The following is a 70,982-nucleotide window of genomic DNA, read 5'->3' on the forward strand; positions in this document are numbered from 1 at the left end:
CATTTCTACAATGTCTCCGACAGTTTTTAAGCGTTTTTGGAGATTCACAGCTGACTACAGACTTCAGCCTCAGCCTCTTCATCAGTGGAAGACCTCTGATGACCTCAGAGACCCCACAAAGATTCAGGGGGCTGAACAACAGACGGGTTTATTTTCAAGTAAGTCTCTGGAAATTTAATCCACTACTGTCTATAACAGGAGCATCACAGCTTATGTGAACTTTTGCAAACAGGACAATGAAAAGTTTGTCTTCCTTTCTAACATGAAGTAGAAGTAGCTCAGAATTCCATTTCAGTACAATACATAAGACAAACCTGCTGTCAGCTTCAACCAGTAGTTATAAAATTAAATTTCTAATAGTATACTTATAATATATTTAATTTCTATTTAAATATTTAGTTGCTGCTTTCCTGTGGTTTAAGGTAATTTAAAAGCTTTAAATTACATAGTAGAATAGTAACATTGTAATCAGTTAGTGAAGGTACTAACTCAGTGTTTTCTGATGCCAATGACAGGACTAAGAACGTTCCTGAGGAAGAAAATCCATACCAGGAGACGTGGGTCTCAATCTCAGTCCATGGAGACACAGGAGCCGGACAAGAAAATCAGTCCAGTGAAGAAGAAGAAGAAGAATCAGTTTGAGGATAAATATTGCCAACTGTACCGACTCGGTGATGGAGGCCATGGATCTGTGTACGTGGGTTACAGGAAAAAAGATTTTCTCCGCGTAGCGATCAAGCACATTCCCCAGGCCTTCGTTTTCCGTGAAGACAACGACAGGAGCAAGATGCCTCTTGAAGTGCTTGTCATGATGAAGATGAGTCAACAAGCAGGAGGATCGGTTGGCCAGTCAGCATCCATTTCCCTCCTGGACCACTACGACCTGGAGGAGGAGCTCATCATCGTCATGGAATGTCCATTTCCAGCGGTTGACCTCTTGAATTACAGGAAGTCCAGAGGAGGTACTTTGGAGGAAGAGGAGGCCAGACTCTTCTTCAAGCAGCTGGTGGAAGCTGTCAGAGAACTTGATGCCAACAAGATTTTCCATGCAGACATCAAAATGGAAAATATCTTGGTTGACATCAGCAGCGGTGTTCCACGTTTGAGGATAATTGACTTTGGTCTAAGCATGTTTATCAACGACGGGGACACAATTGAAGATATATTTCCTGGAGCTCCATGCTATGACCCACCAGAGTGGTACTGGAGTTCAGTGTACAGCAGTAGGCCTGTTACTGTGTGGCAGATGGGAGTGGTTCTCCATGACATGCTGCACAGAGACTTTAATACAACGTTTTTCTTGGAGAATGGCCTCCGTATCAGTCAGGAGTTGTCTCCAAACTGCCAAAACGTGTTGCGTCTGTGTCTGGCTGAGGACCCTCAGCAGCGTCCCACTCTGGAGCAGCTCCTGAGTCATTCCTGGCTGGAATGAACCATAAGTCAACCCCCTGCTGGCCCATCGTCCCTGAGGGAAACTGAATCAGTGCCTGTATAATATTTTTTCTTGTATATAACATGTATTGTGAATGCATTTGTTTCGTAAACCATTGTCAATAAACTTGTGTGATTACTTTTAAGTCATTTCATATCAGAGTTCATGTTTTACATCAGCACAAATCCGACATGAGAGATATTAAAGGCTGATTCTGTAATTAACAAAATAACAAAGCAGGTTATTATTTGTCAATGTTAAATAATGCCAGTCAGAAGGTCGGACAGCTGAGCACTTTTGGAGTCCCGAATTTCTTTTTACTCGTAAAACACACAATGGGTGTACAAATTCAGGCACAACACAAAGAGGTTGTACTCAGTCACTTGATTTTAATGTGTTTCATGTGGTTCGGGCATAATATGAAGTACATGTTGTTGTCCACTGTGTTCATTATGGAGCAAATAGCTACTGTTTGTAAAATTATTATGAGCAAAAATGTAAAATAATTGATTGCGTACACGTGACTGTTACTTTTGAAAAAGTTCTAACTTGAGGTTTAATGTCTCCCTACTGTGACCTGTAGAGGGAAGTAACGTCATGAAATTCCACACAATGAATGGCAAAACTCAGGTTTTCAACCATTGAGATAGATCTGAGAAGATTGGCGTCTTTCTTAACACTGGAAAAATACTACTACTACTACTACTACTACTACTACTACTAATAATAATAATAAAAACAGAAACAACAACAACAACAACAATAATAATAATGATAATAATAATAATAATAATATTAATAATAATAATAATAATAATAAGGAGTAATACAATAATAATAATATAATAATACAGTAGCAGGCCTGTTACTGTGTGGCAGATGGGAGTGGTTCTCTATAACATGCTGCACCAACACTTTTTGAAGAGCCTCTGCATCAGTCAGAAGTTGTCTCCAAACTGCCAAAACGTGTTGCGTCTGTGTCTGGCTGAGGACCCTCAGCAGCGTCCCACTCTGGAGCAGCTCCTGAGTCATTCCTGGCTGGAATGAACCATAAGTCAACCCCCTGCTGGCCCATCGTCCCTGAGCGAAACTGAATCAGTGCCTGTATCTTTTCTTGTATATAACATGTGTATTTGTTTAGTAAATCTTTTGTCAATAAATTTGTGTGATAATTTTGTGTCCGAGTTCATGTTTTATATCAGCACAAATACTACATGAGGGATGTTAAAAGCTGATTCAGTAATTTTGGTTGCATGTCATAAAATGATTCGAACAAAGTAGGTTATCATGTCACTCATGAATAATGGGAGAATGAAATCAGGAAGCACACGAACACAAGTACAGCCCACCGTAATGATGGAACTGAAGTGGCTTTTCACTCTGATATAAACCACAAAGGAAAACCACCATGGACCCTGACAGTAAAGGGATAACGTTCCCAGGTGTTGAAAAGTGAAAATGTGTAATTAGCATCACTGCCCGCTAGATGGCGCTTCAAGCAAAATCTGAAAAGAAAGGTTTAAACTGGGAAGTATCTGCGCCCTAGATGAGGGAGTTTATTACTTGAAGTAAAAAAATATTTCCAATCCTTTCTAACTTTCTAACAGGGACAAAGCGAAAGGTTTTTTTTTGTGTTGGCTATGTCAGTCAGAGAAGGTACTCTGATCAGATCTCACCTGTAGATGGAGGCCCCGCCTCCGCGATTCATGTCAAATTAAGTTGAATAAAAACAAACCTTTTGGAGGCCACGCCCAGCAGCAAACTGTCGCCATGGAGATGCACAAAAACAATTGCGTGTAAAATGACATAAATCCTCTTGAGTGGTGAGACTGACTCGTATTTCAAGCTCGAGTCATTTTTTGTGGTCTCCGTCTCCAGTCACTGAGGACAGAAGTTCTGCTCGATGTGAAGATCCAGAAAGCTCTGCAGACGGTGAGTTTAAAACGACTGTGGTCCGGACACAGGTTCCACCTGAGAACAGGGTCCATGAAGGTTCCACGGTTTCTGGATTCAGACTGAAAAGTAAACAGATCGGAACCTTTGACCCAGAACCAGCTGATCCGGGTCATAACCTCTTCCCCAGTAGTGACCAGTGATAAAGAAAGCTACCTCAGCCCCGCCCCTCCACCCACCTGACATTTAGCCCGGCCAATCAGTCATCCCTGCCTCAGCAAACATGTCCACCTTCATGCTGGTCTGTGAATGTACCGCCCACTGAACACCAGTGTGTGTGTGTGTGTGTGTGTGTGAACCAACCTTCGTCACACCCTGAGGGGTTGTGTGAGTTCTCAGCCTGTTGACTGTTCGTGTGTGTGTGCGCAATATTTTCTAAAATATCTAAATAAATTTGATATCTATCAGTTGCGTGACTTTTTTTTAGTCCCGTTCAGGAATCACAAACATTTAAGGGACTTAAAACCTTTTGAATCCGGTGACCAATCAGAACCAGGCATCAACATCTGGACGCAACGCTGAAGCTAACTAAACGTTAGCAGGACAGCTGTCAGAAACAACTTCTTCACACAGATCTTTATGCTGCTGGAACTCTATTTGTCTTTTTAAAGAAGGAAAACAGGACTGAACAAAACCCTGAACAAAAATACTTGAGCGCCCCTAACCCTAAATTGCCAGCGAGAACAGCCGGCAGCAGGAACGTGGGTATTGGGTTTGCGCCGGTCCTCACAGATAGAAGAGGAGGTCATCCAGCTTCATGTTGGGCTCCCTGTGGAGGCTCTGGCCCACCAGGAAGGCCAGCTTGTGGGCGTACTGGCAGGGAGCCGGCACCCGGATCACCCCCTAAAGCACCAGAGGGAACAGGTCGGAAGCCCAGACCTCAGTGACCTCTGCTAAGGGGTCAGGTCAGGACCAGGGTTTGTTCTGGTCATGTGATCAAAATCAGTTTACAACAAATGCCACTTCCCACTGATAGAGACTGGTTAGCTTGTGTTTCATGACAAGTTCACAACACTGGACCCACTGTGGCACGTCAGACACCTGGGTGAGGTCATCACTGTTAATATGTAGAATCAGTTCAAGCTCTCCAAAGTGGAATGGTTACCACTGATACTTACACAGGTAAAGTCAGATTCTGCAGCACTGACCTCAGCTGAGTTTCTGTTTGTCCAGGATGGGGTCCAGATGCTCGCTATCCAGAGAACTTCATACAGGATGCACAGCTTCTGCACTGGAATGGTCCGTTCAAACCGTGGAATTACCCGGCTGTTCACCTGGATCTGTGGGAGAAGTGGTTCATCCCAGACCCCTCCAAAAAGTTTTCATTGGTACGACCTTAGATCGACCACTGACAACTTTGGAACCTACCATGTTAGACCCACTGGGGATATGAAGCGTGTGAGGGGCAAGACTTTCTTAAACAATAATAAATTATGTAACAAAATATTAATTTTTCATTCACTACAGGAGAATGTTCTTGAGAAGTTGTCGGACAAACTGCTTGAGAAACCATTTGTGCTGTTTGTCAGGTCAATTCAGGAACTGCGACCCTTTCTGTTGTAGCAGATAAAGCCACCACATTTGTACTTGTATGAATGTGCTCCAAGTGAAAAAACTCCCATCTAGACACATAGACACAAAACTCAAAAGTATTCTGACATGCAAGATTAAACGTGTTTGCACACTGATGTATTTAGTCTGGTTTATTGAGTTGATCAACTGTCTTATTCTTTAGATATAAGTCAAACTTGTCAATTAAACTGTGAACAAACATTTCCACTTACATTCTGTTGCCTACACACCAGATTACCACAGCAAGGTAATGTCTCTACTCAGCGACAGCAGCACTGATGAGACCCTGAAGCACGACCCAACCAGCAGCTACAAAAACAACGTGGTGGAATGCCTACAAATGGAGGAAACTATAAACCACCTGCTATACCATTGCCTGTACCCTGGGGAAGCCATTCCATGCATATATGGGCTGCACAAAATCATAAAGAAGGAGACCCTTCTGCATCACATACGACATCGCCAAGCATGTTGCCACCATCTTGGCCCCATTCGTAAGGAAGAACCACTACCAAATACAGAACTCCATGGACATTGTGGAAAAGGTGAGAGGACTGAGATTGGATACAGATGAGACCATGGTATCCTATGACGTCACCTCCCTGTTCACATGTGTTCATGCAATGGAGGCAGTGGAAGCAGTAAGGCAACGGCTTTCACAGGACAACACCCTCAGCGACAGGACAAACTTCAACCCTGACCAGATCTGCCAACTTCTGGACCTCTGCCTAAACAGCAACTTTTTCCAGTACAGAGGGAGCTTCTATAGGCAGAAACACGGATGTGCCATGGGCTCTCAGGTGTCTCCTGTTGCGTCCAATCTGTACATGGAAGAAGTGGAACACATGGCCCTGACCTCATTCAAAGGAGCAACACCAAGCCACTGGTTCCGGTACATGGACGACACAAGAGCAAAATCCACGAGGGGCAACCTTTCACATCAACTCGGTGGACAGCAACATCAAAGATGACGGAAGTGTGAGTGTTGGGGTATACAGGACTCCAACACAAACAGACCAACACCTGTTTTTTGACTCTCACCATCCATTTGGGCACCAGCTTGGCGCCATCAGGACACTGACAAACAGGCCTGACAAGTCACCAACCAGTACCCAAGACCAGGTGAAAGAACAGGATATCCTGACTGGACCTTTGTGAAGGCTCACAGAAGATCCAGAAGAATAACACAGTGAGGACAGAAGAGAAGGAGAGCAGGCGTAACGGTACAGTGATCCCATGTGTGTCTGGAGTGTCTGAAAAACTGAGGAAGATTTTTGACAAACACCAGATTCTTGTGTATTTTAAGTGTTTTTGGAGACGCTGCCCCTTCATCCAGTGCTGTCCACCCTCCTGTGTGGTGTGGTCCAGGAATCTATTTTCTTACGGTTAGAATCAGGAAATCCACTCAGTTTAGGTCATTCAGGAGACTTTGACAATATTGACAGGCATTTTTCATCATTTTTGTCAGTATCTTGATTCATCCGTCAACTTTATGTTCCGCTGATCATGTTAAAAGGAGGCTGGAGAGTTTGGAGCAGGCTGGGCAGGAGGAGTATGGCCTGGACAAGTTGGCGGTTTGTCGTACATGAAGAACAACCAGTCACACTTACATTTATGCCTCTGGGCAAATAAAAGACACCAGTTCATCTTTACACGTGTTTTTGTGGTGACAGGAAGCTGGAGAGATCCGACACCAAACTCTACCTAGAGAAGATTTTTATAGAGACAGAACAGAATTATGTTTTAACACTGTTTTATTTTAATTAGTCTCTCAGTTAACAGGAGAACCAGTGTGTCTTAATGGAGGAGTGAGTTCTACACAGTGTAATTTAGTTTACAGTGAATTAGTAAGAGTTTCTGCCCCCTCCACAGGCAGTAAAGAGTGCAGTGAAATGTCCTGTTTGGAGATGAAGTGATGTTTGTGTTGTGGTTCAGTGACTTCACAGCTGGATGTTCACTGACGCGGAGCTGGACAGACAGAACCTGGACAGACAGACAGATGAAGCTGCTGCTCAGTTCTGTCAGACCTTCACCTTCATATGATTGTCTGACTCATATGACCGGAAAGAACACAGTCCGCTCTGTTTCCTCTGAGTTCATATGAACGGGTCTGAATGGACGGGGCGCCACCTGCAGGCAGGAGGCTGGAAAAACAGTTCAAAACGTAAAGGAATCAAAAACTACTCAATTCTGTTGCCTGTGGCAACGCTCAAAGACTGCACAAGTCCAGACCACATGTTCCAATACATTTATAGGAATAAAACCTGTAATCCTTATAAACTCTGCCTAAGCCTGTTCTAATTTTTTGAATGTGGGTTATTCAGTCGGTTTAACAAATTTATTCCCAGGTTGCAGACTGTAATTTCATCTGTGCTGTATGTCGTGCATACATGGTACAATTCAAAATAAAGTTGACTATGTTTTTTCAAATATAAATGGGTCTTCTCTGCTGTCCAGGCACCCATTGTTTTTCATCATACAAAATATTCGGAAATTTCCATATTAATTTAAGAAATATTGTACATTATTTCATATCATTAAATATTAATCAATAATGTAGAAAAACAAATCTGCTTTTGTTAAATTGTTATTAATAATTTTTTGTTTGTGCTGTAACGCAAATAATAAACGAGATGAAGCTGCTTGATTTCTACTCAGGATTTGGTGTTTAATTCTTATTAAAATGAGAGTCGGAGGCTTTTAAAGTCATATTTGTCGGCTTTTTAATATTTATTTCAGATGCGAAAAACAATGAGCCAAAGTTGCACATGAAGCTGTCAGACAGCGTCACAATGTTAAAGTGTTTCCACAATTTTTATTTTTATGTAGCCAGGTCAAATAGACAATGCATTTATAATAAAGCGGTTACACATTTCTTCATGCTGCCTGGTGTTACGTTGTTGGTTGGCCAGTAGGAGTCGCACTTTTAGTTGCGTCCACGGGACGTTTACCTGGGCTGACGTCTGTCACGTGGGATGTTAGTGGCGCGAAAGTTATGCATCTGACGTCGGGTCACGTGGGACGTAATTGGCGCGCTGCAGTCGCACACTCACTTTGTGGATGAGACAGATGCGGAGCGGAGACAGGTGGTTATCGCTGAGTTTGAAAAAGACGCCAAATTGACCACGTTGTGGAGGATAAGATTAATTTCTTGGCGTAAGTAATCTTAAGGTTGTTATTTCAGTTTGGGCATTATATGAAAGAATTATTTTGGTGATGTTGCTGACTGAGTCCGTTTATGCAGAGGGGAGAGCACACCGCTTGACGTGCTTATCAAGTGTTCGTCGTCATTTCTAGAAATGAAACCCTGTTTAGGATATTAAGGTATGTGTAATAACTACAATGTACTGTGTATCCAAGATGTTTCTGTGATGTTGTATTGCACATGTATTTTTAGAATGATGCTCAGTAGTGTGTATTTTATTTTATAGAAATTGCCACTACTGTTGTCTTGTCTTGTCTGGTGTTGTCTTGTGAAGGTTAAGTTTTAGTTTTAATCAAAGTTTTATTTGTTATCTTTTATTTTTCCTTTATTATCCTCCAAATCGTTTCGGGGAGGTAAATGGAAATTTTATTGTTTATGTTTTAATAAACTGCCAATTCGACCAAATTTAATGCTGTCCTCTACCTGAGTTGGGGGGGGGAGAACAGTCGGGAAATAGAACCCACATTTGGGGAGCCCTCAGACTGTGTGTGTGTCTCGGTGTTGTCCGGCTGGCCACACATAGCCTGGTCACATAACCGCTCCTCTTTTTGGTGTCAGAAGTGGGATTTCCAGGTTGATTTGGCCTATAGATTATTTTTTGTGGTTTGATAAGATTTTGGTAGTGCTAGCGCCTAGTAACAAGACAACAGTAGTGGCGAAGAGGAGTTCTGCCCAGCCTGGTGAGAGTACCACTGCTACGTGAGGACGAGACGTCAGCGGCACGGGGCTAGGGGACCAGAGAAACAAGAATTCCCAGAGACTGTGAGGTTCAAAAAGAGACATTACATGATGTCGGAAGGGGAAGAAACCCCAGGGGTGTCCAGGCCAGTCCAAGTCGGGGGAGAGTCGGCTGCATCATCGAGTGGAGATCACCTGTCAAGTCTACAGTCACAATTAACTGAGCTGAGTAAAAAACATGATGCTGTGATGTCCAGTATTGCCTCTTTGGGTAATGCACAACCAAGGTCTGTTGTATATGTACCAAGAGAAAGGCAGATTGTACCTTTTAATGGTGACTCAGGAAAAGATGCTCAGTCTGTTGATGAGTTTATTGACGAGATAGAAAGGGCAATAAGTCTGAGAGGTCTAAGGGAAGCTGACCAAGTAGACTTTATCCTGTCACATTTAAGAGGATCTGCCTTAGATGAAATTAAGTTACGCACATATAGACAGGATAAGAAACCCAGTGATCTGTTTTCATACCTACGGGAGGCGTTTAGAGAGAAACGCACCACACCACAGTTGCTACATGCATTCTACGCGCGCAGACAGTCAGAGGGAGAAGACCTGAGAGACTATTCGCATGCCCTCTCTCAGCTGTTCAATACCGCGTTACTCACTTCTCCTGACGTTGTTTGTGACCCACAGCTTGCGGTGCGCGACCAGTTCATTGAAGGTTTGCGTGACTCCACCCTTCGTCGTGAACTCAGGAGGCTCACAAGAGAAAAACCACAATCCAGCCTGGTTGAGGTTAGAGAGGAGGCTATTATGTGGACCATGGAGGATCGACCCAGAGGTAGCAGTGTGGCGAGGAGTAGAAACATGGTGGGAGATAGACTTGATGGACATCCAGTGAACAGTGTGTCTGCTCATGACTCTGGAAGTGATTTAACCTTAGCTCTCCAGGAAGTTGTTAAAATGATGGCTGAACAAGGCAAGGCGATTGGAGAGCTGACCAGTGCCGTACGTGAGCTCACCAGTCAGAAAACCAGGCCTAGTGCGACAAGCTTACCTAATAAGCCGAAGGTAACTCCCAGATACACGGAAGATGGCCAGCCTATATGCCTAAGGTGTGAAGGAGTAGGCCATATGGCCAGGCAGTGCACTACACGCAGGGCCCAAACTAGTCCAAGGCCTACAGTGCAGGGAAACGAGGATCCTCGGTTGCAATGAGCCGCGCAATGCGAGGCAGATCGGAAGGCTCACCGCAGACTTTGACTAAAGAAAGGTTTTTGCAGAATGCAGTAGGAAAATGTCCGGTTGTAGACATTCAGATAGGCGGCATCCCCCTGAAGTGTCTCCTGGATACAGGAAGTAATGTAAGTACTTTGACCGAGCGTTTTTTCAGAAACCACCTACATGGAGATGATAAGGACATGCATCATACATCAAAATGGCTAAAAATCACTGCAGCTAACAAACTACCCTTACCGTATCTTGGCTATGTTGAGCTGGATATACAAGTCATGGGGATCTCTATTCCTGAATGTGGGTTTTTGATAATCAGAGATGATAATACAACCGACACAAAGGGTCTTGACTCTTGCCCGCCAGGAATAATTGGAATGAACATAGCTAAACGGTGCAAGCAGTTGATACTGACTGAGTTTGATGAAGCGCTTGGAGGTGAACTAGACTCGGACTGGCGAGGAGTCTTTCAACGTGTACAGGAGGCGGAAGTAGGTGGAAAGACAGTCATGGCTCGTATAGCACAAAAGGACAAGTGTCACTTGCCTGCGCTATCAGTAGTCACGGTGAATGTGAGAAACCCTAAAAGAGACTTTGGTGACGCTTCCACTCTGATATTTGAGTCAAGCAATACCCCACTGCCTGGTGGAGTTATTGTAGTACCCACTGTTGTGTCTGCTAGCAGCCACATTTTCCCAGTGCAAGTAGTTAACGTGTCACCAGTTGATGTTTGGCTCCCACCGAAAGTCAGATTGGGTATTATGACCCCATGCCACAGCATTGGAAATGATCTGTGTGAAGTTCAGTTTCAGCGCATATCAGCTACTCATGAAGAAGTAACTGTCAGTCAGAGAGATGTTGAAAAATCAGACACAGAAGTACAGACACTTTTTGATCGGCTGCACATAGGTGGTACACCAGAACAACGAGTAAAGTTAAAAGCCTTGTTGCTGAAATATGCAGATGTTTTTGCAGTCCACGATGAGGACTTAGGCTATACAGATCGAGTCACACATGAGATCCCTGTAAGGGATGAAACCCCAATTTCCCAGCCTTACAGACGTATCCCACCAAACCAGTATCAGGAGGTGAGGGATCACATCTCAGAACTGTTGCGCAAGGGAGTTATTCAACAGAGTTCCAGTTCATATGCATCTCCCATAGTCTTGGTCAGGAAGCCTGATAGTAGTCTAAGGCTATGTGTAGACTACAGGAAGCTGAACCTAAAAACCCGGCGTGACGCATTTCCATTGCCCCGTATTGATGAAAGTTTGGATGCCCTGAGCGGTGCAGAGTTTTTCTCCAGCATTGATCTTGCAAGTGGTTACCATCAAGTTGCTGTCCATGAAAGAGATAGACACAAAACAGCTTTCATAACTCCGTTTGGCCTTTATGAATATCTGCGAATGCCGTTTGGGTTATGCAATGCGCCTGCAACCTTTCAACGATTAATGCAGGCAACAATGAGTGATCTTGTTTTCCAAATGGTCCTGGTTTATTTGGATGACCTGCTAGTGTTTTCACACACTTTTGAAGAACACCTGAAGAGACTGGAAATAGTCCTTAAGAGGTTAAAGGAGACAGGTTTAAAAGTAAAAGTGGAAAAATGTCACTTTCTTCAGTCTGAGGTCAAGTTTTTGGGTCATCAGGTTTCAGCTCAGGGTGTGGGTACTGACCCAGATAAGATCAGTGCAGTGAAGGCTTGGCCCCTTCCGAATAATGTAAAAGAACTCAGATCCTTTTTGGGGTTCTGCAGTTATTACAGAAGGTTCATTAAAGGGTTTTCACAGGTGGCAGGACCTCTCCATGAGGTTGTAAATGCATGTGGTAAAGAGAGGTGCCCAGCTAAGGTCAGCAAATTGTTTGAGGCAGCGTGGACACCTACCTGTGCCCATGCTTTTGAACTACTTAAGGAAGAATTAACCAAGGCTCCCATGCTTGGTTATGCAGACTTCAACTTACCGTTTGTCCTAGAGACGGATGCTAGTAACCTTGGCTTAGGTGCAGTGTTGTATCAGGTTCAGAGTGGAAAGAAAAAAGTCATGGCTTATGCTAGTCGCAGACTGAGAGGCGCGGAAAAGAATGACAGAAATTACAGCAGTATGAAATTGGAACTTCTTGCGTTAAAATGGGCTGTAACTGAGAAGTTCAGGAGTTATCTGCTGGGATCCAAGTTCACAGTCCTAACTGATAACAACCCGCTATGCCACCTTTCTACTGCTAAGCTAGGTGCTATCCAACAGCGCTGGGTTGCACAGTTGGCTGTGTTCGATTTTGAAGTCAAGTACCGGCCTGGTCGTTGTAACTCAGCGGCCGATGCTCTCTCTAGACAGCCAGCGTTGAATGAGTCTGATCCTGAGTCGGAGGATGCAGAATTTGATGGTTGTGTTGCAATTTGTGACAGTCTTAGAACAGGCACGGCTGTAGGGCTAGAGTTGGGGACCGCAGGGGTCGAACACCACCAGGTGAGACAATTAAAAGTCTCAGAACCCAATGATGGAGAGAATGGTCTGTTGCATAGTAACACCCCCACGCTCCCTGGTTATACCAAAACTGAACTCCAGACATTGCAAGCCTCAGACCCAACACTTAGGGTTTTGAAAGCGTTGTGGGATAAGAAACAGAAACCCTCTTTTCAGGAAAGACAAGTTCTACCTGCTCCAGTGCGATCCCTATTGAAACAATGGCCCAGGTTGACAGAAAAAGATGGACTCTTGTATAGAGAAATTGAGGATGTGAGCCTTGGAAAATGTTTTCAGCTGTTGTTACCTGCTTGTCTCAGAGAAAAGGTGCTCACCAGTGTGCATAATCAGATGGGCCACCAAGGGATAGAACGCACACTTGGACTTCTAAAGCAGAGATGTTTTTGGGGAGGTATGCATGAAGAGGTTGAACAATGGGTTAAAAATTGTCAGAGGTGTGTCCTAACTAAACTGCCACAACCCAAGATCCGTGCACCCCAGACTCCATTTTTAGCGACCCGTCCTCTTGAAGTTGTAGCTGTAGACTACACTACACTTGAACGTGCAAGTGATGGATGTGAAAATGTTCTGGTACTCACCGATGTTTTTACCAAGTTCAGTCAGGCGTTCCCGACACGAAATCAGAGAGCTGACACCACTGCTAAAGTTATCTTAAGGGAGTGGTTCATGAAATACGGGGTCCCCGAGCGCTTGCATTCAGATCAGGGCCGAAATTTTGAGAGTGCTGTTATTGCTGAACTCTGCAGATTGTACGGGGTGAAAAAGACACGTACTACACCTCATCATCCACAAGGAAACCCCCAGTGTGAGAGGTTCAACCGAACCTTGCATGACCTCTTGAAAACACTTCCTCCCGAGAAAAAGCGCCGCTGGCCTGAACATCTAGCTGAATTGGTATACGCCTATAATGCTACCCCACACTCCTCAACTGGTTACTCACCCTACCACATGTTGTTTGGGGTACGACCCCATCTCCCAGTGGATGCTCTGTTGGGGCAACAAAAAGACAAAGATGAAACTGCAGACTGGCTCGCTGCTCACAGAGAGCGATTGCAGAATGCACATGAGAGAGCACGAGCAGTAGCTGAAAGAAAATCTGCAGAAAGAATGGTCCGTCAAAATGCAAAAGTTCACTGTCCACCTGTTGAGATTGGACAGTATGTGTACCTTCGACATCGTCCTCTAGGCAGAAATAAGATTCAAGATGCATGGTCCTCAAAAGTTTATGAAGTTATTGAGGTACAGGGAACAACATACTCAGTAGTCCCTGTGAATGGAGGTCCCTTGAAAAGAGTTCATAGGTCTAACCTCCGACTTTGCGTTGAGCCCATTCCATCTCCAAGGCAGGACCACCAAACAAATCTTTCTCCTCACCAGCACGAAGATGAGGCAGACCCCGAATCCACAGATTCAGACCCTGAATTCCTATTGGTGGAACAAGTTGAAAATCCTAGTGATCAAGAGTTAGATAACCTAGGAAGCCACCTAGAAGACGAGACCATAAATGAAACTGGAAGTGAGCGACTGTCAGACGTTGCAGACAGGAGCCACAGCCCAGATGAAGACTACTCCCCTCACCTGGAGCAGGTGATGGAAAGCCCGGGTTTGCCTAGAGAACTGTCAGAGAGACCAGTACCTGTGCCGCGGCAGAGGGTGGAGCCAACCAGTGCAACCCCACCTACACCCGCCCCGCGTAGAAGTCTTAGAACAACCGCGGGTAAAAATCGAAATCCATTCAACTTGCCTACATCAGCATGTAACACTGTGTCTTTCACGCCAGATGTACTGTCTCGAGTACTAGCGGGTATGGTGCTTTATACTTCAAAAGTTAATGCAGGAGATGATGTGTAGGAAGTCATCGGGACGTTAACTTCAGGCAGGGGAGAATGTAGCCAGGTCAAATAGACAATGCATTTATAATAAAGCGGTTACACAATTCTTCATGCTGCCTGGTGTTACGCTGTTGGTTGGCCAGTAGGAGTCGCACTTTTAGTTGCGTCCACGGGACGTTTACCTGGGCTGACGTCTGTTCACGTGGGATGTTAGTGGCGCGAAAGTTATGCATCTGACGTCTGTTCACGTGGGATGTTAGTGGCGCGAAAGTTATGCATCTGACGTCGGGTCACGTGGGACGTGATTGGCGCGCTACAGTCGCACACTCACTTTGTGGATGAGACAGATGCGGAGCGGAGACAGGTGGTTATCGCTGAGTTTGAAAAAGACGCCAAATTGACCACGTTGTGGAGGATAAGATTAATTTCTTGGCGTAAGTAATCTTAAGGTTGTTATTTCAGTTTGGGCATTATATGAAAGAATTATTTTGGTGATGTTGCTGACTGATTCCGTTTATGCAGAGGGGAGAGCACACCGCTTGACGTGCTTATCAAGTGTTCGTCATCATTTCTAGAAGTGAAACCCTGTTTAGGATATTAAGGTATGTGTAATAACTACAATGTACTGTGTATCTAAGATGTTTCTGTGATGTTGTATTGCACATGTAATTTTAGAATGATGCTCAGTAGTGTGTATTTTATTTTATAGAAATTGCCACTACTGTTGTCTTGTCTTGTCTGGTGTTGTCTTGTGAAGGTTAAGTTTTAGTTTTAATCAAAGTTTTATTTGTTATCTTTTATTTTTCCTTTATTATCCTCCAAATCGTTTCGGGGAGGTAAATGGAAATTTTATTGTTTATGTTTTAATAAACTGCCAATTCGACCAAATTTAATGCTGTCCTTTACCTGAGTTGGGGGGGGAGAACAGTCGGGAAATAGAACCCACATTTGGGGAGCCCTCAGACTGTGTGTGTGTCTCGGTGTTGTCCGGCTGGCCACACATAGCCTGGTCACATTTATCATAAAAAAATTTTTTAAAACATAATTGTCTGATGTAGTATTAAATATTTCCTCATAGTCCTTCGTTTCTGGTCTGAATTATGAGATTATTTTTTTAATTCAGACCCAGCGGGTCCCAAACCGGTTCGTTTTCCGGACAACGGCTGAGTCCATAACGCTGCTGCAGCCGGTGACGTCACAAAGACCCTAACTTCAAAGCCAAACCGCCTCAGGTATCAACACCTGTGTAACGTTACTGAGACAGACCCTCACAGTTACACTACAGTCAGCACCGAGATCCGAGCAGCACTCAACTTGTTTCTGTCATCGATCTGCAGCCATGAAAGGTAAATCCACCAACATTTAATTCCACCCGTGGAAAACTGTTATTCAGTGTTTAATCAAGAAAAAATAGAAACACACAGAGAAAATTCACGTTTGTGGTTCATCATATCAGAGGTGACTTCAGGGATTCGAATCATTATCAAAAAATTTGGATTACAAGTATTGCAAAATGAAATTTGAAAATTGATGATCTCTAATTACATCCCATGAAGCGATGATGTCAGTGTTCGTGTGTCCGTCCTTCCATCCATTAAATATCTTTTATCTTTCTATCTGTTGCAGATAGAAAGATAAAACAAAAAGCACAATCCTCGGGCAACAAAGGGGATGAAAATGAGATGATGACCTTGACCTTGAGAAAACTAGGTCAAGGTCAAATTTCAACTTTTGTTCATTTTTTGCACATATCTTAGGAACCGGATGAGATAGAAAAACAAACCAAAAGGCGTTATATTCAGGGAGGCAAAAGGATAAAAATTAGATCACAACCTTGACCTTGAAAAACTAGGTCAAGATCAAATTTTTACTTTTATACCATTTTCGGAACACCTCTCTGATACCTGATGAGATATAATCACAAAACGAAAAGCAACATATTCAGGAAGCCAGAGGCACAAAAATGTGATGATGACCTTCACCTTTGGAAAATTAGGTCAATGTCATACTCGATAGAACATTATAGAAGTCATTGCTGAAAGTAAGGAACATTATGAAAGTAAGTCAGGGTAAAATTTTGAATTCAGGGATGTCGGTCTCTGACTGCCTTGTTTAATTTGTCTTTGTCAGCAGTGTCTGTATATTAATAATATACATATAATATAATTGTAATGAGATTTCTACAATGTCTCCGACAGTTTTTAAGCGTTTTTGGAGATTCACAGCTGACTACAGACTTCAGCCTCAGCCTCTTCATCAATGGAAGACCTCTGATGACCTCAGAGACCCCACAAAGATTCAGGGGGCTGAACAACAGACGGGTTTATTTTCAAGTAAGTCTCTGGAAATTTAATCCACTACTGTCTATAACAGGAGCATCACAGTTTATGTGAACTTTTGCAAACAAGACAATGAAAAGTTTGTCTTCCTTTCTAACATGAAGTAGAAGTAGCTCAGAATTCCACTTCAGTACAATACATAAGACAAACCTGCTGTCAGCTTCAACCAGTAGTTATAAAATTAAATTTCTAATAGTATACTTATAATATATTTAATTCTTATTTAAATATTTAGTTGCTTTCCTGTGGTTTAACGTAATTTAAAAGCTTTAAATTACATAGTAGAATAGTAACATTGTAATCAGTTAGTGAAGGTACTAACTCAGTGTTTTCTGATGCCAATGACAGGACTAAGAACGTTCCTGAGGAAGAAAATCCATACCAGGAGACGTGGGTCTCAATCTCAGTCCATGGAGACACAGGAGCCGGACAAGAAAATCAGTCCAGTGAAGAAGAAGAAGCAGTTTGAGGATAAATATTGTCAACTGTACCGACTCGGTGATGGAGGCCAGGGATCTGTGTACATGGGTTACAGGAAGGAAGATTTTGTCCACGTAGCGATCAAGCACATTCCCCAGACCCTTGTTTTCCGTGAAGACGACGACAGGAGCAAGATGCCTCTTGAAGTGCTTTTCATGAAGATGAGTCAACAAGCAGGAGGATCGGTTGGCCAGTCAGCATCCATTTCCCTCCTGGACCACTACGACCTGGAGGAGGAGCTCATCATCGTCATGGAATGTCCATTTCCAGCGGTTGACCTCTTGAATTACAGTAAGTCCAGAGGAGGCACTTTGGAGGAAGAGGAGGCCAGACTCTTCTTCAAGCAGCTGGTGGAAGCTGTCAGAGAACTTGATGCCAACAAGATTTTCCATGCAGACATCAAAATGGAAAATATCTTGGTTGACATCAGCAGCGGTGTTCCACGTTTGAGGATAATTGACTTTGGTCTAAGCATGTTTATCAATGACGGGGACACAATCGAAGGTATATATCGTGGAACCCCTTCCTATTACCCACCAGAGTGGTCCTGGAGTTCAGTGTACAGTAGCAGGCCTGTTACTGTGTGGCAGATGGGAGTGGTTCTCTATAACATGCTGCACCAACACTTTTTGAAGAGCCTCTGCATCAGTCAGAAGTTGTCTCCAAACTGCCAAAACGTGTTGCGTCTGTGTCTGGCTGAGGACCCTCAGCAGCGTCCCACTCTGGAGCAGCTCCTGAGTCATTCCTGGCTGGAATGAACCATAAGTCAACCCCCTGCTGGCCCATCGTCCCGGAGCGAAACTGAATCACTGCCTGTATCTTTTCTTGTATATAACATGTGTATTTGTTTAGTAAATCTTTTGTCAATAAATTTGTGTGATAATTTTGTGTCCGAGTTCATGTTTTATATCAGCACAAATACTACATGAGGGATGTTAAAAGCTGATTCAGTAATTTTGGTTGCATGTCATAAAATGATTCAAAGTAGGTTATCATTTGTCACTCATGAATAATGGGAGAATGAAATCAGGAAGCACACGAACACAAGTACAGCCCACCGTAATGATGGAACTGAAGTGGCTTTTCACTCTGATATAAACCACAAAGGAAAACCACCATGGACCCTGACAGTAAAGGAAAACGTTCCCAGGTGTTGAAAAGTGAAAATGTGTAACTAGCATCACTGCCCGCTAGATGGCGCTTCAAGCTAAATCTGAAAAGAAAGGTTTAAACTGGGAAGTATCTGCGCCCTAGATGAAGGAGTTTATTACTTTAAGTAAAAAAATATTTCCAATCCTTTCTAACTTTCTAACAGGGACAAAGCGAAAGGTTTTTTTTTGTGTTGGCTATGCCAGTCAGAGAAGGTACTCTGATCAGATCTCACCTGTAGATGGAGGCCCCGCCTCCGCGATTCATGTCAAATTAAGTTGAATAAAAACAAACCTTTTGGAGGCCACGCCCAGCAGCAAACTGTCGCCATGGAGATGCACAAAAACAATTGCGTGTAAAATGACATAAATCCTCTTGAGTGGTGAGACTGACTCGTATTTCAAGCTCGAGTCATTTTTTGTGGTCTCCGTCTCCAGTCACTGAGGACAGAAGTTCTGCAGATGGTGAGTTTAAAACGACTGTGGTCCGGACACAGGTTCCACCTGAGAACAGGGTCCATGAAGGTTCCACGGTTTCTGGATTCAGACTGAAAAGTAAACAGATCGGAACCTTTGACCCAGAACCAGCTGATCCGGGTCATAACCTCTTCCCCAGTAGTGACCAGTGATAAAGAAAGCTACCTTAGCCCCGCCCCTCCACCCACCTGACATTTAGCCCGGCCAATCAGTCATCCCTGTCTCAGCAAACATGTCCACCTTCATGCTGGTCTGTGAATGTACCGCCCACTGAACACCAGCGTGTGTGTGTGTGTGTGTGTGAACCAACCTTAGTCACACCCTGAGGGGTTGTGTGAGTTCTCAGCCTGTTGACTGTTCTTTGTGTGCGCAATATTTTCTAAAATATCTAAATAAATTTGATATTATCTATCAGTTGCGTGACTTTTTTTTAGTCCCGTTCAGGAATCACAAACATTTAAGGGACTTAAAACCTTTTGAATCCGGTGACCAATCAAAACCAGGCATCAACATCTGGACGCAACGCTGAAGCTAACTAAACGTTAGCAGGACAGCTGTCAGAAACAACTTCTTCACACAGATCTTTATGCTGCTGGAACTCTATTTGTCTTTTTAAAGAAGGAAAACAGGACTGAACAAAACCCTGAACAAAAATACTTGAGCGCCCCTAACCCTAAATTGCCAGCGAGAACAGCCGGCAGCAGGAACGTGGGTATTGGGTTTGCGCCGGTCCTCACAGATAGAAGAGGAGGTCATCCAGCTTCATGTTGGGCTCCCTGTGGAGGCTCTGGCCCACCAGGAAGGCCAGCTTGTGGGCGTACTGGCAGGGAGCCGGCACCCGGATCACCCCCTAAAGCACCAGAGGGAACAGGTCAGAAGCCCAGACCTCGGTGACCTCTGCTAAGGGGTCAGGTCAGGACCAGGGTTTGTTCTGGTCATGTGATCAAAATCAGTTTACAACAAATGCCACTTCCGACTGATACTGGTTAGCTTAGCGTGCGTTGGCCTCCACTGACTCACCTGCCAGTTGTAATAGAGGTGACACAGCTTGTATGTGAGGCGCTGCATGTAGTCGGGCTTCAGCCCGCTGGAGTCGTACACCACGTTGTAGTGGGTGGGGGACACGCTCCCCATCCGGACCGCCTGGCTCACGATGTAGAAGTCGTACCTGTGAACCAGGACACGGTTAGCCGCTAGTAGCAGCTACTAGCCTGAGCGGCTGAACGACTTCCCACAGATCTGATGGTTCTGGTCTGGTTCAGTCCAGATTCTGTGACTCTCCCTGGACCTGAATCAAGACATTGAACCTGCCTCCTCCCACAGCACGATTCTAACTCTTGCCAATGACTGAACAGATGCTAAACGCACCACTCTGGACGGGTGACCTCCGTGTCCACGACGGTGCCGGGGGGCGGGTTCATCACCTTTCCGTGCATGTGGTCGAAGAACCTGCTGCTGATGCGCTTTGTCACCACCACCACGCTCAGTTTGGGCCTGCAAAGAGGCGGAGTCAGGTGAGTAAGCGTCACGATAGGATGGCCCTATTCAATCGTCACCATGGAAACCACACTCACACATAGTCCTGCCCCATGGACCTGATGGACTCCTGGATCTGGTCCACCTCGTGGCTGACCACGCTGCCCAGCTGTCCGTCCCCGACCCCGTCCCGGTACACGATGATGCGCGCCGGCAGACAGCCGTTGTACCTCAGGTAGTCGTCCAGCGCCCCTGGAGCAAACACACGCAGCTGATTGGTCATCTGAGAGGCCCCTCCCACACACGTGTGACTTCAATGCTTTCATCTTTGTGGACTCTGAATGATTTGTGACCACTTGTTTGTCTAGTATCTTAAATCTGGTTTTAACAGTGTGAACGTTCAAACCGGTTCTAACTCAACGCCACTAGAACCACAGAAGGAAAAGTTTTCACCCCTTAAGGCCATCTTCAGTCCATCCATGATCTCTTGACCTTTGTGCTGAAGCACACACTTGGAGTACCACCTGAAAGACAAAGGACAACGTAGCTTAGCATCGAAAGCATGCTACCTGTGTGAGCTAAAGCTGATTGACAGCAGAACAGGCCGTACCATCATTCCGTTATAACGTTGTCTATAACGCTATGTCCCGTTATAGATCTGTTATAGGTCCTGATTGAATGCCAGCCCCTGTCCCCATTCACTAACAGGCTGCAAACACGAGGACTCACCGGCTCATGGTCGAGTTCAGGCTAGCCACCAGAGCGCCGATCGAGCGACTCCCGGCCTGCTTGTCGTGGTAGCAGTCGATGCCGACGATCATCAGGTGTTTGAGCTGCGCAGACGGAAGAAAAACACAAATAGTCTTCAGATTCCATGTCTGCCAACCTTGACCTAACCTCTGACTCCTCCACCACGGTAGGGGCCCCAAGACAAATCGGCCCCGGCTTCATTGGGTGATCAAACTCACAGGGATCTCCACGCTCCACAGCTCTCCTCCCATCTTGCAGGCAATCTGCAGGATGATCTTGGTGGCGACGGTCATCAGACTCCCAGGGCGGCTCAGGGTCCGGCCCACCACACACTGGCTGGGCATGGGGAAGTCCACACACAGGTGCTTCTTGACCATGTCGTACTTGTCCTTCCTGTTGTTGGGGAGGATGACCACCACCTGGCAAACACAATCCGCCGCTCTCAAACACGTAACCAAGGCGACAACAAAGCGAACAAGCAGCGAGGAGCGCTTTGTTTCCTGCGTTCAGACACGAACCATCTGAGTCTGGGGTTGCACGTTGCGCTGCAGGGATCTGAGGAGGGCATCGTGGGCATCCTGGTACTCCACCCTGGATCAGAAGGAACAAACCAATCAATGTATTGATTCAGCTGTTCAGGATCCACTGGATCACGTCACGACTCACATCACGGGTTTGTGAAGGCGGATCCCCAGCGGGCCAGACACCCTCAGGAGGGTGGTCAGCAGGTCCTGGGCTACGTTGGCATTTTGACGGGTGTAAAACACAACCCAGTCTTCCAGCGGTACGGGGTTGAGCAGAGGGACCCCCCTCATCTCTCTGGACCAGTCCGCTGCTCTCGGGTCGTAGTCGTACTAGAACACAACGATTTGATAAGAAGCCACGGATCCATTTAGTCAATCATACAAGCAGGAGGATTTCACACCGATCTCTGTCCCTGGAAGATCTTCTCCGCTGGGAGGACTCGACCCATCAGACTGACCAGCTCCTTATCAAATCTGAGCCCCCACTTCTCCAACTCCACATTAGCCTGAGCGTCCCTGCGAACAGAGCCAGGACTTAAACCCGAGCTGGACATGACACCACCTGCAGAGGAGCTGACCCGGGACAGCAGAACCCTGATATGTGATGAGGACACGTCTCCTACCGATGCACATTGTTGACAAATCTGTTGAGGCGTCCCTCCCGCTGCTCTGGGTTCAGCCTGGTGTGGGCGGTCAGGTCCTTCATCACATTGAAGTCTCCTCTCATCTTGTCAGTCAGTCCTGTCAGAAACAAGCGGGTTTCAGGTGAAGTGGAACCCGTACGGAGCCAATCTGTGTCCCACAACCTCTCCATCTGCTGCTCACCTGTTAAGTAGCACAGCTCTGGGATCAGCATGACAGTCGTGGGAGACTGGCTTCCTGGATCACGCCGCTTGATCCTGGTGACCAGCAGCACCTGGGTCAGGTCGGAGACGATGATTCCGTAATTCTGGGAGGAGGAAGCAGACGTGACCGTGAGGAACACGAATACAGTGTGAGAGCATCCGGTTCTGTTGGGTTCTGTCTCACGTTCTTGTAGTAGTCAATGAAGGACACATCCTTGTCGGCCCGAGTGAAGGTGTTGATGGGGGTGTGATCCCAGGCGATGTCATCAATCCTGTAGGTTTTGTTGTTGTACCTGAATAATTGAGAGAAGAGTGAAAGGTCATGTGATCCGTGGACCTCTACGTGCTGAGGGTAGGGGGGGTGTTAGGTCCTACTTGGTGAGAACAATCAGTCCAATGAGCTCCTTGGTGCAGACGTCTTGGAAGCGGTGGCTTCCACAAGACTGCCTCATGCTGATCATGAAGTCCAGGACGGTCTCGCTACGCAGAACCCGGTGGCTCACGTCGACACACATCATGATGGAGGACTCGTATTGCAGGATGGCGGTGGAGAACCCCGGCCAGATGGTCAGCCTGGAAACGACCGACACACAAGTTTAGACGGAACAACTCACCTGCAGCTTTTCACACAACAACAAGCGTCTATAACACATGTCAAACTCAAGGCTCGGGGGCCAAATGTGGCACCGCTGCATCATTTAATGTGGCCCGCAAGAGCATAAAAGGTCAGAGGCCATTTTAACTCTGACAAAAACATTTTGAACAAAGTTAATGTCCTAACTTGTGTTTGATGTCATTTTTCTTTATTTATTCGATAGTTTGATCCTTGATTGATGGAGTTCTGACAAATTTAAAGGATTTATGTGGTAACAGCAACAAGCTCACATTTTTTCTATGCAACTGTAATGTTTGCAACATGAATAATAAATTCAGTTATTTAACATTAAGCTGTAGTTATTTTACATCTATGTCACATTACACTTAGTTACATCTGGTCCTAGCAGGACAGCTGTTATGCTGATGTGGCCCTCGGTGAAAATGAGTTTCACACCCCTGGTCTATAAGGATGACAGATGTAGCTCCAACACCCGGCACCAAGAAAAACCTTTTTCATCTTCCCTGAGGAAACCATCACGTTCACTCCGCTTCATTCAATCTCCATCCATGGATTCAAACACACAAAGTATCCATTGATCGTTTAAAGACTCCAAAAAAACACTGAGTTTCATGGACAGGATTTATTTGGATTCCGCAACGCAAAAAAAAAACTGATGGTGATGAAGATCGGCCTGCTGCAAGAAAAACAGCATCTCCCCATCCTTCTGCAGAACTACTGCTGCTAGCATGCTAGCTAGCATTAGAAAGGCAGCTGCTGCTTGGGACCAAAATCAGCAGCTTTCAGATTCCACTGACATCACTTCTAAAAATGTAACACGTTGAAAATCTGATTCTCTACGAGTCACCAGGAGCCACCGACATGGAAACATCCGGCTTCAGGCCAGAAACAGAAGAACATACTTGTGCTGTGGGATGTCCAGGGGGTCCCGGGGGTTGTAGTAGTTGCGTCCGATCTGCTGCATGTTGAGGATCTTCAGGATCCTGCAGGGATGATTAGAACATATGACATAGGAACGTGCATCACCATGAACCCCCCACCAGTTCCTGAGGACCAGAAAACGCACCTTTTGAAGATGAGGTTGTAAAACTGGATGCACACTGGAGACGATGGGGGGAGTTCAGAAACCAGGGTGATGGTTATCTCAACCTTTTCTCCTTCCCTGGTTTCGCTGCAGACAACCGTCTCCTAAACCCCAGGAAGGAAACCAGCAGAAGATTAAATCTGCTTCTGAAATTATGTTTTCCAGTGACTTTATGAAATTTTCATTTAACCTTGTCTCGCAGCTTGTGGGGAAGAACAAGCATCGCTCCATCGAAGGTCCGCGCTGTGCCGAGCAACTCCTCGTGCTGGAAGAGGAGGGCGGCTCTCAGGCGACGGGCCTCCTTCATCGGATTGTAGGTCACGTGGTATTGGTACAGGACCCACTGCGGGCGGGACAGGATGCGGAAGAAGTTTGCGACCAACGGGATTGGCCGCCCGCTCGTTCCTGAAGAAGTTCACACACAATAGCAGAGAGAGATTTGCAATCACCTGCACTCGTTACAACGGCTGCATGTGTAAGGAAAAATGTACATTAACGTGACACACCCGTCTTGGATTCCGCCACATGAGTCATCGTCCGTCTGGTTAAAATCCCAGAATCACTAAAATCCCGGCGGCGTCCTCCTCGTTCTCCCAGCTTCACCTGCTGGAACCCAGCTGAGATCTCGACCACAGCTGACAAACCAAGACTGAGGTTACAAACACGCTGCAGACATGTTTCAGTTGCTGGTCAGTCGAGCTGACCCATCGCTCCGGGTCAACTAGGATAATGAGACGTGACCACACCTTCTGAAGAGAACGGTCCCGGGCCTTTCTGCCGACCTCTACCAACTTGCACTGCTTCCTCATCTCCCCTCGGTGGGGCGGGGCAAGGTGCTGGGGCAGCTTCTCGGGTTTGGCTCTTTAACACAGGAAAAAGTTGGAAATGTGTAACAAAGTTTTTGGAATAAAAGAAGTGCTACTGATCCATTTTCAGTTCATCCTACATGCCCACTGAACTGTAAAATCTTTTATTACCAGCTCAAATGGAAATATTGTTCAACCAGAAATCTTCAATTTTAGTAAAAATATTACCGACGTAACGACTGTTTAATTGTCCTTTTAATTTCATTATTAAAAAGAAGTTCATTTAAAATAATGACATCCTATCGCTATTGGCTTGTGGACCCTAATAAATCATATCAAAAATATGAATAACTGTACACAAAAAACCTAACAACAATGTCAATTTACTCAGTAAAAGTGGGAGGATCTGGGCCCTGTGTAAACCAATCAGCCTCATGTCACCTGCTGACAAAAGGTGAAAGATGTTCAGACTTCTTTTCTCTGCGCCCCTAAACCAGGATAAATGTGGTAACACAACAATCAATTCTGTAAAATAAATGTTTGAATACCTACACGGTTAGCATGTGTTGTTCAAGTGAGTATTTTTCATTTCATGTTATATAATTAATTTAAGACCATGTGTTTCTGTAGATTTTCTCCTCTCAATATCTGAAGCGCTAATTCTAACTACTTACTATTAGATATGAATAAATCTGTTTAATTGCGTGGTTTATTTTATTTAGTATTTACATATCATTCAATGACAATGTGCTCTTGATGTAGGATTTTATTTTGACACGCATTTTATTTTGACACAGCCTGGAAACTGTTTCCTGTTGGTTCGCGCTGCGCTGAGACGTCTGAAGAAACTTTCTACCCTTAGAATAAACCTTTAAATAACACCGGACATTGTCTCAGAAGAGGAGAGTTAAAACAAAAGGTTAAAACCACAGGTCACAGCAACCGGAAGTCCTTACCGATCCCGGGGCCACTGCCTCCTGACCGCGTGCCCGGCCTCGTGCTCTGGCTCGTGCCCGACCAGTCATTTTCCTCAGCTAGCTTCAGAAGGGTTCAAAAACACATTTCACTATTTTTAGAAATATTACCAACAAATGAAGTAAATACGTGATCAGGAAAACTACACCGCCCCTCATCCTCACCAGTACGAAATAAAATCTAAATTAAAGTATCGTTTACTCTCGTTTAATTGGTCTAAACAAGATGGCGACTGTAAATGTAGGGTGTGGCTGTGCAATGCCGCTAGTAGCTAATGAGCCACTATTAGCATTAACATAAATTCAATATGTATACATTACTATAATATAACTCCACACAGAATATCCGACTTTCAAGGTAGGGGTTAGAATTACGATACTTTGCGATAGTCCTTAAACTGAACGAGCTAATTAAAATCAGATAAGGGTAGAATGACAGTGTCCGAATTGGATAGCTGAGAGGGAGTTTTTTCCTTCAAATCGAAACATCGCGAACAAAGTAAATTTGCATAAAGGAATCATTATTTATCAAATTTTATGACGACTTTAATATTATACTTACTTTAAATGTTGACTTCTGCTGGCAGTGAACTCTAGAGGTCACGTACGATGCGTGTCCACAGGTGTTCTGAGTACCACTACGGCAAATTAGTCACGGGCCTCATCACCGAGCGCATTGATACGCTTCCTGTATCTCCCGAGACCCTCTAGTCAGCTCAATTCAGGCTGCGTTATGTGTTTGAAGAGCAGGTTGTTCATATTTAACTCAATAAAGAATAACAATTCAGCAGTGATTGAGGAAAAAAGTTTTCCAGAAAAGAGGCAGAACTACTTTTCGGAGCGCAGTGATCCGTGTGCTCTAGGGTAATTTACTATTCAGCCCGCTTTCTTTGCTCTGAGTTCATATGAACGGGTCTGAATGGACGGGGCGCCACCTGCAGGCAGGAGGCTGGAAAAACAGTTCAAAACGTAAAGGAATCAAAAACTGCTAAATTCTGTTGTCTGTGGCAACGCTCAAAGACTGCACAAGTCCAAACCACATGTTCCAATACATTTATAGGAATAAAACTTGTAAAATCTGCCTTATCTGTTTGGGTTGTGGGTTATTCAGTCGGCTTAACAAATTTATTCCCAGGTTGCAGACTGTAATTTCATCTGTGCTGTATGTCGTGCATACATGGTACAATTGAAAATAAAGTTGACTATGTTTTTTCAAATATAAATGGGTCTTCTCTGCTGCAGGCACCCATTGTTTTTCATCATACATAATATTCGGAAAATTTCACATTAATTTAAGAAATATTGTACATTATTTCATATCATAGCATTAAATATTAATCAATAATGTAGAAAAACAAATCTGCTCTCACGCAATAGGATTTTGTCTATTTTTGTCTAATCTCCACACTTGTTTCTATGTGTGTTACACCTCAACACAAAACCTGCACACCGAACATTAATACAAGCTGACTGGACACTTTTCATGGGTTTAACTTCTCTGAAGGAGTTTAGTGTGAAAATCCTTCCTGACATTTCTAGACTGTAAACAACTCATTGTGTGGAAAATTGTTATTAATAATTTTTTGTTTGTGCTTTAACGCAAATAATAAACGAGATGAAGCTGCTTGATTTCTACTCAGAATTTGAAGGATCTGGTGTTTAATCCATATTAAAATGAGAGTCGGAGGCTTTTAAAGTCATATTTGTCGGCTTTTCAATATTTATTTCAGATGCGAAAAACAATGAGCCAAAGTTGCACATGAAGCTGTCAGATAGCGTCACAATGTTAAAGTGTTTCCACAATTTTTATTTTTATCATAAAAAATTTTTTTTAAACATAATTGCCTGATGTAGTATTAAATATTTCCTCATAGTCCTTCGTTTCTGGTCTGAATTATGAGATTATTTTTTTAATTCGGACCCAGCGGGTCCCAAACCGGTTCGTTTTCCAGACAACGGCTGAGTCCATAACGCTGCTGCAGCCGGTGACGTCACAAAGACCCTAACTTCAAAGCCAAACCGCCTCAGGTATCAACACCTGTGTAACGTTACTGAGACAGACCCTCACAGTTACACTACAGTCAGCACCGAGATCCGAGCAGCACTCAACTTGTTTCTGTCATCGATCTGCAGCCATGAAAGGTAAATCCACCAACATTTAATTCCACCCGTGGAAAACTGTTATTCAGTGTTTAATCAAGAAAAAATAGAAACACACGGAGCAAATTCACGTTTGTGGTTCATCATATCAGAGGTGACTTCAGGGATTCGAATCATTATCAAAAAATTATATTTTTATATTAGACAATATTAGAGATCTAATAACCTGCTGTAATCACAGGAACTGTCTTCAGTTCATTTTCTGTACCAAAGGAAAAAGGGTTATATTGGGGGTTTTTTTTAAACTGTTTTGTATTTTATTTTATTTTATTTTATTTTTTAAATAAATAAGATAAAGCTGATGAGCCATATATTGAGCAGCAGTATATTTCATGTCAAAAGGAGTACTACAAATGCAGTATTTGCTCTGAGGATGTTGATAGAGAAGTACAGAGAAGTCCACAATGACTACAATGTTTGCAGATGACATTGTGATCTGCAGTGAGAGCAGGGAACAGGTGGAGGAGAAGTAAATAATAATATTATTAATATAATACGATGTTTATGTTAAATAATATTTCAAAACTTAGTTAATAAACAAGTGATTTAGTTCATAACATAGTACAAAAACTAGGTAGTTTAGAACCTTATTTGTTCAAAACCTAATGGGTTAGTTAGTAAGTTAGTTATTTAGTTAGTCAGTTAATTGAGAAACTGGTTAGTTAAAATCCTAGTTAGTTGTTTAGTTTGACACCTTAGTTATTTTGTTCAAAAACTACTTTAAACCTAGCTTGTCAGTTTAAAACCTAGTTAATAATTATAATAATTTAACAGTGTAAACATAAACAATTGAATAAACTTAAATAATAATTAAATAATAACATCATTAACATAAATAACATAAATAACATGAATGCACTGTTTATTTTAAATAATAATTCATAACTTAGTGAGTTAGTTCAAAATCTAGTTTCAGGACACCGATGTTCAGATCTTGGACAGGGAAGATAAATGGTTTGAGAGAGGAGTGAAAGAGGCCATCTCTGAACGGGGGGGGGGGGGTCTGCGACATCACCTTTCTCCCATTTACAATCATGTCCTTTCAAAACTCCCAAAAAGATTGTCTCAACAGATTGACCCAGGTGATGGGTCTCATGCTCATGACCCTCATTAGCATACAAAGGTGTAAGTCACATCTCAGTGACCCCCTCTGACACCCCCACCAACAATCGTTGAGGAACCAGATGGGTTTCAATGACGGTCGTTGGAATGTGAATATCACTGACCACACCCCCCAAGGTTAATAATGTGGGACATGATCAGCCACCCTCTGAACTGAAGAAGTCTCTTGGATGAGAGACGAAACGTCTTCAAGAACTTTCTTAACGTCCAGTGGATCGACTCATGACCTGGATGACTGAGAACCTACACAGACCGTTTAAAACCTAGTTAGTTAGTTAGTTAGTTAGTTAGTTAGTTAGTTAGTTAGTTAGTTAGTTCAAAAACTAATTCATTTAAAGCCTATTAGTTAGTTTCTAGTTAGTTGTCTTTGTAGTCTGTGCCTGTATATTAATAATATATATATATGATATAATAGTAATGACATTTCTACAATGTCTCCGACAGTTTTTAAGCGTTTTTGGAGATTCACAACTGACTACAGACTTCAGCCTCAGCCTCTTCATCAGTGGAAGACCTCTGATGACCTCAGAGACCCCACAAAGATTCAGGGGGCTGAACAACAGACGGGTTTATTTTCAAGTAAGTCTCTGGAAATTTAATCCACTACTGTCTATAACAGGAGCATCACAGCTTATGTGAACTTTTGCAAACAGGACAATGAAAAGTTTGTCTTCCTTTCTAACATGAAGTAGAAGTAGCTCAGAATTCCACTTCAGTACAATACATAAGACAAACCTGCTGTCAGCTTCAACCAGTAGTTATAAAATTAAATTTCTAATAGTATACTTATAATATATTTAATTTCTATTTAAATATTTAGTTGCTGCTTTCCTGTGGTTTAAGGTAATTTAAAAGCTTTAAATTACATAGTAGAATAGTAACATTGTAATCAGGTAGTGAAGGTACTAACTCAGTGTTTTCTGATGCCAATGACAGGACTAAGAACGTTCCTGAGGAAGAAAATCCATACCAGGAGACGTGGGTCTCAATCTCAGTCCATGGAGACACAGGAGCCGGACAAGAAAATCAGTCCAGTGAAGAAGAAGAAGAAGAATCAGTTTGAGGATAAATATTGCCAACTGTACCGACTCGGTGATGGAGGCCATGGATCTGTGTACGTGGGTTACAGGAAAAAAGATTTTCTCCGCGTAGCGATCAAGCACATTCCCCAGGCCTTCGTTTTCCGTGAAGACAACGACAGGAGCAAGATGCCTCTTGAAGTGCTTGTCATGATGAAGATGAGTCAACAAGCAGGAGGATCGGTTGGCCAGTCAGCATCCATTTCCCTCCTGGACCACTACGACCTGGAGGAGGAGCTCATCATCGTCATGGAATGTCCATTTCCAGCGGTTGACCTCTTGAATTACAGGAAGTCCAGAGGAGGTACTTTGGAAGAAGAGGAGGCCAGACTCTTCTTCAAGCAGCTGGTGGAAGCTGTCAGAGAACTTGATGCCAACAAGATTTTCCATGCAGACATCAAAATGGAAAATATCTTGGTTGACATCAGCAGCGGTGTTCCACGTTTGAGGATAATTGACTTTGGTCTAAGCATGTTTATCAACGACGGGGACACAATTGAAGATATATTTCCTGGAGCTCCATGCTATGACCCACCAGAGTGGTACTGGAGTTCAGTGTACAGCAGTAGGCCTGTTACTGTGTGGCAGATGGGAGTGGTTCTCCATGACATGCTGCACAGAGACTTTAATACAACGTTTTTCTTGGAGAATGGCCTCCGTATCAGTCAGGAGTTGTCTCCAAACTGCCAAAACGTGTTGCGTCTGTGTCTGGCTGAGGACCCTCAGCAGCGTCCCACTCTGGAGCAGCTCCTGAGTCACTCCTGGCTGGAATGAACCATAAGTCAACCCCCTGCTGGCCCATTGTCCCTGAGGGAAATTGAATCAGTGCCTGTATAATATTTTTCTTGTATATAACATGTATTGTGAATGCATTTGTTTCGTAAACCATTGTCAATAAACTTGTGTGATTACTTTTAAGTCATTTCATATCAGAGTTCATGTTTTACATCAGCACAAATCCGACATGAGAGATATTAAAGGCTGATTCAGTGTTACGGCCGTAGCTCATCCGTTTGTGATTGTGTGTCCCTCTGCGGCCCTGCCTTTGAGCTGCTGGCCCTGCCCTGCTCTGCTCCCTGATGCTCCGCCCTCCGTCAGTGCCAGGTGTGGTGGTTCTGGGACTCCTGACTGCACCTCGTCACCAGACCAGCTCCTGATTGGTGTGCTGTCCTCCTGCCTGGCCCAAGCCCTGCCACGTCACCTGGCGGGGACACTTTAAAAGGCTCTGCAAGCCAGCTAGTCAGGGCGCCTGTCTGACTGTGGCAGCACGCCTTTGACCTCTGACGAATTAAGAATCTTGTGACCTTGCTTATATGTTGAGTTTGTATCCGACCCTTGGTTAAAAGCTTGTTTAATTGGAGTATTTTTGTTAGTGAAATTTTGATCTTTGAAATGCGCCCATTGGCTGAGAACTTTAGTTAAACCTTTGTTCTTGTTTGCGAGAATTTCGAATAAATGTTTTATGTTCCCCCTTTTTGAAATCCGTATTATGTTATCTATCCAGTCCTCTAGCTGGGTCGTAACATAAGTGGGGGCTCGTCCGGGATTCGAACACGGGACCTCTCGCACTAGTTGGTTTATTGTCCTCTCACACTAGTTGGGTAATTTACCTCTTGCACCTGTTGGGTAATTGACCTCTCACTCGTGTGTTAATTGAGATCGTTGATTTTGTGCAGCTGTCATGTCCCAGTTTGACTTAGACACTTTCTTAGCTTCCCCCTCGCTAACGGTAATAAATATCTGTAGAAAAGATGACTTATTAAATATAGCCAGTCATTTCAGTCTCTCGGTGCCAAAACCAATTTTGAAAAGGGAGCTCAAGGCTCTGGTTACGGGTAAGTTGGTGGAAGTGGGACTGATTGAGGCTCCAATGCCAACAGGGTCAGCCAAGGTTGAAGAGGTCCCCCTGGGTGGAGAGGCTGGTAGCCTACCACTTAAGGGTGACTCTTCAAAGGGTGGGGATGATGATGGAGCCTCAGACGAGGGCTCCCGTTCCCCTTCCCTCAGCAGTTCCGGGTCCAAGGACGCAGCCCGTTTGAAGGTGCGCATCGCTCGCCTGAAAATGGAAGCCCAGGTGAAGGCGGAAACCAGACAGGCTGAGCTGCAGTATCAGCTTGAGGTAAAGAGAATGGAGATGGAGAAAGCTGTGCGGCTGCGTGAGCTGGAGATTGAGGCTCTGAGGTTGACTCAGAAGCCCAGTGTGTCTACTGGTTCTGATACCAGAACCCACTCTTCCACCACTTCCCTGCCAGCGGCCTTTGACATCGGTAAGAACATTGTTTTGGTTCCTACCTTTCGAGAGACTGAAGTGGACTCCTATTTTGGTGCATTTGAGCATATAGCTAAAGCTTTACAGTGGCCACCTGATGTGTGGGCCCTTTTGCTACAATGCAAAATTCAGGGGAAAGCTCAGGAAGCTGTCGCAGGTCTTCCGGTGGAGGATAGTTTAATTTATGACTCTGTTAAAGCTGCTATCCTTCGCGCCTATGAACTTGTACCTGAGGCCTATAGACAGAAATTCCGAAATCATAAAAAGGCCTCATCCCAGACTCATGTAGAGTTTGCCAGGGAGAAAAATACTCTTTTTGATAAATGGTGTACTGCTTGTAAGGCTAACGACTTTGACTCTTTGAAAGAGCTAATTTTGATGGAGGATTTTAAAAAGTGTCTTCCAGAACGCATTGTGGTGTATATAAATGAACAAAAGGTGTCCAGCTTGTCCTCTGCTGCTGTGTTAGCGGATGAGTTTGTTTTAACGCACAAAACGGTTTTTTTCTCTGGTGCCGAGGAAAAGCCTCGTTCGCCTCCTGCTCGGCAAAACTCTCTCCCCTCTGGTAGCCCTAAGAAAGAGAACAGGGAGTGTTTTTACTGCCATAGGTCTGGACATCTCATCGCCAACTGCTTAGCCCTGAAAAACAAGTCTTTGAGCTCATCACAGCCAAAAGGTGTCGGTATAATTAGAGCCGAGTCACGCGTCAGCACGGACTCCACTGGTGAGCCGTCTGATCCCTGTTTTAACCCGTTTGTATCAGACTGTTTAGTCTCCCTATCAGGTGAACCCGATGACCAGTGCCCAGTGCGTATGTTGCGTGACACTGCTTGTTCACAATCTGTGATCCTGGCTAATGTGTTTCCGTTTTCTGAGACGTCTGCTTGTGGTTACAGTGCTGTTTTACGTGGTATTGAGATGGGTTATGTTCCGCGTCCTGTGCACCGTCTCCACGTGCAGTCAAAACTAGTAACAGGATTCTTCCCAGTTGCTATCTGTCCTGCGCTGCCTATTAAAGGTGTATCATTTTTAATGGGTAGCGATATAGCTGGTGGTAAAGTTACCCCCGCGTTAGAAGTGTTGGATATCCCTCAGTGCGCACAGACATATAAACCTCGGTCGTCTTCTGAGGCCTTTCCATCTTGTGTTTTAACTCGAGCACAAGCTCGAAAAGGTGATAATGTGTCTCTATCCGACAGTTTTCTGATGCCGGCCTTCTCAGGAGAGGCTGAGCCAGAGACGGAGGCAGAATGCGCCCCGGAGCCTCCGTGCGTAAAGGCCGCTCCAACCTCTCCTGACAGCTCGTCTCTTCCGGTGTCTCGTGACCGCCTGTGTGCTGCGCAAAGGGCGGACCCGACGCTACAGAAATGCTTCTCAGGTGTGGTGAGTGCTGACAAAGCAAAGGGTAAAAAGGTGGCTTATTTACTCGATGGTGAAATTGTAATGCGTAAATGGTCCCCTTCCCTCTCTGATGCAGAATGGAGTGATATATTTCAGATAGTTGTCCCTTCAGTGTACCGTTCACATGTGCTATCTGTGGCACATGACAGTCAGTGGTCTGGACATTTGGGTGTGACTAAAACATACCAACAAATTATGAAACATTTCTTTTGGCCTGGGTTGAAATCTGATGTCGCCAAATACTGCCGCTCCTGTCACGTCTGTCAAATTTCAGGAAAACCAAACCAACCCATTCCTCCCGCTCCATTGCACCCCATACCCGCCATAGGAGAACCATTCGAACGAATAATAGTAGATTGTGTCGGACCTTTACCCAGAACAAAAGGTGGAAACCAGTTTTTACTGACCGTTATGTGCGCCGCCACTCGTTTCCCCGAGGCCATCCCGCTGCGAAATATCACAGCCAGATCCGTAGTCAAAGCCTTGACACGGTTCTTTTCCACATTCGGCCTTCCGCGTGTTATTCAGACAGACCAAGGCACCAACTTTAAATCCAACCTGTTCAAGCAGGTGCTGTCCACTCTAAAGGTGCAGCATGTAGTCTCCAGCCCGTACCATCCCGAATCTCAGGGCGCGTTAGAACGCTGGCACCAGACGTTAAAGTCGATGCTTCGTAAATATTGTTTGGAGACTACAAACTGTTGGGATGAAGGAGTCCCCTTTGTTGTGTTTGCGGCTCGTGAAGCTGTACAAGAATCCCTCGGATTCAGCCCCGCTGATCTTGTTTTTGGACACACGCCCCGCGGTCCGTTGAAGTTTCTTCAGGAGACATTCCTGTCATCCACCGCTTCTCCTCAGAGTAACGTGTTAGATTACGTCAGTAAATTTCGTGAGCGATTGCACCATGCTCGGTCGTTTGCAAAAGACTCTTTATCCTCCTCTCAAAATGAAATGAAACGTCGGTTTGATCGTTCTGCTGTTCCACGACGGTTTCACCCCGGTGACAAAGTTTTGGCGTTACTGCCCATCCCGGGCCCTGCGCTCTCGGCCAAGTTTTGCGGCCCGTATGAAGTCCGTGAGGGCCTCAGTGAGACGGACTATGTCATTTGTACACCCGAGAGAAAACGCAAAACCCGTGTATGTCACATAAATATGCTGAAGCGGTATTACTCCAGAGAGAGTCCAGAAAATACCGAGAAGCTGTCCGAGCCTACACAGCCACCTGTGACTCCCCGAAGCTGCGCACTAATAATGGCGGAGTCACCCGACCAGACCAATGACGTAGCTGTGCGCGCCTCCACCCATCAAAGCCCCCGTCTGTCCAACTCGGAAATGTTAATGGTATTGGCAGATCACTTATCCCACCTGTCACCTGAGCAACAGGTTGACATAACGGAGTTAACAAAACGATACTCTTGTCTGTTTGGTGACGTTCCATCCCAGACTACTGTCACACTACATGACATTGACGTGGGTGATGCTCGGCCGATCAAACGACACCATTACCGTGTAAACGCCTCTAAGCGCGCCATAATGAAAAGAGAGGCTGAGTATTTATTAGAAAATGGTTTAGCCATCCACAGCTCCAGTCCCTGGAGTTCTCCGTGTCTTCTGGACACTAAGCCCGACGGTTCACATCGTTTTATTACGGACTACCGAAAAGTCAACGCCGTTACTGTACCTGACTCCTATCCGTTACCGAGGATGGAAGATTGTGTGGATAATGTGGGTTCAGCAAAGTTCGTGAGCAAGTTAGATTTGCTCAAAGGTTACTGGCAGGTGCCGCTAACCAAGCGTGCATCTTTGATTTCCGCTTTTGTAACCCCCGACTACTTCTTGGAATACACCGTCATGGCCTTCGGTATGTGTAACGCACCGGCCACCTTTCAGCGTCTCATTAACTCCGTGCTGGCCGGTTTATCACATTGTAGTGCTTATCTGGACGATCTTATTGTGTACACCTCCACGTGGGAGGAGCACATCCAGATCTTGGAACAGGTGTTCGCACGCCTCGCCAACGCATCCCTCACCATAAATTTGGCCAAGTGTGAATTCGGTAAGGCCACTGTCACCTACTTGGGGAGACAGGTGGGCCAGGGACAGGTGCGACCTGTAGAGGCTAAGATTTGTGCCATCTCAGAGTTCATTGTGCCATCCACCAGGAGAGCCCTGCGCCGCTTTCTGGGCATGGCTGGTTACTACCGCAGCTTCTGTAGAAATTTTTCCACCGTGGTGCGACCACTAACCAACCTCCTTAGCCCGAAAGTAGAATTTGTGTGGTCCCCAGAGTGTCAGACTGCTTTTGAGAGTATAAAATCACTTCTGTGCCACTCTCCCGTTCTCGCTGCGCCTGACCTCTCTCGACCCTTTAAACTAGAGGTTGATGCCAGTGGGGTGGGAGCCGGTGCTGTTCTGCTGCAGGAGGATGGGGATGGAGTAGATCACCCAATCGCATTCTTTTCACGAAAATTCAACAAGTACCAGGTCAACTACTCCACCATTGAGCAAGAAACCTTAGCTTTGTTGTTGGCACTCCAGCACTTCGAAGTTTACCTCGGGTCCAGTCCTTTGCCAGTTACAGTTTTTACAGATCATAACCCTCTCACCTTTCTATCCCGCATGTATAATCACAACCAGCGTCTCATGCGGTGGGCACTGGTCGTTCAGGACTACAACCTGAACATACAACATAAAAAGGGGTCTGAGAATGTGTTGGCTGATGCTCTGTCCAGACGGTAAGTATGGTGGTTGTATTTTGGGAGATTTGAACAATTTTTGTAGTAAGTATGCTTTTAGTTTAGATGGGTAATTTGATATGTAACCCAGTGGGGGGAGTGTTACGGCCGTAGCTCATCCGTTTGTGATTGTGTGTCCCTCTGCGGCCCTGCCTTTGAGCTGCTGGCCCTGCCCTGCTCTGCTCCCTGATGCTCCGCCCTCCGTCAGTGCCAGGTGTGGTGGTTCTGGGACTCCTGACTGCACCTCGTCACCAGACCAGCTCCTGATTGGTGTGCTGTCCTCCTGCCTGGCCCAAGCCCTGCCACGTCACCTGGCGGGGACACTTTAAAAGGCTCTGCAAGCCAGCTAGTCAGGGCGCCTGTCTGACTGTGGCAGCACGCCTTTGACCTCTGACGAATTAAGAATCTTGTGACCTTGCTTATATGTTGAGTTTGTATCCGACCCTTGGTTAAAAGCTTGTTTAATTGGAGTATTTTTGTTAGTGAAATTTTGATCTTTGAAATGCGCCCATTGGCTGAGAACTTTAGTTAAACCTTTGTTCTTGTTTGCGAGAATTTCGAATAAATGTTTTATGTTCCCCCTTTTTGAAATCCGTATTATGTTATCTATCCAGTCCTCTAGCTGGGTCGTAACATTCAGTAATTAACAAAATAACAAAGCAGGTTATTATTTGTCAATGTTAAATAATGCCAGTCAGAAGGTCGGACAGCTGAGCACTTTTGGAGTCCCGAATTTCTTTTTACTCGTAAAACACACAATGGGTGTACAAATTCAGGCACAACACAAAGAGGTTGTACTCAGTCACTTGATTTTAATGTGTTTCATGTGGTTCGGGCATAATATGAAGTACATGTTGTTTTGCCACTGTGTTCATTATGGAGCAAATAGCTACTGTTTGTAAAATTATAATGAGCAAAAATGTAAAATAATTGATTGCGTACACGTGACTGTTACTTTTGAAAAAGTAAGCGGAACTATATTTTCATGAAGTTCTAACTTGAGGTTTAATGTCTCCCTACTGTGACCTGTAGAGGGAAGTAACGTCATGAAATTCCACACAATGAATGGCAAAACTCAGGTTTTCAACCATTGAGATAGATCTGAGAAGATTGGCGTCTTTCTTAACACTGGAAAAATACTACTACTACTACTACTACTACTAATAATAATAAAAACAGAAACAACAGCAACAACAACAACAACAATAATAATAATAATTCTACTTCCTGATTTTATTTTGAAGGGTACTGCCGGAAGTATTGTTCATGCCGGGCAGAGCCGTCAGACGATAAACCTTTTCTGTGGAGAAGCGAACTACTTCCGCCACTCAGACTTCCTGCTAACTTTAAAAAGTTATAATTTAGGGTGTTTTGTGCTCAGGTGATGTAGCATAAATGCAGAAACAGACTAAAACTCCTGGTTTCATCGCTGACTGTTCCCACAGGTGAGTTTTTAAGTCTCTTGTTCGACAGGCGCGTCTCCCCGCTGCGCCTCCCGGCAGCTGCACCGTTACTCCAGCTCCTGGGGGTGTTGTTGGTGCTTTGGTGGATTTCCCAGTGGACATTTTATTTCTTGTTACGCACATAAACTCAACCTTCATCCACTCTGGTCAGCTTTTGTGAGCGATTCTTCTTCCTCCTTTTTAAACTTCCTCTGTTGATGTGAGGGAAGCAGAAGCAGCTCCTGACATGAGGTCCGTGTGTCGGTGAATGGTTTTATGTGAGCTGTTTCTAGTCATCCGTTCGTTCCATTTATAATACACTAAATTAATGACTATGAATAAATGTCACAATAGGACATGTGGACATACCACAAAAAAATGAATGGGATTCTGCTTTAAAACTGATGTAGATGTGATTTCCTTGAGGCTTTTCCATGAAAACCATCATGAAGTAAACCTTTGTCTGGTTCCAACAACCCCAGAAGCAGGAAACTATTGGGCCACTAAATCGTGATTACAATTTGATTACATTTCTTTGAGATTTCTTTGAAAAATAAATAAATAATGGGAATAAGCAGAAAATAACTGGCTGATGAAGTGACTGTGTTGCATGTCTGCAGCTCATTTGTTTGAGACAGGCACATCCTGAGCTGTTAGAATATTTAATCAATCTGATCAGGAATCGGGAAACTAATATATCTGAAAAATGATACTGCTGATGACACAGATCCCTGTGTGTCTGGAATTTGTATCATGTCGGTTTCAGGTGGATTATTTGCAGTGAAAGAATTCTCTTTAGGTGTGTTGGGTAATAAATTTGAAATATCAATCAATCAATCAATGAGGAACCCAAAGTGCTTCACATAAAAACAATACAAAAAACAGTTTACACAAGAAATATCTTTGAAGTTTGGAAACACCAAAGAGAAGTTAATCGATATGGAGATAAAAACTGACTGTATAGATTAAAATTCAGTAAATGAAAGTAATAAAACAAATAAAATAAGGTTAGAGGCCGGACTAAAAAGGTAAAAATAATCAAATAAATAAAATTCAATTAAACAACTGTCTAGAAAGGCAAACTATATAATTTGTTAATAATAAATAATTTAATAAATAATAATTTATAATACAAATTTATTTAATAAATGATAATTTATATTATTATTTGTTATTTATTTATATGTTTACTTAATAATAATGTAACTAATAATTTATAAAATAATTTAAGAAATATTTTAATAATAAATAATTTTAATAATTTGTTTGCTGCTGACAGAATCAGATAGAGAGGGAGCTTTTGAGGGTGACTCGCTTTTCAGAACAGCACAGCCCAGAGACTCTCATCCTTCCCAAGCTAGGTGATGGATGAGCAGATCCAGGTGAGCGACGAAGACCCCAAAGTCGCACAGGACGAGAACCGGAGGAGGAGAAGGAAGAAAGCCTTCACCTCGTCCTCCTGCACATCCATGGATCAGATCATGGTGGAGTTCCTCCTGCCTACGACGGCGCGGGGCGGAAACAGTCCAGACTCTCTGCTGATGGAAGTGGCTGGAAACTGGACGGTGGAACAGGTCAGCACTGGGGGGGTTACTGTGAATAATGACAGCAGCTGTCAGTATTTGTGGTATTAATGCAGTGATTGGTTGTCGGGTCCCAGGTGAAAGCTCAGGTGTGGCTGAAGGCGGTGACTTTAAACCCGTGTCGTGACTTCTACCAGCGGCTGTCTCCAGACCACTGCATCCTGCTCTACCAGAAGAAAGGCAGCGTCTGCGAGATCTACGATAAGCACCAGGTCTTCCAGACTCTGGACTGCATCCGTTACTGGAGAGGTAGACGCCCACCGGGGGCAGAATCCCACCGACATTTACAGTTGCTGTTGTGATGACGTCAAAAACATGTTGTGTTTTAAAAGCCCTGAAGAAAGACGTGGGGCGGATCCAGCTGGTGCCCCGCTCGCAGCCCTCCGACGAGTCCCTGCAGTACCAGCGCTACCTGAACTACATGATCGGCTACGACGTGACGGACGTCAGCAACGTGCACGACGATGAGCTGGAGTTCACCCGCAGGAAGCTGCTGACGCCACGACGCATTGAGCTGTCGGAACGCGACCCCAAACTCTACTCCATGGACCCCTGGATGACCAGCAAGCCGCTGCCTGAACACCTGCTGAACAAGGTCAGCTGTTCTCGCCTCCTCTGAACTCACTGAGTGGCTGGCAGAAGGGCTCACTGGACTTTCTTTGTGCCTCTGTTGGTTGGTTGGTTGGTTGGTTGGTTGGTTGGTTGGTTGGTTGATTGGTTGGTTTCCTCTCTCAGGTCAGTAACAGTCACATCCTGTTGGTGATCCACATCAGCACAGTGAGCCAGACCATCAAGGTCTCCATCAGTGACTCACCAGCACAGGTAAACACACACACACACACACACACACACACACACACACACACACACACACACACACACACACACACACACACACACACACACACACACACACACACACACACACACACACACACACATGCTCATGTCTTCTGATGTTTTTTTTTTAGGTTCTGTCAAGTTTCTTCGCTAAGACAGCGAATAAGAGAGTTCTGCTTGGCATCCCCGACAGCATGTGTGAGACAGACTTTGTGCTACGTGTGTGTGGAAGGTAACGCCAGAATCGCTGTGGAACACATCCGCAGTAGCCGTTTTCTGCAGGTAGCCAATGCGATCAGGTTTGAAAATAAACGTTGGGGTTATCATTTTGCATGGTGTCCCACAGGGAAGAGTACCTGTACGGGGATAAACCGCTGCAAAACTTCAACTGGATCCGCCAGTGCCTGAAGAAAAGGGAGGAAATTCACCTGGTCCTGGAGACGCCACCTGACCCCGACCTGGACCTGGTCCAGAAGGAGGACTGGGCACAAGTGGATGACTGCACTGGAGTCGCAGGTAACCAGTCAGATGATTCCAGTTAGAGTTTTGTTCACCTTGACTCCAACTTTAATGATCATGATTCTCCCGACTGTTTGCCGTCAGGAACCCATGAGCAGTTAACCATCGATGAGAAGGACCATGAACGGGTGTTAACCATCTCCATGTGGGACTGTAACAGGAAGTTCAGGGTGAAGGTGTTGGGTATTGACATCCCATCTCTCCCAAAAATCCCAGAATTCATTTGCTTCGTGGAAGCCAGCATCTTCCACGGCCAACAGCTTTTAGCACAGGTAACGCTCTGTAAATGTGACGAAAGAAAATAACTAAAAATCATTTTAATTCATACCAGCCTTGTAAAAAAAAGCTCCAACGCTCCCTAAATTATAAAAAAAAAACCAACAACATATTTTTTATAAACCAATAGACACGCACACTTTACTTGTGAATAATTAATTATATGTAAGTTACATAAATGATGATAAAGTATGAAATGAAAAGCAAAAATCGAATTTCAAATTTTCAGAACACAAATTTTCAAAATCTGTTACAAAAAATAGTGTCAGTCTCCCATTAAAGGATTTCATGGGGGAATGACACATGGGAGACTGTCTTTAATGACCATGTAGCACCAATTTCAGAAATACTTATCAGACGTTTATGTATAGAACTGTTCATCTGCATCACAGATAGCCCAGCTGCATGAAAGACCATTTTTGAGCATCGAATGTATGAAAATACTGCAGAGTATTGAGAAATTCATAAAAGAGAACTCAACAATGCCTTTTTATCTCTCTCTCAGGAGAGGACGTCCTCTAAAAACTTCACCGAAGAGGTTTTGTGGAACTGCTGGCTGGAGTTTGACATAAAGATTAAGGACCTGCCTAAAGGAGCGCGCCTCAACCTGCAGGTAGGGCTTAACTCTCGTGGGCAGATCACACTGGTTTACAGAGAAAGATTGTCCTCAAAAAACAACACGAGTGTTTTCTCTTGAATACACATTTTTGGTAGAAGAAAGTTTCTGCATGTTCTGACGGAAAATTTAAATGCTTTCTCCGACCCAGGTGGTTTGTGGGAAACAGCCCCAGATGCAGATCTCCAGAGGAGGGGGCTCAGCGTACCAGGATACCACAGTAGGAACAGGCAGCCATGATGGTGAGGTCTACTGAAGTCTATTATCTGTGTTGATCGTGGTCGGACTGAGGCTTATTTACTCTGTGTTTCAGGAAAGAACAAGAGTCGTCTCCTCTACTACGTCAACCTGCTGGTGATCGACCACCGCTCTCTGCTCCGTCAGGGCGAGTTCATTCTCCACATGTGGAAAATGCCGGAGAAGAACGAGGAGAGCAGCAGCAGCATCAACGCGGACAAGCTCACCTCGGCCACCAACCCGGACAAAGCCTCCTCCATGGCCATCGCCATCCTGCTGGACAAGTACTGCTACCCCGTGGTGCTCCCCAAGAGTCGCAACGTGGGCCGGGACGGGGCTGGCTGCGAGAACAGGGGAGGGGAGCGAGGTCAGAGAGAGATGGCCAATCATCTGAAAAAGCAGTTTGCGGCTATCGTGAACACGGACCCCCTCCACCCGCTGAGCCCTGAAGACAAAGAGCTGCTGTGGCATTTCAGATATGAGTGTATGCGCGACCCCAGGTAGTTCTTCAATTACAAAACAAATTCCCCGACAAGATGTTGCGTCCTTGTTTCTTCGTTTCCTCTGTAACATTTTGTGACAGATGTCTTCATGCCCTCCCATCTTTCAGGGCCTACCCGAAGCTCCTGGGCTCCGTCAGGTGGGGAAAACAGGAAGATGTTTTAGAAACTCACCGCCTGTTGGAACACAGCGGCGCGTGGGACAAGAGGTAAGAGATCCTCCTGATAAGCGCCGTGTGCTTGGGGTGTGGGTACATTCAGTATCACAGCTCCTGTCTCCGTGTCGTTCCCGTCCAGCTCTGTGGATGTGGGTCTGGCCATGCAGCTGCTGGACTGTCACTACTCAGACGCTCAGGTTCGCTCGATGGCCGTCAGGAAGCTGGAGACCCTGGAGGACGACGACGTGCTCAGATACCTCCTGCAGCTTGTACAGGTGTACTGTTTATATTCCACGCCTTTTTAAATCTATGCACAGCTGAGGAACATATGATCCGCCATTTAATAAAGTGGCTGTGTTCATACTTAACAAAATTTACCTGAAAGTCACCCTGTCAGCTCACATTATTATTTAATAACACAGGATTTTCCACACAATAAGGTGCACCTAAAAGCCTCTTATATATGAAAAAAAAAGGCCATTCATTGAAAGTGCGCCTTATAATCAGATGTGCCTATCATGACATCCACTCCTCAGTCATCTTTCAGTGTTTCAGATTTCATGTTGGGAGTCCAGAATGGAGCGTCTCTGGGTGCTGAACAAAAGACACACATTTATAGCTTCTCTGATTTTAGTCGCTGCCATCAAACCAGCATCTGTCACTCTTGTCTGGTCTTCAAAACCAAGACTCATTCAGCGGCAGTCAGTGACGGGTCCCACCCACCCGGGTCCCTCCCACCAGGGCGTTCTTTACGGAATAGATAAAAATATATGGAAGGAAGCAGCTCTCTGTGTTCTGTCTCCATAAAAGCACAGGGAAAGCACACTGATGCTAACGCACGGCTTCCAGTAACTGTCCTATCTGACACCCTCATGCAAATGGGCCGATACGCGTGCCTCCTCATCTGCTGATGGTGTTTCCATAGTGACTCTTTGGTCAACTTTGCATGTGTGATGTGAATAGAGCTGAGACAAACAAAAGCTCCTTTGGTCTAGTCTGACAGAGGAACAGCTCGTACCATCACAAGTACTGGTGCAGAGCCCGTCAGCTTTGGTGGATGGGGAGGGGCTCATCGCAAATATTACTGGGAAATATAGAATCGTATCTTCTTCTTTTCCTTTCGACAACAACTTGAACCCTGCTCCTAAACTTCTAGCCTTGCTACCTTTCCACCTGGTCTTCTGGACACACAGTATGTCTACCTTCCTCCTCTGCATCATGTCAACCAACTCTCTACCTTTTCCTGTCATAGTTCCAACATTCAACGTCCCTACTCTCAGTCCTATACTCTTGGTGTTCCTCTTCTCTCTCTTCCTAGGAAACACACTTTCCTCCTCTCCTTCTTTGACCAACTATAGTCCAATTTCCACCCGCACCCTCGACTCAGAGCAGACAGACGTCTTCGTGGGTTTTTTTTTTCGTACTGCAAAACCAAGCAGACAAACCGTATTGAAGGACACTGTGCTAATGCTCAGAGCAGTCACTGTATTAGTAATCAATCTGTCATATTCAAAACTCAGCCACTCACTGAATTGTATTTTAATTCAGAGATAATATTGAAGTCGTTTAATTTGCTTCACGCTGGATAATCATTTTGTTTCTCAGATGAAATGAGAAATAAAAGCTGCCACACAGACAGACAGACAGACAGACAGACAGACAGACAGACGGTGTGGGTGTTACGGCGTGCTGTTCCTTAAACCTCTACATTTATTCGTCTCCTGCAGGCGGTGAAGTTCGAGCCGTATCACGACAGCTCGCTGGTCAGGTTCCTGTTGAAGAGAGCTCTGAGGGTAAGCTCGGCGAGCCAATGAGATGCGTAGGAATTGGTTTGGGTCAGGATTCCGATCTGTTGGAAGCGTGCTCTAGTGCGTTGTAGGTTTTTCTGAATCGGTTTCCTTTTTCTACCCACAGAGTAAGCGTATCGGTCATTTTCTCTTCTGGTTCCTGCGCAGTGAGATTGCCCAGTCCATGCATTACCAGCAGAGGTATGCTGTTCTGCTGGAGGCCTACCTGAGAGGCTGTGGTGAAGACATGCTGCAGGACTTCCGGAAACAGGTAAACAATAAATCGGTTTAATGATTCAGTTCCATCTTCTGACAAGAGATCACTCCTGAAAAAGATGACGATCCAAGAAACAGATGATTTTATTTAACCCGAGGAAAGATTTCCCTCAAGAAGCCGAGAGGAAAGGGAGTCACGTGACTGTCAGTCACCCTTTAAGGTCTGTGTTAATGGACTCTTTTAGTGTCTGACACCACGAATGATCTGCAGGTGGAGATGACTGAAGCTCTGCAGAAAGTCACCCGAGAGATGAAAGCCATGTCTGCTGACAAGTATGACGTCACTACACAAGGTGAGATGGACAGAAGTGACTTTGAGCCCCTCCTGCAGCTCCTTAGACCGAGAATGTCCAGCGCTATCCTGTTCATGGTTGTCTTTTGGCTCGTTTTCACATACATTATATGTTATTGACCACTTTTTTGAGACAACTTAGAACATCATCATTGCAAGTTTACGTGATTATTATTTTTGTGTTTTTACTTTCTTAATTTAACAGGTTTCACATCATCACGACAACATTACTTCCTTTATGCTAATTCTCACACGTTTCTGTCTGAAATGTAGAAAGGAAACACACTAAGAATGAACAGTGGCAGTTAGTGTAAACATATAATAATTGTAGTGATAAAACGTATCTGTGTGTGTGCGTGTGTGTGTGTGTGTGTGTGTGTGTGTGTGTGTGTGTGTGTTTGCCACTCAGTGGTGTTACAGTTGCGTCAGAAGCTGGAGACTCTGCAGTTGTCAGGTCTGCCTAAGAGTTTCAGAGTCCCCTATGATCCTGGCCTCCGAGCTGGAGGCCTGCTGGTGAGGGTCAAAAAGCATCCCAAACACCCACATTCAGTGTCAGCGGAGAAAACACACACACACGTTTACATCCGGGTGTGTAATGGTGTGCTTTCAGATTGAGCAGTGTAAGGTGATGGCGTCTAAGAAGAAGCCGCTTTGGCTGCAGTTTAAACGGGCTGACCCCACCACTTTGTCCAAAGACCCCATCGGCATTATTTTCAAAGACGGAGACGACCTCAGACAGGATATGCTCATCCTGCAGGTGTGTGGAAACACAGAAACACCAGAGGTTTTTCTGAGTTTCCCCCCCACGTGAAGAGCGTCTTTCTTCACGCGGGTGAAGAACGACGCTCACACTTATCTGCCTGTTATGTTCCTTCAGATTCTGCTGATCATGGAGTCGATCTGGGAGACGGAATCGCTGGATCTCTGTCTCTTACCATACGGCTGCATTTCCACTGGAAACAAAATAGGAAAGCTGACATGGAAAATAAATGAGAGGGATATTCAAATCTCTTGGCAATATTTACCCTTTTGTCTTCACTGCTGTATTTGTAGGTATGATTGAAATCGTGAAGGACGCCAACACCATCGCTAACATCCAGCAGAGTGTCGTCGGAAGCACCGGTGCATTTAAAGACGAAATCCTTTATCAGTGGCTCCGAGACAAGTGTGTCAGCGAGGACAAGGTGCCAACATGTCATCAATATAATAACAGTCAGTTATTTCCTTGGCTACGCAGAGAGACACTACATTATATGTAGAAAAACTGATATAATGATGATAATCGTTTTTCTAAGGAGCAGAGGAAACAAGACGGAGCGGCCACTCGTGGCAATTAAATATAAATTCATCATCAAGACAGATGCAGACATACTTTGCTTCTATACTTTAATTGATTGACATTAGAAATATTCTAATGACAATAATTCATGTTTTTGATTGCAAGTGAACCATAAATTTAGTGTTATCTGAATACTTGTTTAAGACGAGCAATAGCTTTCTGGAGAGCATTTAAAGAAAGCACCAGCGTCTCTATGGCCTTTTGTCCTGAATCAGCAATTCAATATGAAAGAGTGTCTTCAGAATAAAGATGGGTTTAAAGTTCCACGCTCTGTTTGGGGGGGAGTAACACCACCGCACAGCCCAGAACGAATCCCAGGAACTGTTGGTCTGACAGCAATTAAAGGAGACAGTATGACTGTAGATGATTGTTGGTGCGGTGGAAGGTTTGGCCTCAGCTGCTGTTTAACAGTTGTTACAGGAAGCTGCAGCAAAACAGACAGGAAGGAAGTAACTGAGGGGCTTTCCCATTGTCGCTCTCTCTCTTCCTCTCTCGCTCTTACACACACACACACGCATACACACACACAGCCACAAAAATGTCTTGGTAACACCTGCATCTTCTGTCTCCAGTCAGACTTTTTTTGTAGTTTTCTTTTTTTTTTTTTTACAGATTTTTGTGAAAATTTTCTACAATTCATCTGTTGAGGAGGAATGATGAGGAGTGTTGGTCAAGGATATGTTTAATTAATCTTTTCAAAACACAAACCACCAACAGTGATGGGATGAACAATAAGCAGGGTTGTTTAATGTGTTGTGCATTTATGTGTTTAATAATGGTGTCCTTGTAGTTTCAGCAGGCTGTGGAGCGCTTTCTCTATTCCTGTGGTGGCTATTGTGTGGCTACCTATGTCTTGGGTATTGGGGATCGCCACAATGACAACATCATGATCACTGAGTCTGGTAATGACCTTGTTATTATTATTATTATTATTATTATTATTATTATTATTATTATTATTATTATTATTATTATTATTATTATTATTATTATTATTATTATTATTATTATTATTATTATTATTATTATTATTATTATTATTATTATTATTATTGTCTTAAAATCTTGTATATCTTGTTATTGTCAAATATACATGTAATGCCAGGCTCCGGATGTATGGTATCCTGTGTTTTTAAAAAAAATACACCCTTTTTAAAAAAAAAAAAGTTTTTATTAAATTTCAATTAAAAGTTTAGGTAAAAGTTACATTTTGATAAATGTAAAAATAGTTTTATCTACACAACTCCTCATTTTGAAAAGGTTGTGACATGTTGAAAACTTTGACAAATAAAATAAAAATAAATCATGTTGACTTCAGTTGAAAAAAAGACACTGTACATATAAATAATTACGTTTCATCAATTTATCTAGACTTTTAAAGTGAAATTACATAAAGTAAGAAAAGGACACAACCCGACTTAAAATATAAACAGTCAATATCTTTTCATCTCAAATGGTGACTGAATGCCGTTAAAAGTAAAAGTAATAACAATGGTAAATACTGAAATGTGTTGTAGACATCAAAGTCAGTATAAAGTACATCTATTAAAATCAACAAAAGTGATAGATTTTATAAATTTATTTGAAGGTATAAAGTATTAAGATATTCAACTTGAAAAGGCTTTACAAAAAATTGTTTTTAAATATATAGTGGGGTTGTAGACTTTAATGCATAAAACAATTTAAGTGTTGTTCAGTACAGTATACATAGTCTTTAATACGTATGTAGATGTTAACAACACAAACTCTAAAGCTAATCTCTGTGTTTCTGCAGGAAACCTTTTTCACATTGACTTCGGCCACATCCTGGGGAACTACAAGAGTTTCATGGGAATCAGTAAGGAGTGGGTTCCCTTCGTGCTCACGCCCGACTTCCTCTACGTCATGGGAACCTCCGGAAAGAAAAGCAGTCCCAACTTCCAGAAATTCCAGGTGCAAAAAAATATCCACAGATGCCTCCACACACGTGTGATCCATTTTCAAACATGAAGTGGGTCAGATAAATATATCTCAGACGTGAGACACATTTGCATGAACAGCTCTCTGGTCGGTGGAGCCTTCTGCACCTCTCTGTATGTGTGGCATGTGTGTGTTATATATTGTTCATGTGTCCCAGGATGTGTGTGTGAAGGCTTACCTCGCACTTCGACACCACACCAACCTCCTCATCATCCTCTTCTCCATGATGCTGATGACTGGTATGACTTCCTTTCTTACCATTTCAGTACTTATGTGAATGGACTCTAAATTAAATCATTTGAATGAATTGATTCAGTTCAGATTTTTTTACAGTATTTTTCTGCACTATTAGGCACACCTAAAAGCCTTTAATGTTCTCAAAACCGGCAGTGCGCCTTATAATACAGGATGCCTTATATATAAAAAAGGTTTTGAAATAGGTATTCATTGAAGGTGCGCCTTATAATCAGATGCACTTTCTAATCCAGTGCACCTTATATACGATTTTTTCCAAGAAAAAAAAAAAGACTATTTGTTGAAGTTGCACCTTACAGTGCGTTTTTTTAGTTTTTTAGACTTTGTCCTTTGGTCATTCACACAATCCATGGTTTTGTCTTCCTGAACCAGATGAGTTTATGGGGACCAATAGACTAATTTATTTTCTTCTTAAAAGTTACGCTCTCTGTTTTTGGCTTTCAGGAATGCCCCAGCTGACGAGTAAGGAGGATATCGAGTACATCCGAGAAACTCTGACCGTTGGCCGCGACGATGACGAGGCACAGCGCCACCTGTTGGATCAGATAGAGATTTGCAGGGAAAAGGGCTGGATGGTTCAGATTAACTGGTTTGTTCATCTGGTACTGGGAATCAAGCAGGGTGTGGAGAAACGGTCAACTTAAGACTCTACTGTGTACGAGTCTTAAAAGAGCATTCTGTGAGAGTAATGAAAGTAGTTACATTTAGATGTCAACAACTTCAACAACTGCTTTTTCATAGGATAAAATGTATCTTATCTGTGAAGCCATCATTGTAAACCGTAATAACTTGGAATGGCCATGTGCTAAAATTATTTCAACGATCAAAGGCCTGGACTCTAAAAGCAAAATGCAGGAATGAGCGAAAAAGTATAAATGTGATTTTAAAATTGCCATATATCCAGACTTTTCACCAAAATATGTGCTCAACTTAATGTAACTGATAGTATTATTTTGTGAGCGTTAATTATCAAAGGATCTAAGCTTACACCAAGTTAAACATCAAACTCTCAGTTCAAATTATGTCTGTTAAAATGTCTCAATTTCATAGAGACCAAGATTTGTATGGGAGACAGTTAGGGCCAATATTTAGTGACTTTTAAAGGTAAACTTTAAGAAAAATAGTCAGAATTCTGTTCTGACTATAAAGGCTTTATGGTCAGGAAACCTTAATCCTCTTAAGCCATTTCACTATCTGTTCGCTATCTGTTTTGATGAATAAGAAACCAAACTTGAAGTAATTACTGGTTATTTGAGTATTGAAATGAATCTCTTCTTTATAAAACTACTTCCTGTTTTTGGCCACCTCATTTAGAGTCATTTCCTGCTGAGGAAACACATTTTTCTTACACATCCTTCGCTTTGTTTGTATTCAAAACAGTACCTGTCGCTTTGGTTAGTCGGATTCTCCTGAGAAAATATTATAAGTGTTCAAGCTGAAAGTTTAATTTCTATTTTAACAATGTATCGCATGTTGTGTTCAGATGTCTTCGATTCTTTGGTGCTCCTGAGTTTCACTCAAATTTAATTCCAAGATTATGTAAAAAGACCAATTGTATTTAAAAATTTAAAATAAAATACTATAAGTACAAATAAATTATATATAAATTATATATATAATATGTATATAAATTATATGAAAATGAAATATTCTATACACAATTTTATATAGTTTATAAATAGCACCTGACATTTTTGCTGTAGTGCTATTGTGATGCTAATGTGACAGTTAGCACATGCAGGTCAGTGCTGCAATCACTTCTCAAAGGATGCTGGAGGATTTTTTTTTTCTTCCTCTTGATTATTTATTAAATTACACCAACAAACTTGCCAGAAGTTAAAAAAAAAGAAAGATCTGCACCTATTAGCTGTATTTTGACATCTTTTGTGTGTTTGTGTTTTCTCTTAAACTCCCTGTCACCCAAACAGGCCAACCTAAAATGAGTGTGTGATTCACACATTGCTAAAGTTTCTACTGTAATGAAAAAAGCACGAGACTCATTGTGTTTTCACCACAGCTGGAGCTAAAGTTACATTAAGCATTTTAAAAATCAGTATTATTTTCAATAAATTAAAAGAAACTTGATATAAAGATCTAAACCTTCGTCTTTTAATACTATTTTGTTCATAAAGTCTTTTGTTATTGCAAATGCTTCCAGTCATTGCCTCTGGGATATTTTTACTTTGTAATCACATCAAATTAAAGTTATGTGCTGTAAATGATGTTTGTGTGTTCGTCAGTATTATATTATTTTGACTTTCCCTCTCTAATATGTTTCCCCTCTATCATAATTCCTCTAACATGAAGGATATTTTTCTGCCAAACGAGGTGCAAACCATTTAAATACCATCTGTGAAAATGAACTACGACCACAAGATGGGGCAACACCGTCTCAACACTGACCCGAATCTGCTGCTCTCCTCTCCTGCTCCTATCCTTACCCTACTTTGTTCAGAATTATCCTTCTCCTCTCACAATATCCCCTCCACTTCCCACCCCCAGTTTCCCATTCATTTGCTGATCCTGTCCCTCTGCAGCACTCTTTTAACAAAGAGTGAGTAGGTGTGAGTGCACCACATGAAGAGTAATTCTCTTTAATGTCTGTTTTGCAGCTGTGAGCTGCTGTAATGTGTTGATGCACAGGATACTGAGGGGCTAAATGGATTAGAAAGATAAGCCTTATTGTTCACACAGCTTAAAACAACCTCTCTATATACTGTTATGCCATATAACATGTTTATGAACTGTATGAAGGCCTATCCAGGAAGTGATGGTGGTAAAAATACTACACAACACATGCATAGTACATACTGCTGTACTTTTGTAATTTATTTTCATATTCTTCTTGAACATGAACTTGGGTCTTCAAGAAATCACATTTTTTAAAATAATAATAAAAAGGTCACCAATATTTTCATACTAAATCATTGGATTAAATTCTGTAGAGATTTTGACTTCACCATAATGTGGAAGATCATTATTTAAGTTTTGAGCCAAATCACTCAGTCCATTCATCCATCCATCCATCCATTCATCCATCCATCCATCCATCCATCCATCTTCTGAACCGCTTTAACCTGAAGCACATGTTTTTGGAGTTGGGAGGCATGTCTTTATTTATTTTCTTTGTCATGCAGTTCAACAATGAACAGTGTATTTTTGTGTGATCATAAAGAAAAAATGTAACATGAATTGTACTTTTGACTGAAGAGAACTTCCAGTTCTGTTCCTGTCTACTTAATTTTTTTTAAGCGTTGAACTACTTACAGCATAAAAAGCATTTATGTTTATAAAGTCTGTTTTTGTGCAAAATAATACATAAATATGATTATTGTATTATGTGTAATGTAAACACACACACACACGTACTGGAGTGACTTCCATACTAGCTGCAGCACATGAAGAAGGACATGTTACCTCTAACACTCTTACACCGCTTTGATACCAAGAAAAGCCAACTATGTCTCCTAAACAGTCTGCGATGCACGCATTTTCACTAACACTTCTGAGAGAAATCTACATTTATAGCTTTGAAGTTTGAAAATCACTATGAGATTACTGACAGGCTAATTTTGCTGCTGGGTGTATTTTTTAAATTTTGATTGATTTCTTTGTCTCGCACCGAGGCTGTTCTGGAATAATGTCCTTGGCTCTGACAGGTGTGTTCGGTTGGGGTGGGAGAACTGGAAGAAACTGGAGCAATAAGATTCAATACTCTCTCTCTCTCTCTCTCTCTCTCTCTCTCTCTCTCTCTCTCTCTCTCTCTCTCTCTCTCTCTCTCTCTCTCTCTTCTCTCTCTCTCCCTCTCTCTCTCTCTCTCTCTCTCTCTTTCTCTCTCTCTCTCTCTCTCTCTCTCTCTCTCTCTCCCCCTCCCTTCCCACCCCACCCCCTCTATTATCTTCTATCCATGCAGACATGAACCAGATCAGACGACGGGGGAAATTACTCTGGCTGTTCAAATGTGCGCTAAAGTGTTTTAGGAAGGAACAGCGTGAGTTTTAGGGTTAGGACCACAGTTCTTCTGTGGGTTATTTTAGAGTCGCGACTTAATTTTTAAAAATAATTAATGCAATTTTACAAAATGTATTAATTTAACATCATTAGAGTTAATTAACACATATCAAGAGAAGACAGGTAGTACATTTAAAGATAAATGTATCCTAGATTGAAACCTGGGTAACATTTCTGTTTCTGCACAGTGTTGATATGACTACTGATGTACTACATGTGCATTTATATGATAATGTCTCGGTGCAATGCACAGTCCATTTATTGCAGTTGCCCGTGGCTTAAAGAATATATATGGACATTTTCTGTCTTCCCTTTAAATTTACACGATGCTTCTGCTTCACCTGGTTGTTGTTTTGCAGCATAAATGCTTTTTCTCTGTCCATGATGGTAATAAAGTATTTACTAGAGCTACAGCGCAATTTCCTTCCATTTTCCCCTGTTTTTAGATATAAAATAGTTTCAGTACTTTATATATTTCAGAATTAATTCTGTTTAAATGAATAAGAATGATTAAAAATCTTTGCAGCTCTAGTGAGCACCATTGCTCAATGTCATTGGTTTGAATAGACTTTATTGTATAGCATTTACATGAGTTAATTATAGTGAAATTTAATGTGAAATACAGTTGAATGAACGGTGTCTGACCACATTTGCTCTGGTTATGTTCCAGATTACTTCTTGGTTCTCAACATTTGCCAGCCAACCAGCAGAGATACTAGATTTCTTTTTTCAAGGCAGTCTTTCTCTTTATTCTAAGCAACAACATGAGAATAGTATTCTGAGAAAGAAGTTAAGTGTTAAACTTACAACATATCTTGGATGAACATAATGTTCGCAGTATTGCCAGTGTTTTTATTAAATTAATCTAGATATGTCAGTTCTCTTTTTTTCAAATATTAATGATTAATTTCAATTTCATCCTAAACTTAGTAATAAACACCTAATTAAGAAATGGATAGATACAACATTGCATGAGTGAAATGTGCGTTTATCAATAGTTTCATTTTCTTTAAATGAACTATTTTATCAGACATACCATAAAACATGGTTGTCACGGTTCGACGTGAAGTCCAACAGTAGTGGTCAGTTTTAACCAGTGCTGGCTGACACAACATGAACAACTTGACCTTTTAGCAGTTTTCTCTGTTACAACATCTAGCTGTTAATATTACAGCCTTTAATATTTAACACTCTGAGCATATCTGTGCCTGCTGTAACTGGACACTGTGTGTTGAGGTGTGTTGAGGTGCGCGTGCATGTGTGGGGGTGGTATCTGGTCCGTGTGCCACATCAGATATCCTCACTGACAGAATACGACGGACGCATGGCAAGTGGGCAAGTGCTTGTGTATGTGTGTGTGTGTGTGTCTGTGTGTGCAACCTGACGCTGCCTCTCACACTCTATCTGTATTTAGCATCAGTTACCATCAGGTAACAATCAGCTGCTGAGTTGGGAGACCAAACAACTGGACTGGGAGGAAGTAGAATATGAAACGTGGAGAAAACTTGATCATTTATCCAGTTTATTAACAGGTTGGTAAACCAAGATGGTAGTACCAGTCTGATGGAAAGAAAGTAAAACATTTTTTGGAAAGAAACACCAGATCTGTTTAGAACAGTATAAAATGCGTTAGACACGACATGATTGTCAGAAAAAGAAAAAAAAAGATGAAATAATTAAGCCTGATGATCTTTGTCAGATTCAGTGGTGTATTTTGAGGATATTGTTTAAGAAATACAGGAACACAAAAGCATAGGGCTTTGTTTATCTGAATGGAGAAACAAATTGTCTATAAAACTTCACACAAAGACAAAAACAGAGATGCAACAAATCAGAAATCAAACCAAAAAGGAAAAAAAAAATCGATCAACAACAAGGCAGTCCCCCCAAATTCAAAATTTTACCCTGACCTACTGCTTCCTTGACCTCTGATTATTTTCAAAGTTTTTATTGTCCGTCTCAAGAATTTTGCACCCTAAAAGATACAAAAATGGTAAATTGACATTGACCTAATTTTCCAAAGGTGAAGGTCATCATCACATTTTTTTTGCCTCTGGCTTCCTGAAAATGTTGCTTTTTGTTTTGTGATTATATCTCATCAGGTTTACACCTGAAAAGGTATAAAAGTGAAAATTTGACCTTGATCAAGTTTTTCAAGGTCAAGGTCATCATGTCATTTTCATCCCCTTTGCTGCCCAAGTAGTGTGCTTTATGTTTCATCTTTCTATCTGCAACGGTTGTGAAGATATTTGGTGGACAAACTAACAAACACACAAACACTGACTATTACAATTCATCACTGCTTCGTGGGATTTAATCACATCAGCAAAGCTGTGACGTGTATACTTTACAAGACTGGTGTAATTACATATGTAATGGCGTACTTTAGAAAGTATGTGAACGTAACAGTTTGAGCCATCAGTAATGTGTGGTATGACTTCATAAAAGACCCCAGAGCAAATCAAAAGAGAGGAAGAAAATCATGTGATTTACTTTTATTTATTCTTACAGTCAACTTCCTGTTGACTGTAAGAATAAATAACAGGATCAGAAAAAAAACAAGGTAACAAATGGTTCAACTTAACCCCTGAACCACTGAGGAATTCTCTGTTTTGAGTTGATTGTGTTGCTTTCTGGGCCGTCAGAACGTTAAGTACAGATATCACATGAGCCTCTTGTGCATTCTCAACTCATTATATAACTTTAATTTGCAAAAAAAGGATGCCACTTCTTAAGCTCCATGGTGTGGACCCTTAAGACCCCACAGGTTGGCAGCCAACCCCCGACAGAAGGCGCAGTAATTAATACACATTAGAGGGTCCAATAATCTCAGCTTGTCTGTGTGCGGCTGTAATTCCTTTTGCGAAAGGCCCAATCAGCCAGCTGGCCTGTAACCCTCCCGGCCGGTGCGCGGTGTGTTTAGAGCGTACACAACAAGCTGAGCGCTTGAGTTTCTCTTCCCCAGCCAGCCATTTGTAGAGGAGCATTATCCCAGCGGCGCTAAGCCTCCGCTGAGCGCAGGATTGCACCAGTGAGTCAGAGTTGTGCTGTTGTCTCTCTCACCTGCTGCTGACAGCAGAGACGCATGCTTGACTGACTGACTGAGAACTCAAACAAAACAAGACCTGCCTCTCAGCCGGAGTCACTCAGAGTTGAGGTGAAATGACTCTCCGTAGATCCCCTTCCTCTACCTGTGCAGGTGAGTGCCACTAGAACGTATAGGAAACCCAGCAGGACCCCCTCCTTTTGTGCCACCTGTCCAGCTTGTCCCTCCTGTATCCTCACCCAACAAAACAGGACACACTAGACGGGACCACCGTAGAGTAACCCGCCTATTGTCCCTTCCCATTTCCACTCAGGTGTGTGTGTGTGTGTGTGTGTGTGTGTGTGTGTGTGTGTGTGTGTGTGTGTGTGTGTGTGCAGTTGTGTGTTGGTGGGCCCTGTGAGGCAGGCGGGGGTATACAGTTGCATGTGAGGCTTCTGTGCTTTAATTTGATTATTTATCCGGACCCCTCGGCGCTCACGTCGTGTCTCAGCCCGACGCAGGGAGAAAGTGTTTTCGCACGTTTGTGCAGAATGAATCAGTTTAAAGAGTTGATGTTCAACACGTGCTTGTTCTCAGTGCACCTCAAGCACGGCAGTAATCCTGGTTTGCTTATATTACCGACTACCGTGGGGCTTTACTGTAGGTGAGGTAAGAAATCCTTAAGGCCTGACTTCAAATGATCCATGTGGAGTTAGAGGAGGATAAAGATAATAACATTATCATAAGCCCTGAAAGCTGAAGTCTAAACAAAGAATCTCCTTCTGTGAGAATCTTTACTGTCGCTGATGGGAAATGTAGTTTTTGGTGACTGTCTGTGATTTAACAGCAGATAAAGAATGTTGAGTTAAAATAACAAGGGGACACAAAACAGGGTTTAGACGGAAATATAAACATTGAGCTGATATCACATGAAATGCTGTAAATAAGATGATATGGTGCTTATTAAATAAATGGAAGCAGACAGATACAAATAAGTCAATGCTGAAGTCACAGAGGGGGTGTGATGGAGGTTAATGCTGAGGGAGACAAGATGTTCCTCAGTGTGTTTGTCCTGGTTTTAATGTTCCCAAATCCTACGGGTGATAAACAGACTTCTGTGACTGCGATCCTTAAAATTATTTCCTCTTCTGCGAATTCAGCTAGAATTCACACCGTCAAAGTTTGGGAGGGACGACCATCCTCTGAGCTGTGACGTCCCGGACGTCATGCATTGCATGTTTTTTTCTTGTTGTTGTTGTTGTTGTTTTTTATTGGGCTACTGCAGGGCATAAGTTCTGAAATGATGCAATCGGGACATATTGACCCTGACACCCGAATGACCAGGATTTCCTATTGAGCCTCCTGGAGGTTTTGCGTTCCAGAATCATTACCGTTCTGTGTCCTGGATGTTCGCTGAACGAATGACAGTCAATAATGATGCCCCAGCTGTTGTCACCACAGGCTTCTTTGGGATCCACGCCAGACTTTTACGTAAATGTTTAGACCAGAATAGTACATGTGGAAAATTCTATTAGTGCTGTCAAATGGAAATGACCCCTTCAAACATGTTTGCAGACATAGAAAACGCATTTGCTTGACAATTTGGGTCTAATATTGCATTTGTGACACCACTTCACTGAGGCATGCTTTAGTGGCCTTGAAGGTGCAAATCTGATAACTGGATTCTTCAGTTGTTTTATTTTTTATATTTTTAGCCATGTTTGAATGTAGATGAGTGTGAGTTGATGAAGGTTCTGGTCTACTTTTACAACTCAAATTAACTTTTGACTTCTTTGTTTTGTTTGTTTGTTTCGTCAGTTTTCCTATTGGACAGAAAATATGTTCCACTGAAATCTAAATGTATAGTTCTTGTATTATACAAACCAGTGATGTCAGAATGCCTTTAAACCAGGTATTGATCTATTACAATGGTAACAGTTGACCAAAATGTTTGTTGTTGAAACATTCATTTTGTATTTGTAATAGAACAGGATTAAAATGTATTAATCTTCATCCTGGATTAATCTATACACTGGGCTGTTAGAGCTGAGCTCATCATCATCATCATGCCTCTGAAATATATCCTCTGTCTCTGCCAATGAGATTTAATATTAATGTTTATCTTAGCTTCAGGAATATCAGCTGTGTGAAATTCCAAAATTTTCTGTTATAAAGAAACATTCTGACGAGTTGTTTTGTCCCGATGTATTTCAAAGATGATTATGATACAAAAACAATATACATATGATGAAAATCAATGTCTGAGGCAGAATATATATTAGTCTTAGCATATTTCCCATAGAGGATAATGCACTCAGAACTCTGACATGGGATTTCCTTAGTGCCCAAAGATGTTTTATATTTAGAGTCTGACCCTGTTTTGGGGATTTCTAGTCTAGAATGCTTTACTTTTTAAATCTACAAACACACGGAGCATCATTTTGGTTTTTCCGTGATGCCCTGCTTTATATTTATACATGCATTTCTCATTCATTTTCCCTCCTACCACATCCAAACTGGCGACCTTCCAGTTGCTAGCCTGCCTCTCTGACCTCCAGGCTTCTGCGCTGCTGCCAAGTGAGCTGAGAGGAACAGGAAAACAACTGTTGTCATCAGTCAGTTTCCTTGTGGCGCTAAAACGCTTCATGAGACATCATCAAAACGCTCTGTGCTCACCTGACCGACTGACCTCACGCTCAAACGCAGACGGATTAAGTGTTGTTCTAAGAAGAGAAAGAAAACTGAAAGAGCACTGTCCATGGTAGTGAAATGAGAGTGCAGCATGTGGCCTGGTGTGTTACTATGGTTACAACTAGCTGTATCCCTAAAATAACCATAGTAATCTTATGGAAAAAAAAAAAGAAGAAAAAACTGTTGCAGGTCCTGACGACACAGCAGTCAGATTGATAAAGATGCATAAATTGTCTGCCCTAAAAACTGGAGGACGTGTTTCAAATAAACAAGTCATCTATTTTCCTGTCTGCATCTTAAACTAAATAACATTAAGATTCTAATACCATTCTACCTCCACTTCTTTCAGTGATATTCTCTACATTTTGTGTCTGGCTTCACATTTGCTTGTACATTTCTTCCAGACTGGGGTTGACTGACACATGCATCATTAGCACAGTGTGACACACACATTCCCTCGGCCACTTAGCATATTTGTGGCTCCAATGGCAACGACCTTTAGAACCCAGACGTGCGTGAGACCTTGCAGGAGATCCGATGTTTAAAAAAGATTCTGCGGGGTCAGAACTTCATCCAATAGGCAAACGCTGTGGTCGTCTCACTGAGCTGGGCTCCCAGTTCCTCCAGTCCCCACTGGTTTCAAAGCTGCCAGTGTTGTGGCGCCTTACAGTTTCACAGAGTTTTTCCTATTATAGTATTCTATTAACAGGTAAGCACAGCATGGTGACGACTGAAAATGAGAAAACGGCTAACCTGGGCAAGCTTATGGGTAGTTAAGGAATGGGTATTCTCAACTTAATGCTTGCTAGAATATGTTTATTCCAGTGAACTCATTGGTTTCCAGTCAGCTGTTCTCTCATTGATCATTTTTGACAATAATTTGATCCCCCATGTAGAAAAAAATGTGTATTTTCATATATGAGCAGAGCTACTTACTTTCACCTCTGTGACAAGGATTCACTACATCACTTTTTTATTAGGTTCCTCCAAATGACAGCCAACAATTTTGACTACAAGCTATTAGAATTAAATCTAATGTCATTTTGTCATAATCATTTTAGCGTAAAGTTGTTTCTTTGAACTTTCACCACATACATGTCAAAAATGCAGCCTGTTAGTGACTAATGTGAAAATATAGGATTTCTAGATATCACGTGCCTCTGAACCGTCATCTAAAGAAACCCTGAATCATAATTATTCCTGTTCGTCTTATCATCCAAACTCAATGTCTTCCAGATACATGGACCAATAGAGGGGGGTTCAGCCAAGTGGCCACAGCCCTCAGTGAGTCTTCCTCCATCCACAGTGATGCTGTGCATCCTTTGACCAGGGAAGCGTCTCACATGGGACTGGAGCCCATGTCCTACAGCATCATGGAGCTGGAACCATTCAAAGACCAACCATGGGCTGAGGAATCACAAACTTTGTTTCAGGTACTAAGTTCTACTTCCCAATGGGGTAGATGACCCTGTTATTGTAGTTAAAACTATATTCTACAGTATAAAAAAAAAAAAAAAAAAAATGTCCCTCTCACCCTTGTGGGGTGGTATCTGTGTGTCATCCTCAAGCTCGGGTCCTCTACCAGAGGCCTGGGAGTCTGAGGGTTCTGCGCAGTATCTTAGCTGTTCCTAGGACTGCGCTCTTCTGGACTGAGGCTTCAGATGTTGTTCCAGGAATCTGCTGGAGCCACTCTTCCAGTTTGGGGGTCACTGCCCCAAGTGCTCCTACTACCACGGGGACCACATTAACCTTGACCTTCCACATCTGTTCCAGCTGTTCTTTCAACCCTTGATATTTCTCAATCTTTTCGTGTTCCTTCTTCCTGATGTTGGCATCAGCTGGAATCGCCACATCTATCACCACTGCTCTCTTCTGCTCTTTGTCCATCACCACAATGTCCGGTTTGTTAGCCAGTAGCTGTTTGTCGGTCTGGAAGCTGAAGTCCCACAGGATCTTAGCCTTGCTGTTCTCAACCACCTTCGGTGGTATGTCCCATTGGGATTTGGGTACTTCTAGTCCATACCGGGTACAGATGTTCCTGTACACTATCACAGCTACTTGGTTGTGCCTTTCCATGTATGCTGAGCTGGCGAGCATCTTACACCCTGCTACCACATGCTGGACTGACTCTGTGGCTTCTTTACATAGCCTGCACCTTGGGTCAGATCTACTGTGGTAGATATTGGCCTCTATTGCCCTTGTACTTAGGGCCTGTTCTTGTGCTGCCATGATCAGTGCCTCTGTGCTGTCTGTCAGTCCAGCTTTATTCAGCCATTGGTAGGTCTTCTTGATATCAGCCACTTCCTCTATCTGACGGTGGTACATGCCGTGTAGGGGCTTGTCCCTCCATGTTGTCTCCTCCTCCTCCTCCTCCTCAGGTTTCTGCTGTCTAAGGCATTCACTGAGCAGTTCATCTGTTGGGGCCATCTTCCTGATGTACTCTTGGATTTTTGATGTCTCATCCTGGACAGTGGCCCTGATGCTCACTAGTCCTCGGCCTCCCTCTTTCCGCTTAGTGTACAGCCTCAGGATGCTGGACTTGGGGTGAAACCCTCCATGCATGGTGAGGAGCTTTCTAGTCTTGATATCTGTGGCTTCTATCTCCTCCTTTGGCCAGCTTATGATCCCAGCGGGGTATCTGATGACCGGCAGTGCATACATGTTGATGGCTCGGACCTTGTTCTTGCCATTCAGCTGACTTCTCAGGACTTGCCTTACTCTCTGGAGGTATTTGGCTGTGGATGACTTCCTTGCGGCCTCCTCATGGTTGCCATTAGCCTGTGGGATTCCAAGGTATTTGTAGCTGTCCTTGATGTCTTCTATCCTGCCCCCTGGTAGGTTGACCTCTTCAGTTCTGATCATCTTGCCTCTTCTTGATACCATCCGGCCACATTTGTCTAATCCGAATGACATCCCTATGTCGTCGCTGTAGATCCTGGTGGTGTGGATCAGTGAGTCAATTTCTCGCTCATTCCTGGCATACAGCTTGATGTCATCCATGTAGAGGAGATGGCTGATTGTTGTCCCGCTTCGGAATCGGTATCCGTAGCCACTCTTTGTGATGATGTGACTGAGGGGGTTCAGGCCTATGCAGAACAGCAGTGGTGATAGTGCATCCCCTTGGTATATGCCGCACTTGATGTTAACTTGGGCTATTGGCTTGGAGTTAGTCTCCAGGGTTGTCTTCCACTTCCCCATTGAGTTCTTGATGAAGGCTCTTAGTGTCCTGTTGATCTTATACAGTTCCAGACATTCCAGTATCCACATGTGTGGCATTGAGTCGTAGGCTTTCTGGTAGTCAATCCAGGCGGTGCACAAGTTGGTCTGTCTATTCTTACAGTCTCTGTGTACTGCTCTGTCCACCAGTAGCTGGTGCTTGGCTCCCCTGGTGTTCTTACCAACTCCTTTCTGTGTCCCGCTCATATATTGATCCATGTGCCTACTCATCTTAGCTGCCATGATGCCTGACAGGAGCTTCCATGTTGTACTGAGACAGGTTATTGGCCGGTAGTTGGATGGGGTAGATTCCTTCTGTGGGTCTTTCATGATCAGGACTGTCCTGCCTTCAGTCAACCATTCTGGGTGCGTCCCATCCCTTAGCAGCTGGTTCATCTGTGCTGCTAGACGCTCGTGGAGTGCTGTCAGCTTCTTTAGCCAGTATGTATGGATCATATCGGGGCCCGGTGCTGACCAACTCTTCATCTTTGACACTCTTTCTTGGATGTCTGCCATTGAGATGATTACTGGTTCTTGTTCTGGGAGGCAGCTGTGGTCAGTCCTTAGGTCCACTAGCCACTGGGCATCGGTGTTGTGTGATGCTACTCTTTCCCATATGCCCTTCCAGTATTTCTCCACCTCAGCTCTTGGTGGGTCTGGCCGGATGCTATTTCCCTGCCACTGAGAGTACACCTTTGCTGGTTGAGTGGAGAAGGTCTTGTTTATTCTCCTGGCCTCAATCTCCTTGGTGTATCGCTTCAGTCGGGTAGCCAGAGCTGTTAGTCTCTGTTTGGCAGTTTCGAGTGCTTCAGGTATGGAGAGCTTGCTGTATTTCCTGGGTGCCCCTTTATTCACCATGTTCCCCTTCTGTAGCTCGGCTAGCTGGCTGACTTCTCTCCGTGTCGCCTTTATCTTGGCCTCTAACCGTCTCTTCCATGGAGGGTATATATCAGTATATATATATATATATATATATATATATATATATATATATATATATATATATATATATATATATATATATATATATATATATATATATATATATATATATATATATATTCTAGACAATCTTATCTATCCTAGTAGTTCTGACTCTAGCTGTGTTTTCATCAGTGCTGACTATTAAATGATCCCAGAGACATGACAGAAATATTACTGGAATTCTACACAAATCCTCATGTCTCCTTGATCCTGTCAGTTCTCCATAACTACACATTGTTAAGGAATTCTTTAGATATTCATGAATGTAATGTTATCCTATGAACTACATTTGGAGGAAACATTATTAAATTCTCAGTGTATAGAGATGGTAACCATCCCTTTGTGTTTCGTCTCATACTTTGTGCTGTACTGTCTGATGTACTGCCTGTTGTACTGCCTGTTGTTCTGCCTGTGTTGTACTTCCTGTTGTACTGCCTGTGTTGTACTGCCTGTGTTGTACTGCCTGTTGTTGTGCCTGTTTACCGTGGGTCAGAGAGGACTGCAATTCCATCTGTGCTGTATGTCGTGCATATATGGTACACCTGACAATAAAGCTGACTTTGACTTTGACTTATAGATATCATTTTGGCAAATGATATCTGTGGCATTCCTCATAAGAGCACACACTGGCAAATCAGATGCTGTTAAACATCGAGGGCACACTGTGGTGAGATATTCCCAAAGAAAATAAAATAGTTTGTCGCATTAACCGCGAGTAAAGAGGGATCATTGTACTACAATTGAACAGTAAGCCTAATATACAATGGGAGTTGGATAATTCTGCTTCTACTATGTGCAGGTGGCTGCATATTATGGAACTACAGAATCTCACAGATCTAAGGTGAAAGAGGTGCTTGCCTGCAGAATCATCTGTCATGTCAGCACCACTGACGGTTCCTTAGATTTATCAATACACAGCGCAGCTGATATTCACAACCACTGTCCAGGCCATGGATTATAACTCGACTCGGATAAAGGATCAATGATTCTGGCTGTAATATTCAACTGAACAACCTGTAGTCTCTCCTGTATGGCAGGTTAACAAAGGGTGAAAAATAATCGAAGGACCAAAGAAGGTGATCATATGTGAGCAGCAGAACTTCCCACGCCTGTTCAAATGCACGCCTGTAAAAATACTCAAATCACGTAATGTTTCCTTTGTGGGTAATTTATTTCACCGCATTGCATCACTTTATGAGGTAGCATAAAATAGATAAAATCTCATTAAATGTGCCTTCAGATATAATTAGTGATCCTTAAAATTTCAATATTCTTGCAATCTTATAATTTCAATTTCGGTGTCAGTTTGAGTTAGAATTAAGCTGACTTAATCTTTCACCAGAAGGGATGAATTCAAGACCAATGTGAGGTTTAAGGAGGAAATGTTTCAGTACAGCATAAAGGCTGGCATTTTAAATAAATGAAAGGGAAAGCCTTGTGTGTAATATGTGAAGGGAGACATTTATAGTCTCAGTCGGTCATTTTACATGTTATACCTTGAAGAGCGTTTAAAACACACTGAAAACATACTTCATTAATTTAGCATGACTATTTTGTTAGGATTATTACTAAATTAAGAATGAAAAGATCTGAGGTATAATAATAAAGTTGAAATATTATGAGAATTAAGACGTAGGGTCAATCAGGAAGACCTCATAATGTTTTAAGAGCAGTGCTGCAATTTTATGAGGAAAAAAGTTCAAATATTTCCCGAATATTCTTAAAGTTGCTTTATATTATGGGAAAACAAGAAGTTTGGGACAAGTTGTCCCACTAGTTTACCTGACCCGACAGACTTGCTCGTCTTCTGGTGAGGTGGAGAAGCGGGTCTCGGTTTGTTGAGGGAGAGGGGGGGGGGGGGTCCGTTGGTTGCATCAGCACCCATCCCCTCCCGTGACGTTCCACTCGAGTTTTTACTTTATTCTCTAGTAGATCGACTCCATTCACCTCATAAATCGACGTCATGCTTGTAATATTCCGACTTTATTTATCAACAATTTTAGGTTATCATTGTCATATTTCGACTCAATTTTTGTGATATTTGGAATTTATTTCCAAAATCGCCTTTTTTTTTTTAATGGACCCCCCCCCCCACGCAGCCCCTTTTAGTCCGTGTCTTTTTTTTCTCTTTTTTTTTACAGTGTGGCATGCGCTGCGCCAAAAGCGCCGGTGGCGCGCAGCCTGCCTCCAGACCTCACAGTTGGGTAGATGGGTATCATCAGCATGTGATCAGAGTCCTCTCTCCAAATCTGACACGTCCTTCTCTGACAGAACGATGTGATCGAGCTCGGATGAGCTTCGTGGACTGTGGACTAAAGCTTGAAGTGTGTCATTTAAGGGGATGATGGGGATGAAGGCGGCGATGATGACTCCCGTGCGTTTTTTTCTGTAGAAACAAGTCAACTTTCTCTCTTCTACTCTGTGTCTTTAAGCCTAAAAACATGCAGATGTCCACGAGTGAAGACAAGATCCCAGTAAGTACCTCTGGATCCATCCACCCCCACGCTGCTGCTTTTCTCGCCTCTGCTTTGAGTTGAGTTTTTTTGCTGAAACTGTGATCAGAATCATCTTTTGGAGCGGCATGGCTTTCATTGTCACCTACTGTTTGTTGTCTCATCATAATTCACTGTATGAGGATAATAATTATAGCAACACAATATTTAAGTGCTGATCTCTGTGTGAGTTTCATTATTGGATTAGTGGTTCATGTTGTTATCACAGCACATTGAATATTTTAGTGCAACTGCTCACCAAGTCCAAGTAGAACACACACTTTAACTGGTTGTATCAGTCTGGATTAATGACAATACACACTTTTTTTGTTCTTATCCATGGTAAGCACCTGTTAACCTGTTAACTAACCAATGAACACAACGGTCTACACTGAAAATAAACAACTTTATCATGATATTATGTCAAAATGCAGCGTTCACGTGTTCTCTCGTTGTACCAGCTATTACAAAAACATTTTTAAACATATTTTTTCAAAATCTAAAAACAATCCATCGTCATAGATAAAGCTCCTGCTGCTAATATTTGTTCACTTTAATATTTACACAGCTTTTATCCACAGTGAGGGCAGTTTTAGAACAGAATGCATATAAATTAAGTCAAGGTTTGTTCTGGTGGAAACTTCAACTTGACTGTTTTTATCTCTGTTTGTCCATCTAAGTTATTTACAAGACTTAATGGAGAGTTTTTCAAGGACATTAACCTGATTTTTATGATAAAAAAATCTTCTGAAAGGAGGTGGATGAAGCTCTTTTTGGGGGTCTGAGCAAAAAAAGCATCTGATTTGGACAGATTTCAGTATCTTTGAACATAGTGAAGATCGTTCTCACGCTGGAAGTCTAACACAACCGTTTGAGTGACATTAATTTTATTACGTCTGTTTATTAGTTGAGTTGCTTGCTTAAAATCAACACGAGCACACATTTTATACATCTTTTAATTTTTAACCTTAAAGTGATTTTGTGTTAATTTGCACTTCAATGTAAAAGAAACTGTGTATATGTGACATATTACCCTGCCCCCAACCCCCCCAAAACACACACACACACACACTACACAGAATTTCTATGCATGATTGCACAGACGTGCATCACAGTTCAGGTCATTCCTGGTTTAAGTCCGTCTTACAAATAAGTGAGAAACCAGCTCTTGGAAAAAAAATTTCCCATCATGCCTTGAGCCTCTAGAGTGTTCACTCTTGGGCCCTCCATGTTTAGTCTCCCTCTCTACTGTGCCTCTGTCTAAATAAAGACTGTTACTGCCAAAGGTGAACCGACTGCCTACTGCTGCTGAAGGTTCTCACGTCGGTGTTGTTGAGAACCTGCGAGTGTGTGTGTGTGTGTGTGTGTGTGTCTGTGTGTCTGTGTGTGTGTGTGCTGACAGCGCACTAGATGTCTAAGTTCATTCAAACAATTATCCCATAACTACACTGTTTCTTAAAGGTTCTGTGTATGCCATCTTGAATCAATTGTATTTATTTCATATGTTTAACTGGATCTTATCAAACAAATGTGATTATTATAATAGATTTCCTCTGTTTCACACCAGCCGGAAGAAAGTAACTCATAAAAGTTGGAGGATTTCACTGAATGTTCTGAATTTTTCCTTCAATCTCCCTATTGGCTCCCTGCAGGTTGTCGGTTCACCTTCAAACCCTCACAGCAGCGGAGAGGGCCTTTACTTCGCCGACGGCCGAAGGAAAGTCGACTATGTTTTGGTCTTCCATCAGCGACGGCACAGCTCCATCCGATCTCCCACCATTTCGATTTCACACGACAGGTTATCCATTGTTTCCAACGGCAACTTTCCCTCCCCGGTGGGTTCAGATGTGGAGGCGGGAAGAGGAGCCAACATACCAGGAGGAGAAGCTGCGATCGTCGGTGAGGTGTTCGTGGAGCTCGGAGGCGCGGGAGGGAACGAGCAAACGGAGCCCGCTGACTACGAGATGCGTCTGATCAGGCAGGAATTTGAAGCCAACCTGCTGGAGGCCGGCCTGGAGATAGAGAGAGACAGAGAGGTGAGTGTGAATTTATTGTCACACTAATGTCCATGCTATCCCTTGGTTCTCTTTCTGCCTCTTGTCATATTATTATAGTGATGCAGCAGTGACTATAATTTAAATTTATTCAAAGTCTTGGAGCAAACTCAACCAAGGGCCTTTAAATCAAAGAAAAACATACATTATCAGCATCAGCAACTTCTTCAAATCGATGTGGGGTGATATGGCTTTTGGAATTACAGCATAGGACTTAAATGGAGTCAATTATGAACGATTCCTCCCTTTTTATAGAGCATAGGATGGAGTAGAATGTGACAGCATTTAGATGAAATGAAAAACGTATATTTTTTTACTTTTTTTTATCATGTAAATTAATTCTTTCTCAAATGAATGTAAGTCTGAACTCACCAAAAGTTAAAAAAACAAAAACAAAAAAAGAAAACCACAAGAATAAAAAAACAAACCCAAATCTGCCCCAAATGTTGCCCCATTAAGTTTATCACCTCTGTAAAAAGAAAAAAAAAAAAGCCTGAAAAAGTGATATTTTGGGAAATTCTGTGCTAGATAATCATTTATTCATGGAACACACAAATGCAAAGCTAAAGCCGACCTGTTGAAACAAATATCCTTGTTTCTTCCATCAGAAAGATGCACATAATCAGTATCCTGCAAACGTCTAGATTTTCCACGGTAAAGGAGCAGTTCAGAATATTTTAATTATATGCTCCCATAAGATATAATTACTTCATTTCACATAGTGGAATATAATGAGTTGTCACCTCTGAGAGCTGTTAGTTTTTTTTTTCCTGAAAATTCCCTTTGATAGATGAACTGCATTTTCTAAATGTGGTTTTTATTGAATGTATGTATGCCTGTTTTGTAACCGTGATCCATCCACATCCATTCTAAACCTAATTTTAATGCGATGTCATTTGGTGTTTACCACCTCCACATATGACGGGGAGTCTGAATCCACACCAGGGGCTTGATGGCTTTGAGCTAGCAGACATGATTTCTAGTGAGTGCAGCCAACACAGCTGCTGTGCTAACCTCTTTGTATCGATTTACTGATTTAGCCCGAAACGGGTAATTTTGTTTTGACATGTACAAATCACTTAGATGTGATTGTGCGTTACGTAGCAACCGGTGCTTGCTTGTTAGTGTGTGTAGAGATCAGTCCCGCTTTAGGTTGTGTGGATGTGTGTGTGTATAGTAGGAGGCTGGCAGACAGTGTGTGTGCTCTAGTTTCTTTGGTGGAAACGCAGGCTGACTGCCACAGAAATTTGGTTATTGTTATAGTTCCACTTGTTACCAACCAAACTGCTGCTGCGCTTTGGCTCACTGAGGAGAAGAATTTTGGAAGGCTGAAGCGTTGATCTCTTCGGTTGTTGGAAGGGATACAATGCAGATTCTGAAATAAATTTCTACTTTTAACTGTTTGGTTTGTGGGAATGTGATGCATGCTTTGCTAAATTCACAGGACTCCTTTGTACACACACCTGTGTGTGCTGGTTGGCAGGTTTGGAGGTCCGTGGGCTTGTATTAATCAGATTGCTGACGGTGTGGCCTCAGCCAGGATGGGATTAGCTGACTGACTGATAGTTCCTTATCTCATACTGTATCATTGATGGGGGGTACATCAAATAGAGCAGCCAGAATAAAGGGCTGGACATTCCATAACGCTCCTTTGGTTGTGCTGCAGTGATACAATCTGAGGGACTCCTCAGATTAGTTTTGTTTCTTTTTACATGTAGAAAATGTCACATTGAATGGGCCACTGAAGGAGCTGTTGAATAAAGAATCACTTAATGTTTCATAAGTTTTCTTTTGTATTTTTAGAGGAGTAATTTCTGCCCTGCAGCTCTGATATTTCCCACTTATTGTGAGTTAGCCAAATATCAACGATGAAGTATTTAAATAATAATAGAGTAATAAAGAGACGAAGTCCAGTGCATATATATTTTACGATGACATTTTCATTACATTTCATGATATTGAATCCAATATATGTTTTATTTATCATTTGCTTTGTACCAACTGCGTCTTAGCGACCTGTGTGAGTTCACATTAATTGGATGGTAGAAATAAAGGTGACTTAAATGTCATTTGTTGACTGTGTGTGAGGATTATTGACCTGACCTTCGATCTCCTAGGGATAGCCACTTAAAGAGCACTTTTAATTAAATCAGAGCAAGATGTTACTTTAGAAGTGGACCTGGTATGTCTGAAGAGTTTTTGTCTGTGGGGGCTTGGAAAACAGAATGAGCAGGATTAACTATGGAATGAATGAGTCTTTCAACACAAATTGCTTATTAAGACAGTGGAATAAACGTACCTGCACAGGTCCTTCTGCACAAACTGCCCCACTTTGCCAGAGGGAAATACTAATGGTCTCGCAAGATATCAAAATTATTGATGGGTGAATGTACAAATGTTTGTGTGGGAAATTATTCATCAGTAATTACAGTGACAGTTGTGATGCTGTGGGGAATCCTAGATCAGAGAAGCTACATATCATGTCTTAAAGTTTTTCACCAAATGCCCTCCATCTCTTCTTAAACAATCTGAATCCAGTCTTTTGTTCCCGTTTGACAAACTAAAAATATGTTTTCCCAACGTTAACCAAACGGTTTTTATGCTTAACCCTCACCGTGGATGGGAATCCTGTTCTTAATTCTGAGGTGAGACTCTTGGTAGACCAACCCACCTATGTTCTGTATAATTATGGTGATGCTTCATTCAGTCAAAAAAAAGCACAATTCAGAAACAAATGAATTTAATACTTTATAGAAAAATATTTCACACAAATGCTTTATTTTATTTTATGGCTTTCTGACACGATACTGTTTTGTGTCATCATGGGAAAGCGAGACAAACTTAATTTATCAAAATATAAATACAGCTCGACAGATCGGAGACATAATGAGTGTCACTATTGCCTTACAGCAAGCAGGTTGAAATATTATTAAAATTTTGGACTTGGGTTTGTGGAGTTTGCATGTTCTCTCTGGTTCTGTGTGGGTTCACCAGGTTTTCCTGCTTTGTCCTTCCCCCAAAAACATGCAGCACTTATGAATTAGTCTATAGTTACAAATGTGAGTCAGAAGGGTTATTTGTATTTATATGGTGAACTGGTGACTTGTTCATGGTGAAGTCATGTTGGAGTGGCACCGGAATGACCCTACATTAAATAAGAAGTTACAGAAAATGAATGAATAAATGAATGAATAACCAATCTTACTGACTGAGGGGCATGAATGCGGAACAATAAATGCTATTACTGCACTCAAAAAGAGCATATGTAATAACAAAGCTACTGAAAGACAGCAGAACAAGAATGGCCCCCCAGGCTGCTTTTAAAAGAGACACTTAGAGAATTATAACACAAATACAAAGCATAGCTATAACTACAAAGTACTTCTATAAGGGATGAACCCAAAGTGAAAGAAAAGCTCGGTCCTTGGGTACCGTGTGAGTTCTGTAGCAGGTTGGGAACTGTAACTGTATTTGTGACTATTATTTATGTGCTTCAAAGAAATCATGTGTAATTAATGTGTAACTAAAGTTGAATGATGCGTCGTATTAATTTTAGGAGGATGTCATCATGAGGTTTAAGATAAGTTAATCCTTCATTTGTCCCACAGTGTTTCTGTGGTGAGTGAACACACTAATGTGTAGCTGAAGACCAGTCGTATCCAGTAGACCCCCACCATTCACGTTCGACTCCATTCCTCTCTGTTCACGACTTCATCGTCTCCCCAGCTGAACGGTTCACCCTCTCATAACTCCATGCCCG

General features: G+C 42.9%; 5 protein-coding genes across 9 annotated transcripts in view; 4 read left to right on the forward strand and 1 right to left on the reverse strand.

Moving 5' to 3' along the window:
• The first annotated feature begins 577 nt into the window (after positions 1-577).
• On the forward strand, positions 578-1,432 carry LOC137589658 (serine/threonine-protein kinase pim-3-like). Its single transcript, XM_068307520.1, has one exon. It carries the CDS (start codon positions 578-580, stop codon positions 1,430-1,432), a length of 855 nt encoding a protein of 284 aa, XP_068163621.1.
• Positions 1,433-19,540: 18,108 nt separating this feature from the next.
• Positions 19,541-26,498, reverse strand: LOC137589110 (piwi-like protein 1). The gene is made up of 21 exons (XM_068306590.1): positions 26,467-26,498; positions 25,887-25,968; positions 24,871-24,985; positions 24,631-24,759; positions 24,315-24,529; positions 24,107-24,228; positions 23,943-24,023; positions 22,800-22,997; positions 22,609-22,717; positions 22,405-22,528; positions 22,203-22,320; positions 21,981-22,095; positions 21,722-21,909; positions 21,574-21,646; positions 21,274-21,474; positions 21,035-21,138; positions 20,759-20,829; positions 20,404-20,557; positions 20,198-20,323; positions 19,850-19,997; positions 19,541-19,679 (listed from the first exon to the last, which is right to left on the reverse strand). The coding sequence occupies exons 2-21, from the start codon at positions 25,953-25,955 to the stop codon at positions 19,563-19,565; spliced, it is 2,577 nt and encodes an 858-aa protein (XP_068162691.1). The 5' UTR covers positions 25,956-25,968; positions 26,467-26,498; the 3' UTR covers positions 19,541-19,562.
• Positions 26,499-30,184: 3,686 nt separating this feature from the next.
• On the forward strand, positions 30,185-31,039 carry LOC137589659 (serine/threonine-protein kinase pim-3-like). The gene has a single exon (XM_068307521.1). It carries the CDS (start codon positions 30,185-30,187, stop codon positions 31,037-31,039), a length of 855 nt encoding a protein of 284 aa, XP_068163622.1.
• Positions 31,040-37,955: 6,916 nt separating this feature from the next.
• Positions 37,956-49,499, forward strand: pik3cg (phosphatidylinositol-4,5-bisphosphate 3-kinase, catalytic subunit gamma). 3 transcript variants are annotated; one of them, XM_068306587.1, is made up of 24 exons: positions 37,956-38,115; positions 39,470-39,686; positions 39,773-39,944; positions 40,028-40,290; positions 40,431-40,517; positions 40,667-40,767; positions 40,882-41,051; positions 41,139-41,326; positions 41,836-41,943; positions 42,098-42,188; positions 42,260-42,683; positions 42,794-42,892; positions 42,981-43,116; positions 44,569-44,634; positions 44,756-44,899; positions 45,116-45,197; positions 45,606-45,709; positions 45,807-45,953; positions 46,074-46,161; positions 46,247-46,380; positions 47,326-47,437; positions 48,310-48,467; positions 48,652-48,733; positions 49,194-49,499. In XM_068306587.1, exons 2-24 carry the CDS (start codon positions 39,477-39,479, stop codon positions 49,391-49,393), a joined length of 3,366 nt encoding a protein of 1,121 aa, XP_068162688.1. In that variant the 5' UTR covers positions 37,956-38,115; positions 39,470-39,476; the 3' UTR covers positions 49,394-49,499. The 3 variants fall into 3 exon arrangements, with proteins under 3 accessions (XP_068162688.1, XP_068162689.1, XP_068162690.1); XM_068306588.1 differs by having other exon boundaries at positions 39,474-39,686; XM_068306589.1 differs by lacking the exons at positions 48,652-48,733; positions 49,194-49,499 and having other exon boundaries at positions 46,247-46,408; positions 48,310-48,449.
• Positions 49,500-55,741: 6,242 nt separating this feature from the next.
• Positions 55,742-70,982, forward strand: part of LOC137589536 (anoctamin-1-like) — a 51,561-nt gene continuing 36,320 nt past the window's right edge. For 2 of the 3 annotated variants that reach the window (XM_068307368.1, XM_068307370.1), the window contains exons 1-4: positions 55,742-55,959; positions 59,713-59,909; positions 65,109-65,150; positions 66,821-67,204. In XM_068307368.1, the coding sequence (XP_068163469.1) occupies positions 55,923-55,959; positions 59,713-59,909; positions 65,109-65,150; positions 66,821-67,204 (660 nt within the window). In that variant the 5' untranslated portion in view covers positions 55,742-55,922. The remainder of the gene's footprint in view (positions 55,960-59,712; positions 59,910-65,108; positions 65,151-66,820; positions 67,205-70,982) is intronic. The other variant, XM_068307369.1, reaches the window with a different exon arrangement.

Source organism: Antennarius striatus, chromosome 22, assembly GCF_040054535.1.
Source record: "Antennarius striatus isolate MH-2024 chromosome 22, ASM4005453v1, whole genome shotgun sequence".
NCBI lineage: Eukaryota > Metazoa > Chordata > Actinopteri > Lophiiformes > Antennariidae > Antennarius > Antennarius striatus.

Coding starts and splice junctions, on each gene's coding strand:
- LOC137589110 (XM_068306590.1), bottom strand. CDS start 25,955: ATGACTGGTCGGGCACGAGCCAGAGCACGAGGCCGGGCACGCGGTCAG. Junction 21,475..21,573: donor TGCAACCCCAGACTCAGATG/GTTCGTGTCTGA, acceptor TGTGTTTGCCAG/GTGGTGGTCATCCTCCCCAA. Junction 20,558..20,758: donor ACTGAAGATGGCCTTAAGGG/GTGAAAACTTTT, acceptor TGTTTGCTCCAG/GGGCGCTGGACGACTACCTG.
- LOC137589659 (XM_068307521.1), top strand. CDS start 30,185: ATGGAGACACAGGAGCCGGACAAGAAAATCAGTCCAGTGAAGAAGAAG.
- LOC137589658 (XM_068307520.1), top strand. CDS start 578: ATGGAGACACAGGAGCCGGACAAGAAAATCAGTCCAGTGAAGAAGAAG.
- pik3cg (XM_068306587.1), top strand. CDS start 39,477: ATGGATGAGCAGATCCAGGTGAGCGACGAAGACCCCAAAGTCGCACAG. Junction 40,291..40,430: donor CTGAACACCTGCTGAACAAG/GTCAGCTGTTCT, acceptor TTCCTCTCTCAG/GTCAGTAACAGTCACATCCT. Junction 41,327..41,835: donor GCCAACAGCTTTTAGCACAG/GTAACGCTCTGT, acceptor TCTCTCTCTCAG/GAGAGGACGTCCTCTAAAAA.